Source organism: Scyliorhinus torazame, chromosome 9 (assembly GCF_047496885.1).
Source record: "Scyliorhinus torazame isolate Kashiwa2021f chromosome 9, sScyTor2.1, whole genome shotgun sequence".
NCBI lineage: Eukaryota > Metazoa > Chordata > Chondrichthyes > Carcharhiniformes > Scyliorhinidae > Scyliorhinus > Scyliorhinus torazame.
In genome coordinates this window covers 262,729,049-262,792,738 of record NC_092715.1, presented here as the reverse complement: position 1 = coordinate 262,792,738, position 63,690 = coordinate 262,729,049, and the positions used below count along the sequence as shown (strand labels likewise).

At 50.0% G+C, this 63,690-nt stretch overlaps 1 protein-coding gene across 1 annotated transcript; it reads right to left on the bottom strand.

The window, feature by feature from the left end:
• Positions 1 to 23,285: 23,285 nt before the first annotated feature.
• Positions 23,286 to 63,436, bottom strand: smu1a (SMU1 DNA replication regulator and spliceosomal factor a). Its single transcript, XM_072517350.1, has 12 exons — positions 63,289 to 63,436; positions 60,177 to 60,387; positions 58,513 to 58,665; positions 57,257 to 57,367; positions 55,700 to 55,828; positions 44,020 to 44,139; positions 41,603 to 41,719; positions 34,090 to 34,217; positions 32,539 to 32,665; positions 31,616 to 31,783; positions 23,934 to 24,086; positions 23,286 to 23,688 (listed from the first exon to the last, which is right to left on the bottom strand). Exons 1-12 carry the CDS (start codon positions 63,312 to 63,314, stop codon positions 23,590 to 23,592), a joined length of 1,542 nt encoding a protein of 513 aa, XP_072373451.1. The 5' UTR covers positions 63,315 to 63,436; the 3' UTR covers positions 23,286 to 23,589.
• Between the last annotated feature and the right edge of the window lie 254 nt (positions 63,437 to 63,690).

The following is a 63,690-nucleotide window of genomic DNA, read 5'->3' as shown; positions in this document are numbered from 1 at the left end:
CATCCCCCCCCCCTTGCTTAATTTTTCCCAAATGAAGCCTATAAACAGCTGCCATCTCCGTGCAAACCCTAGCATCGATTCCCTTGGTGAACTTAATCTTCTCAAGCGGAGAAACCCCGCTATGTCACTGACCCACACCCCCGGCTTTGGGGGCTCTTGAGTTCCCCCATGCCACTAAAATCTGTCTCCCGGCTACCAGGGAGGTAAAGGCCAAGACACTGGTGCCTATCACCCCCTGGACTCCCGGGTCTTTTGACACCAAAGATCCCACCTCTGGATTCGGAACCACCCTTATCTTCAGTACCTCTGACCTGATGTCAACAAACCCCTTCCAGAATCCCCTAAGCCTAGGACATGCCCAAAACATATGGACATAATTCACAGGCCCACTGCCACACCTAACCCTCCACCCCCTCAAAAAACCTGCTCAACCGAGCCACAGTCGTGTGTGCCCTGTGGCCCACCTAAGTTTGGAAAGACCAGCCTCCCACCATCCCTCCTCCAGCAGTACCTTTGGTGGGATTTTACCGGCACACACAAACTTTTTTTTAAAATTTAGAGTACCCAATTCATTGTTTCCAATTTAGCGTGGCCAATCCACTTAACGTGCACATATTTTAGGTTGTGTGGGTGAAATCCACGCAGACACGGGGAGAATGCAAACTCCTGTTGCTCTTTTTAGCCTTAGTTTATTAGCTCTGATTACGTCACCTTTGCTCACGAGTCGCCAGGTATCTTTCTGATACTGTCACGTGGTTCAAGTTATGATTAATAAGTCAGCACACAGCTTAGTAAGATTGAAATCAACGGTCATTTATTATATACAAGTAATGTTTACACAATAATCCTACTATCTATATAATAAACCTATCACTACTGGCCAATACTTAACTTTAGGAAGAGCCCACCAGGTCAGGGAAACGAATGGCTTATCCAATCGGATCTGGCCCGCGGGATTCAAAAGGCTGCTACAGGTCGATGGCTAAGAGTCTTTATCGGATAGCGATCGCTGGACTCAAACTTACGGTTGCCGGTTGCTATTCTTGCGGAGGTCTCGAGCAGGCGAAGAAGGGAGAGAGAGAGAGCGATCCGAACTTGGCCCCTCATTTTATAGGGCCCAGGGGCTTCCCGCATCCCGGGGCGGCCCTTGACCCTGAGTCCCAAGTGATTGGACCTGTTCCCAATCACTGGGGTCGATACGTCCAATTGCGAGACGATTCCCCGATCGGGGGGTGGTCGTTCACCTGCCTTTGTTTCGGCCACTGCAGGCGCCGACAGGTCTGGCCCGGTATTCAATTGCTAATATGTTGCAATTGTTTCGGGGATAGCTGATTATACTGCAGATGTCTGGGTGGATGGGCTGTTAATAGCTCTGAGTATTGATCTGGGCCAACTTCCCCAGAGCCGAATACGCTATTCTGTCTGCAGCTGTGCGTTTCTGTCTTGTTACCTGCTTTTCCCAGCAGCCTTTTCGGTTAGCCATTTTAAGTCGGGTTTTGGCCAAATTGATCGGGATGCAGCCATTTTACGTGGCTACGTTCCCGCCTGGTGATCCTAGCGCGAAGGATCACATAAATTTTGTCCTCTTCGTTCCCTGACTGGGGGGAGGCACCTCCTACATGGCCACTACTCTGACCCTAGCTATGCACAAAAATTTACCTAAACAATTCTTGAGGGCGCTATGTCAGGCAGGGGCATGTATCAAAAAATAAAACTGGGAACCTCTAATTTTACCTCAATATTCTATACTCATTAAACATTGCATTATCCTATCTTCCTAAACATACAACAACAATCACAACTTTTAATATACTCTTTCCTGGCTTGGCAGTCAAGCTTAGGATCATACATTTTTTTTTTTGCAAACTACACTTCTTTATTTACAGTAATAACGCAAGTGAATACTCTTTATTCTTTATAGGTCTCTGGGGTCTGGTCATAGCCGAATATCGGGGATCGGATCCGATATACCGGGGTTCGAGCGCGGTACGCTCCTTTTCCATTTGCGGAGGCACATGGTCTGTGCCAATGCTAACAGTGCCTCAATGACGTACGATAAGGAGTACCAAGTTATGAACTTGGCACACCAGGAAAATGCAGCGTGGCTGGTGACTGGGCCCTCGGTACTGCGGGGCAGTGAAACATTAACGGCAGGGGGGGTTTGGAGTAATGGGGTCCGCGTTCCCGCGCAACCAAAAGTCCAAGAAAATGTTGAGCACGATGACCGAAGTCCTCATGGTTGTCCTCTTTTCTTTTTCTGTGTTCGCTGGTTTTCTCCGGTTCTGGAGTTCTGTAAGACAAGCATAGTATCTAACTACCTTGGTTTAATATCTGGTGTGTTAGTGTGTCTGTCCTTCTTGGGGCCAATTAAACCCTTATAATTGGTCACAATATGTGACTGCTCCCCCATTTTTTTTTTCAAAACAAATGTTAGGACACGGCACACTTCCCAATGGTGGACCAGTGCTAATTTATCATCCAAATGTTCTAGGATGTAAATAGCATTTGGCAGCAACCTAAAGGTTGCCGAAAGAAAAAAACTTGAAAGGAAAAGGTCGAATGAGGTGCGTATGGGCCGCGACGGGTAAGATTTGGATGGAGTCCCCGGGTAGGACGGCTACCAATACCGTATGTCCCCTACCTGAGCGTTTTTGACCAACGGGGGGTCCCCAGGCAGGGCGGGTCTCACGCCGTTTCTCCACTGCCTGAGCAACCGACAAGAACGGACAAAAATGGGGTTGCTGTTCTGACTCTTCCGTCAAATCAGAAGAGCAGTTACGATCGGGTGTCTGAAGCAAGTCCTCAGAGGTATCAGCCGAATGGGCGTGTGGCGGCGGTGGGTGTCTGAGGCAAGTCCTCAGAGGTATCAGCCGAATGGGCGTGTGGCGGTGGTGGGTGTGTGAGGCAAGTCCTCAGAGGTATCAGCCAAATGGGCGTGTGGCGGTGGTGGGTGTGTGAGGCAAGTCCTCAGAGGTATCAGCCAAATGGGCGGTGGTGGGTGTGTGAGGCAAGTCCTCAGAGGTATCGGCCGAATGGGCGTGTGGCGGTGGTGGGTGTGTGAGGCAAGTCCTCAGAGGTATCGGCCGAATGGGCGGTGGTGGGTGTGTGAGGCAAGTCCTCAGAGGTATCGGCCGAATGGGCGTGTGGCGGTGGTGGGTGTCTGAGGCAAGTCCTCAGAGGTTTCGGCAGAATGGGTGTGTGGCCGCGGTGGGTGTCAGTGGGAAAAAGTTCAGGTGAATGGGTGTGTGGCGGTGAGAACGTTCTCCTGTTGGACGAACAACATTAAACAAACATACAAACAACGGAAAACATTCTGCAGGTTCCATCAGGAAGGGCAACACTTTTCACCAAGTGTCCCCTTTAAATCATCATGTGGACACCTCAGTTCTCTGTTGCGAACAGGGTCGCAAAGGGGTTGGCGGCTTGGGAGTCAGACCCGAGGTCGTTACCTTCTCCCGGGTGCCAAACTCTGGAGTGAATTAGGACGGAAAGGGCTGCGTGGTGTGAGTTGGGGTCGTCCTCGTCGTTGCGGACGAGTCTGCAGGAGTTGTCGCGGTGCCAATGAGTAGGGTTGAGTTGGGTGGGGACGAAGTCGGGATCGTCCGTGTGGTTCGGTGCTCGGTGGTGTGGTTTATTTAAGTAAGTGATGAGGAAGGGGTCACTGGAGTCGAAGTCGGAGTTGCTGGGTGTGGGACCAGGATAGTAGGGAGGCGTGCTGTGGCTGTCGTCACAGTCACAGTCGCTGTCTGTGCTGCTGCAGTCTGTGGGCGTTCCGGGGCAGAGCGTAAAGTTTGTGGGTGGAGTCAGGGGCCCGTCCGTGTCTGGGCTGGACGTGGAAGGGGTGGGTGTGGTTACGTTGGCTGCGGGCGGGGTTTGGTCTGCTGCGTCAAGCATGACGTGGTGGGAGTGGTTTGACTGTGCTCCATAAACCTTTAGCTGGTTTATGTGAAACCACGCAGTCTTACCATTTTGGTATTTGATTTTATATACCGACGGGCTTATTTTATCCGTAATGGAGTACGGACCCGAGTATTTCGGAGACAGAAATGTGCTGGGGTTATACACGGACAACATCACTTGTTGTCCTATATTGTACTCCATAGCATGGACTGCCTTAGCTAAACAGGCCTTGCTCTGTTTTCTTTTAGTGCCCAGTTTAAGAGCGGCTGCTAACTGAGCCGTTTTTACATTTGTAAGTAATTGTTCAACGGCTTTCTCATGGGTGAGGGCCGTAACTTCAGGGCTGGTCAGGTCTAAACCCAACAAGTACTCTGTCCCTTTCATGGGGCGTCCGGTCATGAGGGTGTGTGGGGTGAAACCTGTGGAGGTGGAAACAGTGTTACGCAAAAACATCAGCGCAAAGGGGAGGACCGAATCCCAAGTGGTGTTGTTTTGCTGGACCATTTTTCTAAGGGTGGTTTTTAGGGTCCGATTCATGCGCTCCACTATACCACTCGACTGAGGGTGGTACGCAATGTGAAATTTTTGGGTTATGCCAAATATCGTGAGGACGTTCTGCATGACCTGTTCCGTAAAGTGAGAACCTTGGTCCGACTCAATACAGCAGGGGAGGCTTGTAAAGATGTGGTGGGTTAGGATTTTGGCTGTGGTTTTCGCGGTGTTGGTGCGGGCTGGAAATGCTTCCACCCACTTTGTAAAAGTGTCTATGACCACCAGAACATATTTATAGCCATTCCTGCAAGGGGGCAATGGACCTATAAAATCGATCTGGAGGTTAGTCCAGGGGCCGTTAACGGGTCGGGTGTGGCTGAGATGTGCCTTTTTGGCATATCTATCTGGGTTGTTCTGAGCGCAGATGAGGCAATTCTCGATGTAATGGGATACATCCTCTTTAAGATTAGGCCACCAACAAAGCTGTTTGAGGTGGGCTGCGGTGGGTTCGATTCCCTGGTTTCCATGACCATCATGGAATAAACAGATCATTTGATTCCTATCCTGCTCAGGAACTACATAAAGGATGTCCTTTAGCACCACACCGTCATGTGTGGTTATTGTATTTCTGTACCTCTCGTATGAGGCTGGAAACTTCCCTTTCACGATTTCAGTGAGAGCGCTATCCTGCTTCTGGGCCTCTACTAGATCTTCGATCCTAGTCTGTGCGACCTGAACTGCACTCACTGGCGCACTCACTGGGGCGCTCTCGGGGGGCTTCCAAAAGTACCCATGCCTGGATCCTGCCTTAGCCAGTGCGTCGGCTTTTACATTTCCAGGGGGGGAGGAACGATGGTGGCTGCGGACTTTTATAATGCCAAAGGTCCTGTTCTTGGCTTTTTCCAGAATATGGCGGAGTAATGGGGCTGAGGGGAGGGGTTTCCCATCCGCGGAAACAAATCCTCTCGTTTCCCAGAGGGGCAGAAATTCAGTGAGGCTGTTGCAGACGTATAGACTGTCTGAATATATGTCTGCAGGGCTGGGGAAGGAATCTGGGTGTTCTACAATGTAAGCAATGGCCGCAAGCTCTGCGGCCTGCGCGCCTAAGTGTCCGGGTAATTTTAATGCGATTTCCTCAAGGGCGCGTCCCTGCGCGTCCGCCACATAAATGCCACAACCTGTTATGCGTTGCCCATCCAGGATCGTGGAAGATGCATCCACAGAAATCCTAATGGGGGAGGAGAAATTGGATCGGAACTGAGGGACTGATGCTGCAGGAAATGTTATTGTTAATGTTCTGGTTGAAGTTAATTGAGAAGTAAATTGGGAAGGAGGGAGACACTGGGGAAATGTGGGCGCCGGTGAGGGGGGAAAGACAGGACATAGTTGGAGAATGGGGAAGGGGAGGGGGAGGGGAAAGGGAGCTGCGCCATAAGAGGCGGGTCAGGTAAAGGGATGTTCCCGCGCCAGAAAGAATAAGGCGGGAAGACAGGCGCAAGGCGGATGGGAGTTCCCCACACGGGGGGGTCGAGGAGTGAGCAGGAGAAGGCGGGGTCAGTTGAAGTCAGTTGACTTACGGAAGTAATATGGGGGGAGCAATCACGCTAGAAAGAGATCTAGCGGGGGGGGACAACTGGATTGCTGCTGCGGAAATCCAAAAGGAAATGGCTAAAGAGTGGGTGGGCGGGGATGGTGTGCGACGCTGGGGGAGCGAGCGGGTGAGCGAAGGCGAGATATGGGACTGGCCTAGAGAAGGTAATGGCTAGTCGACACGGGAGGGGGGCAGGTAGCCCCCTAGTGAGGCTGATCACGTGGAACGTGAGAGGCCTGAATGGACCGATAAAAAGGGCCCGAGTGCTCGCGCATTTGAAAGGACTAAGGGCAGACGTGGTTATGCTCCAAGAGACGCACCTAAAGGTGGCGGACCAAGTTAGGTTAAGGAAAGGATGGGTGGGACAGGTGTTCCACTCAGGACTGGACGCAAAGAATAGAGGGGTGGCCATTTTGGTGGGGAAACGGGTAGCATTTGAAGCAAAGAACATCGTAGCAGATAGCGGAGGTAGATATGTAATGGTGAGTGGCAGGCTGGAAGGAATGGAGGTCGTGTTGGTTAATGTGTATGCCCCAAACTGGGATGATGCGGGATTTATGAGACGGATGCTGGGGCGTATACCGGACCTGGAGGTAGGAAACCTGATTTTAGGAGGGGACTTTAATACGGTGCTGGACCCGGGGCTAGATAGATCCAGCTCAAGGACCGGAAGAAGGCCGGCAGCGGCCAAGGTACTTAAGGGGTTTATGGACTAAATGGGGGGAGTGGATCCATGGCGATTTCTTAGACCTATGGCTAGGGAGTTTTCCTTCTTCTCCCATGTCCATAAAGTGTACTCCCGGATAGATTTTTTTGTTTTGGGAAGGTCGTTGATCTCTAGGGTGGAAGAAGCTGAGAACTCAGCCATAGCGGTTTCGGATCATGCCCCACATTGGGTGGACCTGGAATTAGGAGAGGAAAGGGAGCAGAGAACACTCTGGCGATTAGATGTGGGACTGATGGCGGATGAGGGAGTGTGTGCAAGAGTGCGGGGGTGTATTGAGAGATACCTGGAGGTCAATGACGACGGCGAGGTCCCTGTGGGAGTGGTATGGGAAGCACTAAAAGCGGTGGTCAGAGGAGAACTGATCTCCATTGGGGCCCACAAAAGGAAAACAGAGGCCAAGGAAAGGGAAAGATTACTGGGGGAGATTTTAAGGGTGGATAGGGAATTTGCAGAGACCCCGGAGGAGGAATTGTACAGGGAGAGGAGACGGCTCCAGACGGAATTTGACCTTCTGACCACCAGAAAGGCGGAGGTACTGTGGAGGAAGGCACAGGGGAGGAGGTATGAATATGGGGAAAAGGCTAGTCGCCTGTTGGCTCATCAATTGCGAATGAGGGCAGCAGCGAGGGAGATAGGAGGAATTAGAGACGAAAGGGGAGACACGGTGCGAAGGGCAGGAAAGATAAATGAGGTGTTCAAGACCTTCTATGAGGAACTGTATAGGTCTCAACCCCCAGAGGGAGAGGAGGGGATGCGGCAGTTCCTGGACCAATTGAGGTTCCCGAAAGTGGAGGAGCGGGGGGTGGTAGGCCTGGGGGCACCGATTGGGGTGGACGAGATTATTAAGGGACTGGGAAGCATGCAGGCGGGGAGGGCCCCGGGACCAAACGGGTTCCCGGTGGAGTATTACAGAAAATATGTGGACTTGTTGGCCCCGTTGATGGTGAGGACGTTCAATGAGGCCAGGAAAGGGGGGACTCTACCCCCGACGATGTCGGAGGCGACGATATCGTTAATTTTGAAGAGGGATAAAGATCCGTTTCAGTGCGGGTCCTATAGACCCATTTCATTATTGAACGTGGACGCCAAATTGTTGGCGGGGGTGCTGGCGTCGAGGATGGAGGGCTGTGTCCCGGGGGTGGTGCACGAAGACCGGGCGGGGTTCGTGGAGGGGAGACAACTGAATGTTAACGTGCGACGACTATTGGGGGTGGTGGTGATGCCCCCAGTGGAGGGGGGGGGGCAGAGATAGTGGCGGCAATGGACGCAGAGAAGGCATTTGATGGGGTGGAGTGGGAGTATTTGTGGGAGGTGTTAGGGAGGTTTGGGTTTGGGAACGGGTTTATTGGCTGGGTTGGACTTCTTTGTGGGGCTCCAGCGGCGGGCGTGGTTACGGGTCGACATAGATCGGAGTGTTTCCGACTATGTGGGGGGGCGGGACAGGGATGCCCGCTGTCTCCATTGCTGTTCGCGTTGGCAATTGGGCCTCTGGCCGTGGCGTTGGGAGGCTCCGGGGGGTGGAGGGGGGTGATTGGAGGGGGAGAAGAGCACCGAGTCTCCTTGTGCGCGGATGACCTATTGTTGTACGTGTCGGGCCCAGCGGGGGGGCGATGGTGGAGGTTGTGTGGGTTTTGGGGGGGTTCGGGGATTTCTCGGGGTGTGGGCTGGGCATGGGGAGAAGTGAATTGTTTGTGGTGCATCCGGGGGACCGGGGTGGAGGGATGGAAGGCTTGCCTCTGGGGAGGGTGGAGGGAGGCTTCCGATGCCTGGGGGTTCGGATCGCTGGGGGCTGGAGAACCTTGCACAGACTTAATCTGACACGGTTGGTGGAACGGGTGGGGGGGGGGGGGGGGGGGCTTCGGGAGGTGGGACATGCAGCCTCTATCGCTGGCGGGCAGGGTGCGGGCAATTGGGATGGTGGTCCTCCCGAGGTTCTTGTTTGTGTTTCGATGTCTCCCTATACTAATCACCAAGACCTTTTTTAATAAAATAGACAGGAGCATCACGAGCTTCGTGTGGGCAGGGAAAGTTCCGAGAGTAAGGAGGGGGTTCCTTCAGCGTAGTAGGGACAGAGGAGGATTGGCACTACCGAACTTGGGCGATTGCTGTTGGGCCGCCAATGTGGCGATGATGCGTGAATGGATGGTGGGGGGTGGGGGAGCGGCGTGGACGGGACTGGAGAGAAGGTCCTGTCGAGGGGCGAGTTTGGGGGCGCTGGTGACGGCGCCGATACCGATCTCACCTAGAGAGTTTGCCGCGGGCCCGGTGGTGGCGGCGGCATTGAATGTCTGGGGACGGTGGGGGCGGCGGAGGGGGGTGCGGGGGGCCCTGGTGGGGTCCCCAATCGGGAGCAACCATGGGTTCGCCCCGGGGGGAGTGGATGGAGGATTTCAGAGCTGGTACCAGTTGGGAGTTAGGAGGGTGGGAGATTTATTTATAGATGGGACTTTTGCGAGCTTGGGAGCTTTGGAGGGAGAGTATAAGTTGCCCCGGGGAAATTTCTTGAGATGTGTGCGGGTGGGGGCGTTTGCTGGGCGGCGGGTGGGCGGCGGCTGCGTGGAGCACACATGGCGGGAGCAAGATTGAGCGGGTTCTTTGGGGTGGGGGGCAGGTGTGGGGGGTGTGGCGGGAGCCCGGCAGGCCACGCACATGTGTTTTGGGCGTGCCCGGCACTGGAGGGGTGTTGGAGGGGGGTGACGGGAGTGATTTCGCGGGTGGTGGGGGCCCGGGTCGGGCCGGGCTGGGGGTTGGCTCTGTTTGGGGTTGCGGGGGGGCCGGGGGTGCGGGAGGCGGGGGGGGCCGGCGTTGTGGCCTTTGCGTCCCTGGTGGCCCGGCGCGGGATCCTGCTCATGTGGGGGGGGGGGCCCGGACTGGAGGCCTGGGTGGATGATATGGCGGGGTTCATTAGGCTGGAGCAGATAAAGTTTGCCCTGAGAGGATCGGCTCAAGGGTTCACCAAGCGGTGGCAGCCATTTCTCAACTACCTAGGGGAACGTTAGAGGGAAGACAGATGACCAGCAGCAGCAACCCAGGGGGAAGGGGGGGGGGGGGGGGGAGGGGGGAGGGGGGGGGGGGGTTTAGTTTAGTTTAGGTCAAAGATAAAGGGGTTTTGTTACTTGTGTATTGTTAAAAATTTCTGTATTGTTATTGTTGCGTTTGCTTTGTAAGAGGGGAAAAATTGTTGTTTGGGAAAAAAATTTCAATAAAACATATTTAAAAAAAAAAAAGAAAGGGAGCAGAGAACACTCTGGCGATTAGATGTGGGACTGATGGCGGATGAGGGAGTGTGTGCAAGAGTGCGGGGGTGTATTGAGAGATACCTGGAGGTCAATGACGACGGCGAGGTCCCTGTGGGAGTGGTATGGGAAGCACTAAAAGCGGTGGTCAGAGGAGAGCTGATCTCCATTGGGGCCACAAAAGGAAAACAGAGGCCAAGGAAAGGGAAAGAGTACTGGGGGAGATTTTAAGGGTGGATAGGGAATTTGCAGAGACCCCGGAGGAGGAATTGTACAGGGAGAGGAGACGACTTCAGACGGAGTTTGACCTTCTGACCACCAGAAAGGCGGAGGTACTGTGGAGGAAGGCACAAGGGAGGAGGTATGAATATGGGGAAAAGGCTAGTCGCCTGTTGGCTCATCAATTGCGAAAGAGGGCAGCAGCGAGGGAGATAGGAGGAATTAGAGACAAAAGGGGAGACACGGTGCGAAGGGCAGGAAAGATAAATGAGGTGTTCAAGACCTTCTATGAGGAACTGTATAGATCTCAACCCCCAGGGGAAGAGGAGGGGATGCGGCAGTTCCTGGACCAATTGAGGTTCCCGAAAGTGGAGGAGCAGGAGGTGGTGGGCTTGGGGGCACCGATTGGGGTGGACGAGGTTATTAAGGGACTGGGAAGCATGCAAGCAGGGACGGCCCCGGGACCAGACGGGTTCCCGGTGGAATATTACAGAAAATATGTGGACTTGTTGGCCCCGTTGATGGTGAGGACGTTCAATGAGGCCAGGGAAGGGGGGACTTTACCCCCGACGATGTCGGAGGCGACGATATCGTTAATTTTGAAGAGGGACAAAGATCCGTTGCCGTGCGGGTCCTATAGACCTATTTCATTATTGAACGTGGACGCCAAATTGTTGGCAAAGGTACTGGCATCGAGGATAGAGGACTGTGTCCCGGGGGTAGTGCACGAAGACCAGACAGGGTTCGTAAAAAGGAGACAACTGAATGTTAATGTGCGACAACTACTAGGGGTGATAATGATGCCCCCAGTGGAGGGGGAGGCAGAGATAGTGGCGGCAATGGACGCAGAGAAGGCATTTGATAGGGTGGAGTGGGAGTATTTATGGGAAGTGTTAAGGAGGTTTGGGTTTGGGAACGGGTTTATTAGCTGGGTTAGACTTCTTTATGGGGCTCCAACGGCAAGTGTAGTTACAGGTCGACATAGATCGGAGTATTTCCGACTATATAGGGGAACAAGACAGGGATGCCCGCTGTCTCCATTGTTGTTCGCGTTGGCAATTGAACCTCTGGCCATGGCGTTGAGAGACTCCAGGAAATGGAGAGGGGTGATTAGAGGGGGAGAAGAACACCGAGTCTCGTTATACGCAGATGACCTATTGTTATACGTGTCGGACCCAGCGGGGGGGGATGATAGAGGTTATGCGAATGTTGAGGGAGTTCGGGGATTTCTCGGGGTATAGGCTAAACATGGGGAAGAGTGAATTATTTGTGATACACCCAGGGGACCAGAGTAGAGAGATAGAAGGCCTGCCCCTAAGGAAAGTGGAAAGAAACTTCCGATACCTGGGGATTCAGATCGCTAGGAGCTGGGGAACCTTGCACAGACTTAATCTGACACGGCTGGTAGAACAAATGGAGGAGGACTTTAAGAGGTGGGACATGCAGCCTCTATCGCTGGCGGGCAGGGTGCAGGCAATTAAGATGATGGTCCTCCCGAGGTTCTTATTTGTATTCCAATGTCTCCCTATACTAATCACCAAGACCTTCTTTAATAAAATAGACAGGAGCATCATGAGCTTCGTGTGGGCAGGGAAAGTTCCGAGAGTAAGGAGGGGGTTCCTTCAGCGTAGTAGGGACAGAGGAGGATTGGCACTACCGAATTTGGGCGATTACTATTGGGCCGCCAATGTGGCAATGATACGTAAATGGATGATGGAGGGTGAGGGAGCGGCGTGGAAAAGACTGGAGAGAAAGTCCTGTAAAGGAACGGGTTTAGAGGCGCTGGTGACGGCGCCGCTACCGTTCTCACCTAAAATGTTTACCACGAACCCGGTGGTGGCGGCAACTTTGAATATCTGGGGTCAGTGGAGGCGACAGAGAGGGGTGCGGGGAGCCCTGGTGGGGTCCCCAATCAGGAGCAACCATAGGTTCGCCCCAGGAAGAATGGATGGAGGATTTCAGAGCTGGTACCAGTTGGGAATTAGGAGGGTGGGAGATTTATTTATAGATGGGACTTTTGCGAGCTTGGGAGCATTGGAGGAAAAGTATAAGTTGTCCCGGGGAAATTTCTTGAGATATATGCAGGTGAGGGCGTTTACTAGACAACAGGTGAGGGAATTTCCGTTGCTCCCGACGCAGGGGATACAGGACAGAGTGCTTTCAGGGGTGTGGGTCGGAGAGGGCAAGGTGTCAGAGATTTACCGAGAGATGAGAGAAGAGGGGGAGGAATTGGTGGGTGAACTAAAAGGAAAGTGGGAAGAAGAACTAGGGGAGGACATAGAGGAGGGTATGTGGGCTGATGCCCTAAGCAGGGTAAATTTCTCTTCCTCATGCGCCAGACTTAGCCTGATTCAATTTAAGGTGCTACATAGAGCACACATAACGGGAGCAAGATTGAGCAGGTTCTTTGGAGTGGAGGACAAGTGTGGGAGATGTGGCGGGAGCCCGGCAAACCACGCACATATGTTTTGGGCGTGCCCGGCACTGGAAGGGTATTGGAAGGGAGTGACGGGAGTGATTTCGCGGGTGGTGAAGGCCCGGGTCAAACCAGGCTGGGGGCTAGCTCTATTTGGAGTTGCGGAAGAGCCGGGAGTGCAGGAGGCGAAAGAGGCCGACGTTGTGGCCTTTGCGTCCCTAGTAGCCCAGCGCAGGATCCTACTCATGTGGAAGGAGGCGAAACCCCCCGGACTGGAGGCCTGGGTAAACGATATGGCGGGGTTTATTAAAATTGGGGCAGATAAAGTTTGCCCTGAGAGGATCGGCTCAAGGGTTCACCAGGCGGTGGCAGCCATTTCTCGACTACCTAGGGGAACGTTAGAGGGAAGACGGATGACCAGCAGCAGCAACCCTGGGGGGAGGGGGAGGGAGGGGGGAGGGGGGGGGTTGGGGGTTTTAGTTTAGTTAAGGTCAAAAGACAATGGGGTTTTGTTATTTGTGTATTGTTAAAAATTTCTGTATTGTTACGTTTGTTTTATAAGAGGGGAAAAATTGCTGTTTGGGAAAAAAAAATCAAAATTTTCAATAAAATATATTTTTTTTAAAATAAATCCTAATGGGGTCACACGTGTCCGGGTGAGGGGGGTTCTGAGATGGAGTGGCTAGTTTTCTGGGGGATGTTTTGGCTATAAAGGGGCCTGTATTATGGTGGGGCGAGATGATTTCACACTCATGGGGGGTTCCGGGGTACTGTAGATTGTCCGCTAAGTATGTGTGAGTCTTTGTCCGTTTTACTGTGATGTCCCGTCCTTGTAAGAGAAGGGTCCACCTAGCAGCGCGGATTTGGCTGACGGTACCGTCTTTAAGTCGCCCGTCCAGTAAAAGTTGGGTGGGGGTGTGCTCGGTCAAGATGGTGATGGGGTTCAGTCCGGTAATGTAGGAAAAGTACTGGACTGCCCAGAAAACTGCGAGCAGGTGCCTCTCACAGGCTGAGAATCCCTGCTCCGCAGCATCTAAAATCCGGGAGGCATAAGCTACAGGCCTTAGCTGGTCGTGCCGTTCCTGCAGGAGCACGGCTGAAAGGGTGCGGTCTGTGGTCGCTACCTCTATGGCGTAAGGGGAAAGCGGATCGGGAACTTGTAGTGCGGGGGCGGCTATGAGCGCCTGTTTTAATGATTCCACAGCATCCGTATGCTGCGGAAGCCATTCCCAGGGGGTTCCTTTCTTTAGGAGGTCTGAGAGGGGCGCTGCCTTGCTGGCAAAACCGTCAATGTGGTTTCGGCAGTAGCCAACCAGTCCTAAAAACGACCGGAGGGCTGAAACGTGTTGGGGAAGCGGCAATTTAGCGATCGAGTCAATTCTTTTGTGCTCGATCTCGCGTTTGCCGTGTGTGATGATAGTACCCAAATATATCACCTTTTCTTCCAATATCTGGGCCTTTATTGGGGTTGACTTTACAGCCAATGGAATGTAGTAACTCCAGGAGTTCGGACAGAAGCTCAATGTGCTCTTCCTTTGTGTCTGTCTGCAGTAGTAGGTCGTCTACATACTGTACCAGACATTCGGGGCGAGAAAACTTTGCTAGTCCATTTGCCAGCTGTCGGTGGAAAATGGAGGGGGAGTTGTGGAAGCCTTGTGGCAGGCATGTCCACGTGTACTGCTGCGCTCTGAAAGTGAAGGCAAATTTGTACTGGCACGCCTTTGCCAATGGAATGGACCAGAACCCATTACTGACGTCCAAAACTGTGAAATATCAGGCATGGAGTCCCTGCTTGAGCATGGTCTCGGGACTTGTTGCAACGGTGGGGGCTGCTGCAGGGTTGACTTTATTGAGTTCCCGATAATCAATGGTCAAGCGCCATGATCCGTCGGGTTTCCTTACTGGCCAAATCGGGGCATTATTAGTCGAGGCTACTGATCTTAGGACGCCCTGCTCTAATAAGCTTTCTATGACCTTTGGGATTTCTCCCTCTGCTTCTAGGGGAAGTCCGTACTGTTTCTGGGGTCTTGGGTCCGGTCCGGTTATCTGTACGGAACCGGTCATCCGTCCACAGTCGTGTTTGTGGGTTGCGAATGCTGCCCTGTTCTTTTGCAGGACTGCCCTAACCTGTCGGTCCGTGCTGAGTGTGGTGGGGTTGAACCAAAACTCGCCTACTGCGCTAATTTTGTTCATGTAATCCCCTATATTGAGTGTTGCGGGGCTCTAGCGGATTTCGCCATCTTCCAGACACACTGGTTGACTGGATCGAAAGAGAGGTGGTGAGAGTTCATAAAGTCGATCCCTAAAATGTGCTCTGCTGTTGGGGGCAGGTCGACTAACACTACGGGGTGTTTTGTATTAATAGTTCCGATCTGGATGGGTACAGGGGTCGTGATGTGTCCCTGTTGTGAGTGGCCTGTGAAGCCGCTGAGGGTGATAGTGGCTGTAGTGGGCCACGTGTCCTTACCAAGGGTGGAGGAATTTAAGGTTGTGCGGGACCCTCCTGTGTCCCAGAGAAGCTCGATCGGCTGTCCCCTAACCTTTGCTGCGACTACGGGTCGTCCTGACCTATCCCAAAGGGTATCGCAGACCCAGCTGGGGGAGCCTGTACACCGTCAGTCCGTTCCAGTAAAGTCTGTCTGATCGGACTGGGCGCTAACGCTATGTATGGGCTCTGCCTTTTTCTTATTGAGAGTGCCTGTCTGTTGGGCTCTCTGTGGTTTTTTAGGGGCCTTGCATTCTTTGGCAAAATGTCCCAACTGTCCGCAATTGTAGCACTCTTGCGGTTTTGCTGGGGGGCTGCTCTTTCCCTCGTTTACCCAGGCGGGGTTGTGGAGAGTGGTTCTTACTGCCTGCACGTCTGCGGCGGCTTGGTTTTCCTCAGGGGTTCTAGCTGCGGATTTACCGTGAGCCGCTTGTTCCCAAACGCGGGACAATCTTTTGACCACCCACTTCTCATTATGAGCCTCCTCCGAGGGGTCATAATTACTACAGGCATTCTGTCCTGCTTCCGTGGCATGGGAGATAAGGGTGCGGGTCCATTTGGCCATATTGTCTGCGGACAAATGGGCACGGTCTACGTTGCCGAAAATGGCTTCAAAGTGAATCCACAAGCGTCCTGCGAACACTGTGGGGTGTTCAGACTTTTTCTGTCTACATTTATTTAAACCGTCTACGGGGTCACCCCGGTTATACCCGATCGCATCCAGGATCGCGGTATGCATTTCTGCAAGGGTGCCTCCTCCTATGTTCTGTGGGACGGGAAGGGCTGCTGCGACCGATGGGTCTAAGCTGAGGACCGTGAGCTTTACCTACTCCTTTTCATCCAGGCCATACATGGTCGCCTGGTGTTTGACGGTGGCAAAGAAATGGTGTGGGTCTGAAGCGGGGAGGAACGGTGTGATTTTCGCACACGCGTCCCGTAATTGGGTCACTGTGAGGGGGGTGGAATATAAGACTTCCGCCTCGTCTGCTGTGGCGGTGCAGTGGGTTGTTACAGGGTTCATTGGAGCCTGTATTATCTGCTGTGCGGGGGGTGGGGGTGCTCTCCTCCTTTGGGGTTTTCCCTGCGCACATGCTCCCTGAACATATCTCTGCGCTGTCTCTTGCAGTTCTTCCCAATCAGGGCCGTCTTCCTGGTCTAAACCTTCCCCAAAGGTGTCTTGGAATCCCTTTTGCACAGAAAGCATTGCTTGCAGGTCTGCAATTTGCTTTCTGCACTTTGCATGGTCCAAGGTACTCTGCCTTTGTTCCATTGTTGCAGCGTGGAGCGCTCTCAAGGCTGCCTTGAGATCACTGCATTGTCTCTGGAGCGTCTCTACCTGCTTTTCTGTTTCTTTCTTTACCAGGACTGCACGCTGCAGGTCCTGATAAGCCTTTTCATACTGGGACTGGAAACTACTCAAATGCATCAGACAAGACTGGTGACCCCGTTTGGCATCAGCCACCTCTTCGTCCTTTGCTGCTAATTTCCTTTTAAATTCCAGGTTCTCTTTCTCAACCTCGCATACATCGATTTTACACATACGATGTATGCCCTCTATTTCTTTGTGGAGCGTCCTGACGACCTCCTCTGTGCCTCGCAATTGTGCCAGACAGGACACAATTGCCATCGGCTTGCGCGCTTTTGCTAAGCTCTTTTTATGGATCTCACTCAGGTTCTCCCACCAAGTATGCCCTATACTTCCAGGACCTGAGTCGTCGTTATTACAGAAACCGCTCCACATGGGCCATCCTTTGTCCTGCAGAAATTTGTGAATTTCCACTTCCCAAATGGGACACTGTCCCACTCTAACGCTGCTGATCGATGCGACCACAAATTCTTCGGGGTTCATGAGGCGCTGCATTGCCTGCATGGCTATCTCTCTTATCTGCTCGTTACGTTCAAATTTGGAACAGGGGGCTAAGGTGGTGTCGTAGATGCGGGTATGGCTTGTGCTAATTTCCGAAAATACAGACTTCCGACAGTTTTGACGCAACAAAATCTATCAGTTTTACCTTATAACCCTGTTAGTTACGCATGTATACACACACTTCCGAATTGTGAATTATTAACCAGAACCGCTTGAACACTTGTGGTTTTTTTTGTTTCCAATTGGATTCTAATTCAAAATTGTTGGGGTTCTTCCCGGAGTGGTTTTCCACTTCTATGTCGGGTCCCGGCGGAGTCGCCAATTATGTTGCTCTTTTTAGCCTTAGTTTATTAGCTCTGATTACGTCACCTTTGCTCACGAGTCGCCAGGTATCTTTCTGATACCGCCACGTGGTTCAAGTTCAAGTTATGATTAATAAGTCAGCACACCGCTTAGTAAGATTGAAATCAACGGTCATTTATTATATACAAGTAATGTTTACACAATAATCCTACTATCTATATAATAAACCTATCACTACTGGTCAATACTTAACTTTAGGAAGAGCCCACCAGGTCAGGGAAACGAATGGCTTATCCAATCGGATCTGGCCCGCGGGATTCAAAAGGCTGCTACAGGTCGATGGCTAGGAGTCTTTATCAGATAGCGATCGCTGGACTCAAACTTACGGTTGCCGGTTGCTGTTCTTGCGGAGGTCTCGAGCAGGCGAAGAAGGGAGAGAGAGAGCGATCTGAACTTGGCCCCTCACTTTATAGGGCCCAGGGGCTTCCCGCCTCCCGGGGCAGCCCTTGACCCTGAGTCCCAAGTGATTTGACCTGTTCCCAATCACTGGGGTCGATAAGTCCAATTGCGAGGCGATTCCCCGATCGGGGGGTGGTCGTTCACCAGCCTTTGTTTCGGCCACTGCAGGCGCCGACAGGTCTGGCCCGGTATTCAATTGCTAATATGTTGCAATTGTTCCCGGGGATAGCTGATTACACTGCAGATGTCTGGGTGGATGGGCTGTTAATAGCCCTGAGTATCGATCTGGGCCAACTTCCCCAGAGCCGAATATGATATTCTGTCTGCAGCTGTCCGTTTCTGTCTTGTTACCTGCTTTTCCCAGCAGCCTTTTCGGTTAGCCATTTTAAGTCGGGTTTTGGCCAAATTAATCGGGACGCAGCCATTTTACGTGGCTACACTCCACATGGACAGTGACCCAGAGCCGGGATTGAACCTGGGACCTCAGCGCCGAGAGGCATCAGGGCTAACCCCCTGCACCACCGTGCTGCCCCCCACACAACAATCTTTATTGTCACAGGTAGACTTACATTAACACTGCAATGAAGTTACTGTGAAAAGCCCCTAGTCGCCACATTGCGGCGCCTGTTCGGGTACACAGAAGGAGAAGTCAGAATGTCTAATTCACCCAACAGCACGTCTTTCAGGATTTGTAGGAGGAAACCCACGCAGACACGGAGAACGTGTAGACTCTGCACAGAGTGACCCAGGAATCGAACTGGGACCCTGGTGCTGTGAAGCAACAGTGCTAACCACTGTGCTACCGTGCCTCCCCCTGAAATCACCGAATACACCTTGAAAAATGCCTTGGGGATAAAAATTGGAAGGCTCTGGAAAACAAACAAGAACCTGAGGAGGGCCATCACCTTCACTGTCTGAACCTTCCCCGCCAATGACAATGGGAGCAGATCCCACCTTCTAAAGTCCCCCTTCATCTGCTCCACCAAATGGGCCAGATTCAGCTTGTGCAGCTGCTCCCATTCTCACGCCACCTGGATGCCCAAATACCAAAAGCTCCCTCCCCCCCCCCCACCTTGAACGGCACCTGCCCCTCGCCTGGATCGGAAAGACCTCATTTTTACTCAGATGCACTGCGTCATATTGACAGCGTCCAGTTCGCGGGCCCTAACCGCATTCTATTCACCATGGATGTGCAATCCCCTCTACACCTCCATCCCACTCCTTTCTCGAAGAGAGACCCAGACAATTCCCATCCACCGCCACTCTCCTCCGCCTGGCTGAACTCGGTCTATCTCTCAACAACTTCTCCTTTAACTCATCTCACTTTCTCCAAATCAAAGGTGTAGCAATGGGTACCCGCATGGGTCCTAGCTACGCTTGCCTTTTTATGGGGTATGTGGAACATTCCCTGTTCCAGGCCTAGCCGGGCCCCCTCCCACAACTCTTTTACCGATACATTGATGACTATTTTGGTGCCGCGTCATGCGCTCACCCGGACCTGGAAAAATTCAACTTCGCTTCCAGTTTCCACCCCTCCATCACTTTCACCTGACACTTCCCTTCTCTTCCTTGATCTTTCTGTCTCCATTTCCGGCAATATCCACTACAAGCCCACTGACTCCGACAGCTATCTGGACTACAGCTCTTCGCACCCGACACCCTGTAAGGACTGCATCCCTTTCTCTCAACTCCTTCGCCTCCGTCGCATTTGTTTCGATGATGCCACTTTGCAAAATGGTGCTTCGAAAATGTGTTCCTTCTTCCTCGGCCGTGATTTCCCACCTACAGTTGTGGACAGGGCCCTCAATAGTGCGGCCCATCTCCCGCGCCACTACCCTCGCCCCCTCCACACCCTCCCAGAATAAGGATAGAGTCCCCCTCATTCTCACATTTCATCCCACCAGCCTCCGTATGCAAAGCATAATCCTCCGCCATTTTCGCCAACTCCAGCGTGATGCCACTACCAAACACATCTTCCCTTAAGACCGTTCCCTCCGAGACAATCTAGTTCACTCCTCCACCATACCCAGTACCTCTCCCATCACCCATGGCACCTTCCCATGCAATCGCAGGTGTAACACCTGCCCCTTTACCTCTTCCATGCTTAACATCCCAGGCCCAAAACACTCATTCCAGGTTAAGCAGCGTTTCACTTGCATCTCTTCCAATTTGGTCTACTGCATTCGCTGCTCCCAATGTGGTCTCCTCTATATCGGAGAGACCAAACGCAGACTGGGTGATCGTTTTGCTGAGCATCTTCAGTCTGTACGCATTCAGGACCCTGACGTTCCTGTTGCTTGCCATTTTAACAAAAGACCCTGCTCCCATACCCACATGTCTGTTCCTGGCCTGCTGCAATGTTCCAGTGAAGCTCAACGCAAACTGGAGGAACAACATCTCATCTTCCGGTTAGGCACGCTACAGCCTTCCGGTCTCAACATCAAATTCAACTTCAGATGATCAGCCCCACCTCGACCCATTTGTTTTCATTTCATTTTAACTGTCTTTTATCATTTATTTCTTTCTTAATATATATTTAATTTCCCCCCCAATCTTATCCACCTTTCCTGCACCCTTCTCTTTGCTCCCCCCTTCCCCTCCCCCACACCTACAGTTGGCTATTAGCACCCGGTTTCCCTGGGTTTCTGTGGCTATGACTCATCTTTCATTCTTACTCCACAGTATAAATATTTCCCACTTTCTCGGTCGGTTAGCTTTGACAAAGAGTCATTGGACTTGAAACGTTAGCTCTTTTCTCTCCCTCCAGATGCTGCCAGACTTGCTGAGATTTTCCAGCATTTTCGCTTACGTTTCAGATTCCAGCATCCGCAGTAATTTGCTTTTATCATTTTTATTCAAATTAAACTTGTACCCCGAAAACCAGCCAAATTCCTTTAGCATCTCTCCAATACCCCCCTCCCCAGTGGGTCCAAAATGTACAATAGGTCATCCACGTATAGAGAGACCCTATGCTCCACCATCCATACTATCCCCTGCCAGTCCCTCGGCATTCTCAGCGCCATCGCCAACGGCTCTAAAGCAAAGGCAAAAAGCAGTGGGGAGAGTGGACATCCCTGCCTCGCCGCCCAGTGCAGTCTAAAATAGTACAAGCTCAACCGGTTCGTCCGCACACTCGCCGGATGCAGCAGCCAGACCCAGTCCACAAAACCCTGCCCAAACCCAAAGTGCCCCAGGACCTCCCACAAATAGTCCCACTCCACCCTGTCGAAGGCCTTCTCTGCATCCATGGTGACCACCAACTCCACCTCTCATCCCTTGGAGGGCATCATTATGACGTTTAGCAACTTCCCAATATTCACTGCCAGATGCCTCCCCTTAACAAACCCATCTGGTCCTCCCCTATCACCCCGGCACACAGTCCTCAATTCTTAGGCCAAGATCTTGGCCAGTAACTTGGCATCCACATTTAACAGAGATCGGCCTGTACAACCCACATTGCTCCAGATCCTTATCACACTTCAGAATGAGAGATTGAGGCCTGCGACATCGTCGTGGGGAGCAACCCCCCTACCCTGCCTTCTTGCCTCATTAAACACCCTTACCAACAAGGGCCCCAGGACTACAGAACTTTTTATAAAACTCTACTGGGTACCCATACGGACCCAGGGCCTTGTCCCATTACATCGCCTCAGCTCTCCACCACTTCTACCAGCCCAATTGGGGCCCCCACGCCCTCCATCAGCTCCTCTGCCACCCTCAGGAACTCCAACCCCTCTAAAATCCACCTCTCCCCTCCACCCCGGTTGGGGGTTCCAACGTATAGCCAACTGTAAAAATCCTAACCTCATTCACCACCACCAGGTCCAAAACCGCATTCCCCCATTGTCCTTCCCTTTCCCGATCTCCCTCGCTACCTCCTGCTTCCTCAACTGGTGCACTTGCATCCTGCTCACCTTCTCACCATATTTATACTCCGCCCCTCTCACCCTGCTCAGCCGCCCAACCGTCTTCCCTGTGGATAGCAACCCAACCTCCATCTGCAGGTTCTGCCACTCCTTCAACAGCGCTTCAGAGTACCTCCTGTCCACCTGCAGGATCTCCTCCACTAGCCTTTCCATCTCCACCCATGCCTTCTCTCTATGTGCCAATATCAAAATGAACTCCCCTCCCACCACTGCCTTCAATACCGTGGCTGCCGCGATCTCCCCCATATCATTTATCCCCACATACCCCTGAATGGCCTCCCTCACCTACCTCTTCTTCCGCCAACAGCCCCACATCTAGCCTCCATTGCAGGCACTGCCCTCCCCCTCCCCCTCCCATACTCACCCGCAAGTCAACACAATGCGGGGCGTGATCTGACACCACTATCACCGAGAATTCAGCATCCCCCCCACCCCACCAGCAACCTCCTTTCGAAAATAAAAAAGTCAATTCGGGAGTATTATTAGGAGGACATAGTTACTATGTCCTCCTACTCCTACCAGTTCATTGTCCCTGACAAAATCCATTGCCTCCTCCGGTGTTCCAAAATAGAGCTCCCGACCTTTATAGGTCACCCACAGGCGCATTGGACACAACATTCCAAATTTCACCCCCTTCTTAGAGGGCCACCTTCACCTTATTGAAGCTCGCTCTCCTCTTGAGCAGCTCCGCACCCAGGTCCTGGTGCACCTGTAGCTCACTGCCCTCCCAGGTGCAGCGCCTCGTCTGCCTGGCCCACCTCAAAACACGTTCTTTATCCAAGAATTGGTGCAAGTGCACCGCCATCACCCTCGGCAGCTTGATCCCCTGGGGCTTCCTCATTAATGCCCTGTGCGCCTGGTCCACTTCCAAGGGCTATGCAAATGCCCCCACTCCCAGCAGTTTCTCAAACATCCACGCCGACGTCCACTCCCTCACTGCTCCCCGGCAGGCCCACGATCAAGTTCTGCCTGTGAGACCGATTCTCCACCTGCTCCTGCAGCCTCCTGTTGATCCCACATCAACCCCATCTCCACTGCCATCAAGGCACGCTGCGCCTTGTGCCCCCCTATTGCTTCCTCCACCTTCTGGATCACCTGGCCCTGGGCTTCCAACCTCATCTCCATGCGGTCGATCACCAACTTTATCGGGTCCACCACCCTGGCCAGGTCTTCCAAGTTCTCCTTCCTCTGCTGGGTGAACTTCTCGTTCAGGAAGCCCACCAGCTGCTGTCGACCACTGAGCAGGTAGGATCGGTCCCTGACCCTCTGTCATCTTCACCTGTGTCACAGGCACCACACCAACACCAAGAAGCTGTGATACTGCAGAGGATTTTGGAGACCGAGATAGATTTTTGATTACTGAATCAAGGATTTGGTGAGTGTTCAGGAATGGAGGTACGGTAGATCATTAGCCATTGTATTAAATGGTGGAGCACCCTTGAGGGCTGTATGACCTACTGCTGCCCCAATGTTCTTTACAGCAAAGGCCTTTTGACCAGTAACTGATCTATTTTGTGGAAGGCGGCTTTTGTTTTGTTAACTTGGTTGATGAGTTGGATTGGATGCTTTCACTTCAGCTGCTATTCAGGTTGCGTGTATACAAATTCCTACAATCGTCAACAGTTTCTAGCTATCATGGAACAAAGCAGTCACAATGAGCTTGGTCACTCAGAAAATGTTGCATTTTATTTTAAAACTACACTGAACCCTACAATGATTTTGGTTCTGCAACAAAAACAGTCAACAGCACTGCAAAAACCAGTTACTATGTGCATTATTTTCTCATGTCTAAACTGAGGTTCAGCAGAGTCACACATTTAACTTACAATGGGGGAATGTGAGAGCTTTTTGAAACTAAAATGGTGCTTCAATTGTAATGAAAATAGGACATTTATTCTGGAGAAATCCTCAGTTATAGCTGTAAGTGTACAATAGGCAACGGTTTAAAAAATCTTAAGCATCACTCCTTCAAGGTTTCCAGAGTTTAAGGAGACCATCTTCACTGTAGGTTCCAATCAGGTTCTGATGTGGATGATGAGCAATTCCAATAACATCTTTTTCATGAACCTGCAGATTATACCATAAACAAGAGTATTAAATATACCATCAAGTCAGTCAGTACAAAAGTGTATCAATTGACTTCGAAACAGGTAACAAAAGAAACAGGTAACAAAATTGGTAAGACTATAGTTTCCCTCACTGCAATGTTTGTTTTGATTTGAGAATTCAACTTGTGTATTGATTTACAGGATAGCAGTAATAAGCAAGATAGTACTTGGATTTATAAGACTGTATACTGGCATATCGCTTACCGTCAATGTTCTTTCCAGTTTGCCAGTCACTGTACTGAAACAGTATAGCACAAAATCTTCACCAACACAGTAAATCCATTCACCACGTGGAGACAGACAGCAGCACACAAAGTCACCTCCCTCTCTTTTACCAGAGCTAAAGCTCCTCACAATCTGCAACACAGAATGGATTTATAGTTGTGGATCAAGCAAGGCATTTAGTTTGAAATTCCCATTTCACAGATCCATACAATTTTACAACAGAGGAGGCCACACAGCCCATTTGATTATGCTAGCTCTTCCTTGCTCATAACCCATAGTCCTGCATTTTTTTGTCCCAAGTATTTATCCAATTCCCTTTTCAAAAACAGCTTTTGAATCTGTTTCCACAACCTTATTAGGTAACGTGCGTTCCAGATTCTAACCATGCGATGTCAAAAGGGCAGCACGGTAGCATAGTGGTTAGCACAGCTGTTTCACAGCTCCAGGGTCCCAGGTTCGATTCCCGGCTTGGGTCAGTCTGTGCGGAGTCTGCACGTTCTCCCCGTGTCTGCGTGGGTTTCCACCGGGTGCTCCGGTTTCCTCCCACAAGTCCAAAGATGTGCAGGTTAGGTGGATTGGCCATGCTAAATTGCCCTTAGTGTTCAAAAAGGTCGGGCGGGGTTACAGGGATAGGGTGGAAGTGTGGGCTTGGGTAGGGTGCTCTTTCCAAGAGCCGGTGCAGACTCGATGGGCTGAATGGCCTTCTTCTGCACTGTAAATTCTATGATTAAAAAATCAGTTTCGGTTCTTTTGCCAGCCACCTTAATAACCATGTGCCCTCTGGTTACAGACACTGCAGCTATTGGAGAATTTCTCTTTATTTACTCTAACATGTTCAGGATTTTAAAGCTCTGCACCAAATCTTAGATTTCTCTGCTTTATAGAGAACATCTCCAGACTCTCCATGTAATTACATAGATTACATAGAATTTACAGTGCAGAAGGAGGCCATTCGGCCCATCGAGTCTGCACCGGCTCTTGGAAAGAGCACCCTACCCAAGGTCCACACCTCCACCTTATACCCATAACCCAGTAACCCCACCTAATCCCCATAACCCAGTAACCCCACCCAACACTAAGGGCAATTTTGGACACTATGGGCAATTTAGCATGGCCAATCCACCTAACCCACACATCTTTGGACTGTGGGAGGAAACCGGAGCACCCGGAGGAAACCCACGCACACACGGGGAGAATGTGCAGACTCCGCACAGACATGACCCAAGCCGGGAATCGAACCTGGGACCCTGGAGCTGTGAAGCAATTGTGCTATCCACAATGCTACCGTGAGGTAATACCTCACCCGTAGAAGCCTTTGCTTGAACAATTTCGCTGAAACAAACAGAAGATATTGCCTTCAAAACAACACTGACTTTACCATTAATACCTACATTTTCATGCAATTTCAAAAGAATATCAGCTCATCTGTAACATTTCCCTAAAAAATTTTTTTTCCAATTAAAGGGCAATTTAGCATGGCCAATCCACCTACCCTCACATCTTTGGGTTGTGGGGTTAAGATCCACGCAGACACGGGGAGAATGTGCAAACTCCACACAGACAATGACCTGGGGCCGTGATCGAACCCATGGGTCTTGGCACCATGAGGCAGCAGGGCTAACCACCGCACCACCCTGCTGCCCCACCTGACATTTCTCATTAGATAATGTCAGAGTTTACAGCACAAGGAATAGGCATTCAGCCCAACTGGTTTCTGCCACGCAGAAGCATCCCACCTAGCTTCCGATCAATATATTTTTACTATTCTTTCCTCATGTTTATCGAGGTGCACCTTAAATGCTGCTCTACTATTTGCCTCAATTAGTGGTGGTGTCCCCAACATTCTAATACATTGGGTAAAAAAAAGTTTCTTCTGAATTATCTAGATTTATATTTATAGCCCCAAATTTTACATCATGCATTTTCTGAATAAGCCAAAAGTGAGATTTTTTCCCTCACCATGTTAGTGATGACTGTCTAATATTGAAATACCCTGGGGTGACATTAAAAATCTTACATATCTCATTCTTTGAATGAAAGCCACACAACCATTGGGGTTATGGAAGCCGCTTCATTTTAAAAAAATATATATTTTATTGAAATTTTTTTCCCCAAACAACAATTATTCCTCTTACAAAACAAACGCAACAGTAACAATACAGAAATTTTTAACAATACACAAGTAACAAAACCCCCTTATCTATTAACCTAAACTAAACTAAACCCCCCCCCCCGGGTTGCTGCTGCTGGTCATCTGTCTTCCCTCTAACGTTCCCCTAGGTAGTCGAGAAATGGCTGCCACCGCCTGGTGAACCCTTGAGCCGATCCTCTCAGGGCAAACTTTATCTGCTCCAGTTTAATGAACCCCGCCATATCGTTTACCCAGGCCTCCAGTCCGGGGGTTTTTGCCTCCTTCCACATGAGTAGGATCCTACGCCGGGCTTCTAGGGACGCAAAGGCCACGACATCGGCCTCTTTCGCCTCCTGCACTCACGGCTCTTCCGCAACTCCAAATAGAGCTAACCCCCAGCCTGGTTTGACCCGGGCCTTCACCACCTGCGAAATCACTCCCTTCCAATACCGGGCACGCCCAAAACATATGTGCGTGGTTTGCCGGGCTCCCGCCACACCTCCCACATTTGTCCTCCACTCCAAAGAAGCTGCTCAATCTTGCTCCCGTTATGTGTGCTCTATGTAGCACCTTAAATTGAATCAGGCTAAGCCTGGCGCATGAGGAAGAGGAATTCACCCTGCTTAGGGCATCAGCCCACATACCCTCCTCTATCTCCTCCCCTAATTCTTCTTCCCACTTTCCTTTTAGTTCGCCCACCGACTCCTCCCCCTCTTCCCTCATCTCTCGGTAAATCTCTGACACCTTGCCCTCTCCGACCCACACCCCTGAAAGCACCCTGTCCTGTATCCCCTGTGTCGGGAGCAACGGAAATTCCCTCACCTGTTGTCTAGTAAACGCCCTCACCTGCATATATCTCAAGAAATTTCCCCGGGGCAGCTTATACTTTTCCTCCAATGCTCCCAAGCTCGCAAAAGTCCCATCTATAAATAAATCTCCCACCCCCCTAATTCCCAACTGGTACCAGCTCTGAAATCCTCCATCCATTCTTCCTGGGGCGAACCTATGGTTGTTCCTGATAGGGGACCCCACCAGGGCTCCCCGCACCCCTCTCTGTCGCCTCCACTGTCCCCAGATATTCAGTGTTACCGCCACCACCGGGTTCGTGGTAAACTTTTTAGGTGAGAACGGTAGCGGCGCAGTCACCAGCGCCTCTAAAAACTTGTTCCTTTACAGGACTTTCTCTCCAGTCTTTTCCACGCCGCTCCCTCACCCTCCATCATCCATCTCTGTATCATTGCCACATTGGCGGCCCAATAGTAATTGCCCAAGTTCGGTAGTGCCAATCCTCCTCTGTCCCTACTATGCTGAAGGAACCCCCTCCTTACTCTCGGGACTTTCCCTGCCCACACGAAGCTCGTGATGCTCCTGTCTATTTTATTAAAAAAGGTCTTGGTGATTAATATAGGGAGACATTGAAATACAAATAAGAACCTCGGGAGGACCATCATCTTAATTGCTTGCACCCTGCCCGCCAGCGATAGAGGCTGCATGTCCCACCTCTTGAAGTCCTCCTCCATTTGTTCTACCAGCCGTGTCAGATTAAGTCTGTGCAAGGTTCCCCAGCTCCTAGCGATCTGAATCCCCAGGTATCGGAAGTTTCTTTCCACTTTCCTTAGCGGCAAGCCTTCTATCTCTCCACTCTGGTCCCCTGGATGTATCACAAATAATTCACTCTTCCCCATGTTTAACCTATACCCCGAGAATTCCCCGAACCCCCTCAAAATTCGCATAACCTCTATCATCCCCCCCGCTGGGTCTGACACATATAACAATAGGTCATCCGCGTATAACGAGACTCGGTGTTCTTCTCCCCCTCTAATCACCCCTCTCCATTTCCTGGAGTCTCTCAACGCCATGGCCAGAGGTTCAATTGCCAACGCAAACAACAATGGAGACAGCGGGTATCCCTGTCTTGTTCCCCTATATAGTCGGAAATACTCCGATCTATGTCGACCTGTAACTGCGCTTGCCGTTGGAGCCCCATAAAGAAGTCTAACCCAGCTAATAAACCCGTTCCCAAACCCAAACCTCCTTAACACTTCCCATAACTACTCCCACTCCACCCTATCAAATGCCTTCTCTGCGTCCATTGCCGCCACTATCTCTGCCTCCCCCTCCACTGGGGGCATCATTATCACCCCTAATAGCCGTCGCACGTTAACATTCAGTTGTCTCCCTTTTACGAACCCTGTCTGGTCTTCGTGCACCACCCCCGGGACACAGTCCTCTATCCTCGATGCCAGTACCTTTGCCAGCAATTTGGCGTCCACGTTCAATAGTGAAATAGGTCTATAGGACCCGCACTGCAACGGATCTTTATCCCTCTTCAAAATTAGCGATATTGTCGCCTCCGACATCGTCGGGGGTAGAGTCCCCCCTTCACTGACCTCATTGAACGTCCTCGCCATCAACGGAGCCAACAAGTCCACATATGTTCTGTAATATTCCACCGGGAACCCGTCTGGCCCCGGGGCCTACCCTGCTTCCCAGTCCCTTAATAACCTCGTCCACCTCAATCGGTGCCCCCAGGCCTACCACCTCCTGCTCCTCCACCTTCGGGAAACTCAATTGGTCCAGGAACTGCCGCATCCCCTCCTCTCCCTCTGGGGGTTGAGACCTATACAGTTCCTCATAAAAGGTCTTGAACACCTCATTTATCTTTCCTGCCCTTCGCACCGTGTCTCCCCTTTTGTCTCTAATTCCTCCTATCTCCCTCGCTGCTGCCCTCTTTCGCAATTGATGAGCCAACAGGCGACTAGCCTTTTCCCCATATTCATACCTCCTCCCGTGCCTTCCTCCACAGTACCTCCGCCTTTCTGGTGGTCAGAAGGTCAAACTCCGTCTGGAGTAGTCTCCTCTCCCTGTACAATTCCTCCTCCGGGGTCTCTGCAAATTCCCTGTCCACCCTTAAAATCTCCCCCAGTAATCTTTCCCTTTCCTTGGCCTCTGTTTTCCTTTTGTGGGCCCCAATAGAGATCAGCTCTCCTCTGACCACCGCTTTTAGTGCTTCCCAAACCACTCGCACAGGGACCTCGCCGTCGTCATTGACCTCCAGGTATCTCTCAATACACCCCCGCACTCTTGCACACACTCCCTCATCCGCCATCAGTCCCACATCTAATCGCCAGAGTGTTCTCTGCTCCCTGCCTTCTCCTAATTCCAGGTCCACCCAATGTGGGGCATGATACGAAACCGCTATGGCTGAGTACTCAGCTTCTTCCACCCTAGAGATCAATGACCTTCCCAAAACAAAAAAATCTATCCGGGAGTACACTTTATGGACATGGGAGAAGAAGGAAAACTCCCTAGCCCTAGGTCTAAGAAATCGCCATGGATCCACTCCCCCCATTTGGTCCATAAACCCCTTAAGTACCTTGGCCGCTGCCGGCCTTCTTCCGGTCCTCGAGCTGGATCTATCTAGCCCCGGGTCCAGCACCGTATTAAAGTCCCCTCCTAAAATCAAGTTTCCTACCTCCAGGTCCGGTATTCGCCCCAGCATCAGTCTCATAAATCCCGCATCGTCCCAATTTGGGGCATACACATTAACCAACACGACCTCCATTCCCTCCAGCCTACCACTCACCATTACGTATCTACCTCCGCTATCTGCTACGATGTTCTTTGCTTCAAATGCTACCCGTTTCTCCACCAAAATGGCCACCCCTCTGTTCTTTGCGTCCAGTCCGGAGTGGAACACCTGTCCCACCCATCCTTTCCTTAGCCTAACTTGGTCCGCCACCTTTAGGTGCGTCTCTTGGAGCATAACCACGTCTGCCCTTAGTCCTTTCAAATGCGCGAGCACTCGGGCCCTTTTTAATCGGTCCGTTCAGGCCTCTCACGTTCCACGTGATCAGCCTCACTAGGGGGCTACCTGCCCCCCCTCCCCTGTCGACTAGCCATTACCTTCTGTAGGCCAGTCCCATATCCCGCCTCCGCACTCCCGCTCGCTACCCCAGCGTCGCACACCATCCCCGCCCACCCACTCTTTAGCCATTTCCTTTTGGATTTCCGCAGCAGCAACCCAGTTGTCCCCCCCCCCCCCCCACTAGATCCCTATCTAGCATGATTGCTCCCCCATATCACTTCCGTAAGTCAGCTGACTTCAACTGACCCCGGCTACTCCTGCTCACTCCTCGACACCCCCCGTGTGGGGGAATTCCCATCCGCCTTGCGCCTGTCTTCCCGCCTTATTCTTTCTGGCGCGGGAACATCCGTTTACCTGACCCGCCTCTTATGGCACAGCTCCCTTTCCCCTCCCCCTCCCCATTCTCCGACTATGTCCCGTCTTTCCCCCCCTCACCGGCGCCCACATTTCCCCAATGTTTCCCCCTTCCCAGTTTGCTTCTCAATTAACTTCACCCATAACATTAAAATCAATAATAACATTTCCTGCAGCATCAGTCCCTCAGTTCCGATCCAATTTCTCTTCTTGATGAAGGACCATGCTTCCTCCGCCGTCTCGAAGTAATGGTGTCTCTCCTGATACGTGACCCATAGACTTGCCGGCTGCAGCATCCCAAACTTCACCTTCCTTTTATGCAACACCTCTTTGGCTCGGTTGAAGCTCGCCCTCCTTCTCGCCACCTCCGCACTCCAATCCTGGTATATCCGTACCACAGCGTTCTCCCATCTGCTACTCCGCACCTTTTTAGCCCATCTCAGGACCTCTTCTCTGTCCTTAAGGCGGTAAAATCGCACAATTATCTCCCTCGGTGGTTCTCCCGCTTTTGGTCTTCTCGACGGAATCCGATTTGCCCACTCCACCTCCATGGGGCCCGTAGGGGCCTCAGCACCCATCAGTGAGCTCAGCATCGTACTTGCGTACGCTCCACAGTCCAATCCTTCCACACCCTCAGGGAGACCAAGTATCCGAAGGTTCTTCCTTTGCGCTCCGTTTTCTAGGGCCTCGATCCTTTCAGTGCACTTTTTATGAAGTGCCTCGTGCGTCTGAGTCTTAACCGCCAGGCCCAGGATCTCGTCCTCAATATCTGTCACCTTCTGCTCCACCACGCGAAGCTCTGTCTCCTGGGTCTTTAATGTCTCCTTGAGCCCCTCAATTGCCTATAGCATCGGGGTCAGCACCTCCCTCTTCAGCAGCTCCACGCGCCGTCTCACGATTTCATCCTGCTCAGGCCCCCATGTCGCCTGCGCTTTCTCCGCCGCCATCTTGTACTTCTCTCCCTCTGACCTTTTGGTCGACGATTCCTCGGGCTGCAGCCGCCGCCGCCGGTTTTTTCCTCCTTCGTTTGGGGGGAAGACTCCATTCTCCCACACCCCACACCGGGCTGGGTCGACAAAAAATTCCCCATTGGGGCTCTTAAGAGCCCGAAGGTCCGTCGGAGCTGGAGCCGCCGAAACGTGCGGCTAGCTCGGCATCACCGCAACCGGAAGTCCATCGGAAGCTGCTTCATTAAGAGTGAAGTGAAACACTTCATACTCAACCTGATCATTCAGTATTTTAGATTTAAAAAACTCGATTCACTTTCTTAATTGGTTTACTATATTTGTTTTCAGTGTGCAATCATACCTGCCCCTGCATGTTCATGATGACTACTGTATTCGACCGGTTACACACGACAAAATGTTCAGGATTCTTTGGCAGCAGGTGCACGCTGTTCACTGTGATATCGGTACCAGCAGAGCTGCCCAATGACTTGAAGGTATTTGCACACTCTGTTGTCTTCACGTTCCAGATCTGCAAGTGAGGCAATAAAAATTTTCACTCCACCCAAAATGCCTCTTATTAAAAAGTCTTTCATCAACTCAGTAGGAGTCTCTTTACATGAGAAGTGTGATGTAGAAAATTTATGACGCTCATCTTTGTGAGAGTTACACAGGACATGTAAGCACACATACATGCATCTTGAGATCAAACAAAAATTGTTCATGTCAGGCTTGGTTAAAGCCCAGATGTGATTAACAATTGATTTTTAAAAATAAATTTAGAGTACCCAATTCATTTTTTCCAATTAAGGGGCAATTTAGCGTGGTCAATCCACCTACCCTGCACATCTTTTGGGTAGTGGAGGCGAAACCCACGCAAAAACGGGGAGAATGTGCAAACTCCACACGGATAGTGACCCAGAGCCAGAACTAGCCTGGGACCTCGGCGCCATGAGGCAGCAGTGCTAACCACTGCGCCGCCCTTGACTAACAATTGTTATGTACACCGGACACACACAGGTTAATTTTTACTTAATTCTAAAGGTTATTCAAAGGGGCAAAGAAAGGGAAAAATATGCACTGCTGAATCTTATGGCCAAAATTCCAATCATTTAAAAACAATACTTTTCTTGGATAATTTATAGTCAATTGAAGTGTTAAACTGCATTTCCTTGGTTTACTAACACCAGACGCATGTAAGCCCTGACCTACTGGCACACATTATCCCAGCATGAAAAACCTTTCACATTCCCAGATTCATCAGCATACATCTTCCACTCTAAGTACCTTTACACTGCCGTCTGAGGATGCACTCAAAATGTAATGCCCATCTTGTGTAAATGTCACTTCATTAACAAATGATGTATGACCTCTGAATTCCTTCAGCGTTTTTCCAGACTTCAGACCATGAATCCTACCAAAGAAATGGTAAAAAATATTAATGACACCATCTTTCAACATCAATATTATTCCTTGTCCAAGCAAACAACCAGTGTCAAAGATCAAATGTGTAGCTCACTTCTGATTTCTCCTTTATCTTTTTGGAGCTGGGGACGAATAGGGTGAAAAACATAAAACATGTTGATTCACCTCTGCATGCCCTCCCGACCTTGCAGATCAAGAACGTGAACATGGCACTATGACTAACAAAGCATTCTCTAATCTTCCATGTTGTACGACAACATCAATACTGCATCCTCTATCAATAGGAAGTCTGACAACACCAGGTTAAAGTCCAACAGGTTTGTTTCAAATCACTAGCTTTTGGAGCACTGCTCCTTCTTCAGGTGAATGAAGAGGTGGGTTCCGGAAACACATATATAGACAAAATCAAAGATGCAATACAATACTTTGAATGAGAGTCTTTGCAGGTAATCAAGTCTACAAGTCCAGACAGAGCAACTGGAGAGAGGGATAATCACAGGTTAAAGAGGTGTGAATTGTCTCAAGCCAGGACAGTTGGAAGGATTTGCAAGCACAGGCTAGATGGTGGGGGGTGAATGTAATGCGACATGAAACAAGGTCCCGGTTGAGGCCGTACTCACGTGTGCGGAACTTGGCTATAAGAACATGTGTGTGTGGAACGTGGCTATAACTCGCATTCAAAGTATCGTATTGCATCTTTGACTTTGTCTATATATATATATATACACACACATGTTTCTGGAACCCACCTCTTCATTCCCCCGAGGAAGAAGCAGTGCTCCGAAAGCTAGTGATTCGAAACAAACCTGTTGGACTTTAATCTGATGTTGTAAGACTTCTTACTGTGCTCATCCCAGTCCAATGCCGGCATCTCCACATCATAGCTTATCAATGTTATCAAAAAAGAGATTAAAATTTTTTTTTTTTTTTAAACTAGGTTTTTCTATTAGAGATAAAGTATAGAACCAATGTTTGAATATCTTTTTCATCGCTATACCATCTTCAAGTTCCCAGAGTTGAAATGTGTCACCATTCTGAAGCATTATCCCAAATACCAACAGGGACTGACAAAATATACTAGTTATCTTAGTTAGATTTGCTCAAAATAATAAGATGGTCCAGAATAATAATGATTGATTCCATTCCATGTACACTCTAAACCACCTAAACAGATTGCAATATATTTTGAACGGTGTAAGATTTCATGCTGCAGTTTAATTCAATATTGAATTTCAGCTCCTGAGATTATATTGCATTTTACAAACCTAACACAAAGCTCAAAGGTGTGTTCCAACCCAGCATACTTTTTTTTCTCCAAACATTTGCAGGGATAATCCATCGGGCCTCCTAAAGCATTTGTGTGATGAGACTTGAGGAACAAAAATCACTGAATCAAATGAAGAGACATCTCACCGGATCGTTTGATCGAAAGATGCACTGAGGATCTGACTACTGTCTTTGGAGAAACTCAGGCAGGTTACTCCCTTACTGTGAGCACGTTCAAATCGGCGGAGACACTGACCACTCTGAATCTTCCATACCTGTGGAGCAACCAACATATTGTTCAAGATTTAGTATCCCAGTCCTCGTGAGCAATTTGACATTTGCAGCAGAGTTCCTTTAGTTGTAAATTGCACAATTAACAAATCATATTCCAAAAGAATCCTTTCAGGTCTTATTCAAAAGGAAATGAGTGCTATTGACCACAATCTGCTGCTTGTATGATCAGAGGGAATTTGGGTTAGTGTTCAGATCAGCACTATTTACATGCAAAACGCACGGCAAGAGTTTGATCTTCATAGCAAATAAACTCAAAATAAGTAAGATTGTAGAATAATTTTAATCTTTTTGGCTCCATTTTACTTTCCGGACAGGAAATGAATGGAAAGGGAGTCACCAAATTATGTAACAAAGAAATATTTCAAAGAAAAACAACCTGGGCAACAGAAATAAATGCAAAAAGGTCTCTTAAGGGATCAATTAATACGAAATGAATCAATATTCTCTAAATGCAAAGTCAGCACATGGAAATTTTCAATAGTCTAGAAATCAGCAACTAGCACAAGGTTAATTGGGCAGATCTCTGAACTTAACCCTCGTTCTCCCAATCACAGGCTTAATCGCATGCGATTATTCACCTTGATCACTTCACCCGTAATAGAATCATAGAAGCACTACAGTGTAGAAGGAGGCCCTTTGGCCCATTGAGTCTGGATCGACCCTCTGAAAGGGTACCCTATCAAGAGTCAGGCCCCCCACCCTATCCCCTTAAGGCAGCAACCCCACCTAACCTAACCTTTTGGACACTAAGGGGCAATTGATCACGGCCAATCCACCTAACCTGCACATCTTTGGACTGTGGGAGGAAACCGGAGCACCCAGAGGAAACCATGACTAAATGATAAAACACAGATCTGTTTCACCATTCCAATCATAGTCTTTAGGTTCACCTGTGTAAATAGTTTTGCCCTCTCGCTTTTCTGATCATATTAATATGCCTGCTCACCTTTTCAGGTTTTCTGTTCCCATCACAGATACTGCCTGGGCTGCTGTGTTTCTTAATATTTCAGATTTTTATTTTCAGCATCATAAATTCAGTTATTACCCACATGATTCATCGATTGATGCAAGTGTAATCATAAGGAATGTATTGTGGTGGGCTACAAACATTAAGAAATTTTGGAACCAGATGAAAAAACATGTTATACAATTCAAACTAAAAATCCAGTAAGTATTTGAGCTGGGACCTGATTGCCAAGACCTTGGGAGTAGCAATCACTGATGTCACTGAACAAGTGGAACGGTGGAACAAGTGGAACGGTGGTTGGCATTGCATATGGCCATTCAATTACCTCTCTTGAAATCGTCCTAATTCCTGGAATCGGACTTCCGGTTGTGGCTATGCAGAGCTAAGTCGCACGTTCGGCAGCTCTCGCTTGGGACGGACTTTTGGGCTCTTTTCAGGGCCCCCAACGGCATTTTTTCGACATTTCCCGGTGTGGGAAGAAGATTGCAACATTCCCCTGACAGTGTATGGCTTGGACCAGGAGCGGGGCAACTAAAAAAATGGTAGTGAAGCCAAAGAAAGTACGAGGGAAGAAGAGCAAGATGGCGGCAGGTGGGGGCCAGGCAGCGTGGATGCAATGGGCTCAGGAGCAGCAGGAGGTTATCCTGCGCTGCTTTAGGGAGCTCAAAGCCGACCTGCTGGAGCTGATGAAGGCTTCTATTGAAAAGCTGCTGGAGACCCAGACGGCCCAGGGGGTGGTGATCTGCGAGGTCCGACAATAGATCTCCGAGGACGAGATCCTGGGCCTAGCGGTAAAGGTGGAGGCGCACGAGGCGCTCCACAAGAAATAGCAGGAACGGTTCAAGGAAATGGAGAATCGGTCGAGGCAGAAGAATCTGTGGATCCTGGGCCTCCCGGAGGGGCTGGAAGGGTCGGACATGGGGGTCTATGTGGTCACCATGTTAAACTCGCTGATGGGAACGGGGTCCTTCCAGGGGCCCCTGGAGCTGGAAGGGGCCCATAGAGTGCTGGCGAGGAGGCCCAAGGCTAACGAGCCACCCTGGGCGGTGCTGGTGCGGTTTCATCGGTTCGCTGATCGGGAGTGCATACTCAGGTGGGCCAAGAAAGAGAGGAGCAGCAGGTAGCAAAACGCGGAGGTTCGAATATATCAGGACTGGAGCACGGAGGTGGCGAAGAAGAGGGCCGGGTACAACCGGGCGAAGGCGGTGCTGCACAGGAAGGGGGTGAAGTTTGGCATGCTGCAGCCGGCGCGTCTGTGGGTCACCTACAAGGACCGGCACCATTATTCTGAGTCCCCGGAGGAGGGTGGGCCTTTGTTCAGGCCGAGAAGCTGGACACAAACTGAGGGTCGGGATGGGGGTCAGGCGTGGGGTTGGTCGGGGATTGTTGTTGTTGTGTTACATTTCGAGGGGGGGGGGGGTTCTTTGTTCTTGTTTATTTTTGGTTCGGTGTGGGTGGTTAGGGTGGGTTGGGCACTGTTTTGGTTGGGTCTGTCGGGGAGGCCCGAGTCGGGGGTGAGGGGACTGGGCCTGTAAAAGGAGCTGCGCCAGAGGAGGCGGGGCCGGGCAAGTGGAAAGCGCAGGCTTTTTCCCGCGCTGAAGGCTGGAGGGGGCGGGGAAGCGCGGGTTTTTCCCCGCGCTTGGGATGGAAGGGGGAGGCGGAGAGCCTGCTGGTGGGTAACGGAGGGGATGGGGAAGTCCCACAATGGGAGGAGTCGAAGGAGAAGCAGGAGCGGCCGGGGTCAGCTGATTTGCGGGTGTGTAATGCAGCTAGGAGGGGTCCTAGCTTGGGGGGGAACCGGGTTGCTGCTGGTATGGTCAAGGGGGAGCTGGAGCGAGTAAAGGGGGCTGGGGTTTCCCACCGTGGGGAACGGGCCAGGCGTGGGGCACGGGCGTGTGGCTGGCCGAGGAGGGGTTATGGCTAGTCGGCAGAGGAGGGGGGCGGGTAGCCCCCTGATCCGGCTGATAACCTGGAACGTAAGGGGACTGAACGGGCCGGTTAAGCGGGCGCGGGTGTTCGTGCACCTGAAGGGGCTGAAGGCGGATGTAGTCATGCTCCAGGAGACACCTGAAGGTGGCAGACCAGGTAAGATTGAGGAAAGGGTGGGTAGGCCAGGTGCTTCATTCGGGGCTGGATGCCAAAAATCAGGGGGTAGCGAAAGAGGGTGTCGTTCGAGGCGTCGAGCATTGTGACAGACAATGGCGGCAGGTACGTAATGGTAAGTGGCAAGCTGCAAGGGGAGAGGGTGGTGCTGGTCAACATGTACGCCCCAAACTGGGACGATGCAGGTTTTATGCGGCGCATGATGGGTCGGATCCCGGACTTGGAAGTGGGGGGCCTGATAATGGGGGGGGGGGGGGGGGGGGGGGGGGGTGGACGGACGGGGGTGGACGGACACACACACACACACACTTTAACACGGTGTTGGATCCGGCACTGGATCGCTCCAGGTCTAGAACAGGTAGGAGGCCAGCGGCGGCTAAAGTGCTGAGGGGGTTTATGGACCAGATGGGAGTGGTGGACCCTTGGGAGATTTGCAAGGCCGGGGGCTAGGGAATTTTCATTCTTCTCGCACGTTCATAAGGCCTACTCCCGGATCGACTTTTTTGTTATGAGCAGGGCGCTGACTGCAAGAGTAGAGGATAACGAGTACTCAGCGATAGCCATTTCGGATCACGCCCTGTATTGGGTAGACCTAGAGCTGGGGGAGGAGAGGGACCAGCGCCCATTGTGGCGCTTGGAAGTGGGGCTGTTGGCGGACGAGGATGTGAGTGAGCGGGTCCGAGGAAGCATAGAGGTGCCTGGAGGCCAACAATAACGGGAAGGTCCGAGTGGGGATGGTCTGGGAGGCGCTGAAGGCGGTGCTTAGGGGAGAGCTGATCTCCATTAGGGCCCACAAGGAGAGGAGAGAGCAGAGGGAGAGGCTGGTGGGGGAGATGGTGAGGGTAGACAGGAGGTACGCGGAAGTGCCGGAGGAGGGACTGTTGAGGGAGAGGCGTGGCCTCCAGGCCGAATTCGACCTGTTGACCACCAGGAAGGCCCAGGGGGCGATTTATGAATATGGGGAAAAGGCAAGTCGGATGCTGGCGCATCAGCTTCGGAAGCGGGACGCAGCTAGGGAGATCGGGGGGGGTTAAGGATAGGGGAGGAAGTGTGGTGCAGAGTGGGGTTGGCATCAATGGGGTCTTCAGGGACTTTTATGAGGAACTGTATCGGTCCGAGCCCCCACTGGAGGAGGGAGGGATGGGTCGCTTCCTGGACCATCTGAGGTTCCCGAAGATGGAGGAGGGACTGGTGGCGGGATTAGAGGCCCTGATTGGGCTGGAGGAGCCGGCCAAGGGGATAGGGAGCATGCAGGCAGGGAAGGCACCGGTGGCCTGACGGTTTCCAGGTCGAATTTTACAAAAAGATATGTGGATCTGTTGGGCCCATTGCTGGTTAGGACCTTCAATGAGGCGAGGGAGGGGGGGGGGGGCTTTGCCCACGACGATGTCCCGGGCACTGATCTCCTAGATCCTGAAGCGGGACAAGGATCCCTTGTCTTACAGGCCGATTTCGTTGTTAAATGTAGATGCCAAGGTGCTGGCGAAGGTCGTAGCCATGAGAATTGAGGATTGGGTGCCGCAGGTCATCCACGAAGGCCAGACGGTGTTCGTGAAGGGGAGGCAGTTGTACGCAAATGTGCGGAGGCTCCTGAACGTTATGATGATGCTGGGGAGGGAGGGGGAGATAGTGGCGGCGATGGACGCCGAGAAGGCCTTCGATAGGGTAGAGTGGGGGTACTTGTGAGAGGTGCTGAAGAGGTTCGGGTTTGGGGAGAGGTTAGTCAGGTGGGTTAGGCTGTTGAACGAGGTCCCGATGGCAAGTGTCGCCACGAACAAGAGGAGGTCTGAGTACTTTCGGTTGCATCGAGGGACGAGGCAGGGGTGTCCCCTGTCCCCGATGCTCTTCGCACTGGCGATTGAACCCCTGGCTGTGGCACTGAAGGAGTCGAGGAACTGGAGGGTGCTGGTGCGGGGTGGGGAGGAGCATAGGGTGTCGCTCTATGCGGATGACTTGCTGCTAAAAATGGCAGACCTGGTGGGAAGAAGGCTGGAGGTAATGAGGATACTCCGGGAGTTCGGGGATTTCTCAGGGTACAAGCTCAACATGGGGAAGAGCGAGTTGTTCGTGGTTCACCCAGGGGACCAGGAGAGGGGGATTGGTGAGCTCCCACTAAAAAGGGCGAGCTCCCACTAAAAAGGGCAGAGAGGAGCTTCAGGTATTTGGGGGTCCAGGTGGCCAGGAGGCCCTGCATAGACTTAATTTCACGAGGCTGGTGGAGCAAATGGAGGAGGAGTTTAAGAGGTGGGACGCGTTGCCGCTGCCCCTGGCGGGTAGGGTGCAGTCAAGATGACGGTGCTCCCAAGGTTTTTGTTCCTGTTCCAGTTCCTCCCCATTCTTATCCCAAAGGCCTTCTTTAGGCGGGTCAACAGGAACATAAAGGGGTTTGTGTGGGCGCGAGGGACTCAGAGGATGAGAAGGATGCTCCTGGAGCGGAGTAGGGATGGGGGGGGGGGGGGGGGCTGGCACTGCCCAACCTCTGTGGGTACTACTGGGCCGCCAATGCGGCGATGGTGCGCAAGTGGATGATGGAGGGGGAAGGGGTGGCATGGAAGAGGCTGGAGACGGCGTCCTGTGAGGGTACGAGTCTGGAGGCACTGGCAACGGCGCCGCTGCCACCAATGCGGTATACCACGAACCCGGTGGTGGCAGCTACCCTCAAAATTTGGGGGTAATGGAGGCGGAACATGGGGGGGGGGATGAAAGAGAAGTGGAGTCCTCGGTGTGGACCCCGATACGGGGGAACCACTGGTTTGTCCCAGGGAGAATAGAGGGTTTTCGGGGTGGCACAGGGCAGGGATAAGAAGGGTGGGGGACCGGTTTGTGGATGGGAAGTTCGCGAGTCTGGGTGAGCTGGAGGAGAAGTATGGGCTCCCCCTGGGAAACACCTTTAGGTACCTACAGGCAAGGGCGTTTGCCAGGCGGCAAGTGGTGGAATTCCCGCTGCTGCTGCCGCCACGCACGGTACAGGACAGGGTGCTCTCGGGGGTGTGGGTAGGAGGGGGGAAGATTTTGGCAACATACCAGGTGATAGAGGAGGAGGCCTCGGAGGAGCTGAAAGATAAGTGGGAGGAGGAGTTGGGGAAGAGATCGAGGAGGGGACGTGGGCTGCCCTAGGGAGGGTGAACTCTTCTTCTTCGTGCGAGAGACTCAGCCTCATACAGTTTAAGGTGCTGCACAGGGCACACATGACCGGGACAAGGATGAGCCGGTTTTTGGGGGGTGAGGTCAGGTGTGTTGGGTGCTCAGGTAGCCCAGCAAACCACACCCATATGTTCTGGGCATGCCAGAGGAATTTTGGAAGGGCGTAGCAAGGACGGTGTCGAGGGTGGTAGGATCCAGGGTCAAACCGGGCTTGGAGCTCGCAATATTAGGGGGTGCAGAGGAGCCGGGAGTGCAGGAGGCGAAAGAGGCCGGTATTCTGGCCTTTGCGTCCCTGGTAGCCCGGCGAAGGATTCTTCTTCAGTGGAAGGATGCGAGGCCCCCAAGCGTGGAATCCTGGGTCAACGATATGGCGGGGTTTATTAAATTGGAGAGGTTGAAATTTGCCTTAAGGGGGTCGGTGCAAGGGTTTTTCAGGCGGTGGCAATCGTTCTTAGACTTCCTGGCAGAATGGTAGACAATGGTCAGCAGCAGCAGCAACCCGGGGGGGGGGTATTTAATTCTATTGGGTTCCTTTTACATTTTGTTGTTGATATTTTGTGAAAACTTTAATAAAAACATTTTTTTTTTTAAAATTCCTGGAATCGGATTCCATAAAACATTTATTCTGAATAGCTTGTAGGGCAGCACGGCGGTGTAATGGGTAGCACTGCTGCCTCATGGCACCGAGGACCCGGGTTCGAACCCGGCCCCGGGTCACTATCCACGTGGCATTTGTACATACTCCCGCGTGTCTGTGTGGGTCTCACTCCCAAAACCCAAAGATGTGCAGAGGAGGTGGATTGGCCACGCTAAACTGCCCCTTAATCAAAACAAAACAAAATTACCACTTCATCTCACCTTCTATTCTTTTAACCCTTGCATGTTAATTGGGCTTCCAATTAAATGCATTTATGCTACTTGCCTCAACAACACTATGATTCAACGTTCCACAGACTGGCACTCTCTTATTTGCCTAAATATTAATATAAATTATACTAACTGGAGGATTGCTTGTTGTGTTAATTCTGCCTTACATCCAATTCGATGAAACATTAGTTGCTGCAAGTGAATTTATACAGGCAATTCAAAAGTTAAAAACACCTTTGCAAGCTTTACATTTAAATACAACTGCTTCTCAATTTAGCTACCCACCTTAATCTTTCCGTCCTGTGCACCTGTAGCCAACATTTCAGTATCACGACTGAAACACATGCAAAGAACGGCATCATCCATCATCATGAAGTTATCTTGTGCTTGGTACTTCAAATCCTAGAAAGTGACATTAGGGGAGTAAAGAAGAGGATTACGTTCCTATCACTGATTCAACAGCAACACAACCATTTTCTAACCATCCAATTATTGCAAAGTTTTACTAATGAGATAAAACAAGCCAGAGGCCTCCAACAAATTATGTCTATCATATTTATTTATTTATTTCAATTTATTTATTTATTTACAAAGTGTACCCAAGTAACCTACACATCTTTAGGTTGTGGGGGCGGAACCCACGCAAACAGAGGAGAATGTGCAAACTCCACACGGACAGTGACCCAGATCCGGGATCGAATCTGGGACCTTGGCACCGTGAGGCAGCAATGCTAACCACCGCGCCACCGTGCTGCCCTCCATCATATCTATTTATAAGCGAACAATTCATAACATTAATATACTTCGGCAGCACGGTGGAGCAGCGGTTAGCATTGCTGCCTCACAGCGCCGAGGTCCCAGGTTCGATCCCAGCTCTGGGTCACTGTCCATGGAGTTTGCACATTCTTCCCGTGTTTGGGTGGGCTTCACCCCCACAACCCAAAGATGTGCAGAGTAGGTGGATTGGCCACGCTAAATTGCCCCTTAATTGGAAAAATGAATTGGGTACTCTAAAATTTAAAAAAATAATATTAATATAGTTCCATTCAGTCAAACTGTATATTTAACCACCAGAGATATAGCATTCACCCTCTAATAAAATGTGATGCAGTACCCTTTTATTAATAACCCACAAATTACACCTATTACACGAGTAGAACATAAGAACTAGGAGCAGGAGTAGGCCATCTGGCCCCTCGAGCCTGCTCCACCATTCAATGAGATCATGGCTGATCTTTGTGGACTCAGCTCCACTCTCCGGCCCGTACACCATGTCCCCGAATCCCTTTATTCTTCAAAAAACTATCTATCTTTATTTTAAAAACATTTAATGAAGGAGCCTCAAAACTGCTTCACTGGGCAAGGCATTCCATAGATTCACAACCCTTTGGGTGAAGTTCCTCCTAAACTCAGTCCTAAATCTACTTCCCCTTATTTTGAAGCTATGCCCCCTAGTTCTGTTTTCACCCGTCAGTGGAAACAACCTGCCCGCATCTATCCTATCTATTCCCTTCATAATTTTATATGTTTCTATAAGATCCCTCCTCCTCCTTCTAAATTCCAATGAGTACAGTCCCAGTCTACTCAACCTCTCCTCGTAATCCAACGCCTTCAGCTCTGGGATTAACCGAGTTAATCTCCTCTGCACACCCTCCAGTGCCAGTGTCCTTTCTCAGGTAAGGAGACCAAAACTGAACACAATACTCCATGTGTGGCCTCACTAACACCTTATACAATTGCAGCATAACCTCCCTAGTCAACAAAAGTAACCTCCCTAGTAACAAAAAAAAAATACACCTAAAATAAATGAAACGCTATCATTAATGGATTATGCACACCCAACCTATTGTGCTATGCAATTAGGAGCAACATGGCCTCTAAAATCTGAACTTGGGATAGTTATTGTGCAATCTTGTTCAGCAGATACCAAATTGACAAATTGATGGGAGTTAGCATCAGTGGAACATGCAGATTTTTTTTTTCGAAAAGAAACATTCTTTCAGATAGCTTTCTGCACACTTATAGTAAATGTGCATTTTAGATCACTCTAAACCATGCAAAATTTACTGCAAGTAGAATTTTTAAAATTGCTTAAATATTCATCCATATTTTAGGGGCAGCACGGTGGCGCAGTGGTTAGCATTGCTGCCTCACGGTGCCGAGGTCCCAGGTTTGATCCTGGCTCTGGGTCACTGTCCGTGTGGAGTTTGTACATTCTCCCCGTGTTTGCGTGGGTTTCACCCCCACAAGCCAAAAAGATGTGCATGCTTGGTGAATTGGCCACGCTAAATTGCCCCTTAATTGGAAAAAATGAATTGGGAACTCTAAATGTATTTTTAAAAAATATTCATCCATATTTTTATATTTCATTTTGAATGTCAATTTCACATCAAAGCAAAATTCTTGCCATCAGCACCTTTTCAAATATTCAGTGTTAAAAAGAAATATGTTTAGGCATTCCTCGGTGTGTTTTTCAATATTCTACCTGTATCCTAAGAGCACTAAATGTCCTAGCTGGGAAAATCCACTGAACTTAGCAGCATGGGTGATCAAAATGGACTTAACGATTAGCAAAGCACTAGAAACAGACAAGTTTACGCTGCAGCGATAGGTTTGATTCTGGAGAAGCTTGGATGGAGAAACCTGATCTTTAAACTGCCACCCAAGAGATTCCCCCACGAACCCCTCCCTCCTGTACTTACCTTTCTAATTTTGCCAGTGGTGAAGTTCCACACTTCTATAAAGCCATCCACTGAACCAGTAACAAGATACTGACCATCTGGAGAAAACCGAGCACATTCCACATGGGACTTCTGACCAAACTGTTTCGAAAAAAATACGTTATTCACTTCACAAAAAAATACAAATTATGTCATTCTGAACATTTCAATGAATTGCGTTACCCTTAGGAGATCTGTGTTCCTCAGAGTTAGAACACAACAATCAATTAAAAGCACAAATTAACTCTCCCTCCCTCCCTCCCTCCCTCCCTCCCTCCCTCCCTCCCTCCCTCCCTCCCTCCCTCCTCCCTCCTCCCCCCCCAACACTAAACTAAATCCCTTAACAACTGACAGTGACTAGCTGTTTAAAAAAGGAAATTAATGGCTGCCATCTTAGGTCGAACCCTTCTACCAACCCCCTAATGGTGTAGACGGTCTCCAAAAGTAAGACACGAGGTCACCCAACCAAGCCGAGGCAGTGGGCAGAGTAGGAGACCTCCACCCAAGCTGAACTCATCTCCGGGCTATCAACAAGGCAAAGGCGATGACATCCACCTTCACACCAGTCTACAGCACCGGCAAGTCTGATACCCGAAGATGCCCAGCAGCGGACATGGCTGCAGATCGACATTAAGTATCTCCTGCATGGTGTTGAAGAAAGTGACTCAAAAGCTTACTAACTTGGGGCAAGACCAGAACATATGAGCCCCCCCCCCCCCCCTCAAGAACAATGCTCACACCAGTCCTCCACCAGAGAAAAATCTGCTCATCCTAGTCTTGGTCAGATGAGCTCTGTGCACCCCACCTTGGATCAGACCAAGCCAAGCACAAGAGGACTTGGAGTTGACCCCTGCTCCATACCACATCATCCAGAATAGGACCCATTTTCCATGACCTCATTCAACGGAGCCGACTCCGCTGGTAGGATCTGACTGTATATGCACAAAATAGTCCCCCCATCCGATCCGGCCAAAGACAATATCCCCTTCAAACCCACAGGCAAAAAGAGGTGATTATTGCAGATTAAGTGCCAAAGACATGGAACTAAGTTTAAAATGCTGTCTGAAATGCTTCCAGATTCTCAGGGTGGACACCACTACCGCATTCTAGGCACATCGTACTGGAGAGAATGGCTGCTATGCAGTTACTAATGCACCAAGGCTATAAACCTTTACAGAACTCGCCTCCATTTGCCCCCATATAGAACCTGGAACACTGAACCACCCCAGTACCTGCTCAACATTGGCTGCCCAATAGCAAGATAATAAATTGCCCAAATAAATGAGGATGCTAATTTATTAACTTTGACTAAGAAGGACTTTAGGAGAAAAGTGGGGAGCCATTGAAAAATAATAATAATCGCGGGAGCTCATTCATCTTAATAGTCTGGACTGTGCCTGCCAAGGACAGGGAAGGTTATCCCACGTCTGTAAGTCAGATTTGACTCCATTAACCTGATTAGTATAATTTAATTTATGAAGCGAAGCCCAACCGTGGGCCACCCACCCGGATTCCCAGATAACAAAGCTAGGCCTGGCAAGGCAAAAAGGTAGCTCACACCCAGAGAAGGTGCCAAAGCTCCCAAGCAGCTTCATTATCTTATCTGTAATATGAAGGTCATCCGTGTACAAGGATACTCCACCCCTCCCCGATTTATCCCCCTCCACTTTAAAAAATATTAATTTTTGTGATGTGGGTGTTGCTGGTTAGGTCAGCATTTATTGCCCATGCCTAGTTGCCCTTCAGAAGATGGTGGTGAGCTGCCTTCTTGAACTGCCGCAGTCCCAGAGCTGTTAGAGAGGGATTCCAGGATTTTGTCCCAGCGACAGTGAAGGAACAGCGATATATTTCCAAGTGAGTGACTTGGAGGGGAACCGCCAGGTGGTGGGATTCCCAGGTATCTGCTGCTCTTGTAGGGTGGCACAGTGGTTAGTACTGCTGCCTCAGGGTGCCAAGGACCCGGGTTCGATCCCGGCCCTGGGTCACTGTTCGTGTGGAGTTTGTACATTCTTCCCGTGTGTGCGTGGGCCTCACCCCCACAACCCAAAGATTGTCATTGAATTGAAAAAGAATAATTGGGTACTCTAAATTTGTATTTAAAAAAATCTTCTGCTCGTCCTTCTCGACAGTGGTGGTCATGGGTTTGGAAGGTGAATATCTAAGCGCTGTGGCAAGCGGTTCAATTGCCAGAGCAAACAGGAGTGGAAACAATGGACAACCCTACCTCGTGCCCCTATTCAGCGGAAAGTAGCCAGAATTCAAAGCATTCGTGCGAACACTAAACAAATCAGATATAAATGTTTATCCGAATCCAAACCTCCCAAGAATCTCAAATAGATATCCCCACTCCAACCTATCAAACGCCTTTACAGCATCTAGGGAAACAATCACCACTGGTTCAGGCACCGAAGAGGGGGAAAGAGGACAACATTTAATAGACAACACATATTGGCTGACAATTACCAACTCTTGACGAAGCCCGTCTGGTCTTGAAAAAATGCTTATTCAAGATTTTCGATAAATTTTTACAAAACACTCCAAAAAGAAAATAAAATAAAAATAAAAAGGGAGGCCTTACACCATCCCCTCCGACAACTTAAACCACTAAACATTAAACTATCTAACAAACTAAGAACAAAAATGGGGCAAACGCCCCTTACAATAATAAAAACAAGCCAACCCCCCCCCGCCCCCCCCGGGTTGCTGCTGCTCTTGACCTCCACCTAACGTTCCGCGAGAAAGTCTAGGAACGGTTGCCACCGCCTGGAGAACCCCTGCACACCCTCGCAAGGCAAACTTTATCCTCTCCAACATGATGAACCCTGCCATGTCATTAATCCAAGCCTTCACCCTCGGAGGTTTCGCATCCCTCCACATTAGTAGGATCCTCCTCCGGGCTACCAAGGACGCAAAGGCCAAAACTCCGGCCTCTTTCGGCTCCTGCACTCCCGGCTCATCTGATACCCCAAATATTGCTACCCCCCAGCTCGGTTTTACCCGAGTGTCCAAGACTTTGACATAGCCATTGCGAAGCCCTTCCAGAACCCCTCTAGCGCTGGGCACACCCAGAACATATGGGCATGATTTGCTGGGCTGCCCGAGCACCTCACGCATCGGTCCTCCAGCCCAAAAAACTTGCACATCCTCGCTCGTCATATGTGCCCTGTGAACCACTTTGAACTAGATCAGGCTAAATCTGGCGCAAGACGAGGGGGAGTTAACCTTGCCCAGGCCCTCCGCCCACAAGCCTTCATCCAGTTCCTCGGCCAGCTCCTCCTCCCACTTGCCCTTCAGCTCCTCCACCGAGGCTTCCTCCGCCTCCTGCAGCTGCTGATAGATCGCCGAGACCTTGCCCTCTCCCACCCATACGCCCGAGGTCACCCTGTCCTGAATCCTCCGTGCGGGAAGCAGCGGAAATTCCCTTACCTGCCTTCTCACAAACGCCCTCACCTGCATGTACCTAAAAGCGTTTTCGGGGGGGGGGGGGGGGGGGGGGGTAACCCAAATTTCTCCTCCAGCGCCCCCAGGCTAGCAAAAGCCCCGTCGATAAATAGGTCCCACATCCTTTTAATTCCCGCCCGATGCCAGCTTAGGAATCCACCATCTATCCTGCCTGGTGCAAACCTATGATTATTCCGTATTGGGACCAAATTGAGGCCCGCAACTCACCCCTGTGCCGTCTCCACTGCCCCCAGATCCTCAGTGTCGCCGCCACCACCGGGCTCGTGGTGTACCGCGTCGGCAGTAGCAGCAAAGGTGCCGTCACCAACGCTCCAAGCTAGTGCCCACGCATGACGCCGCCTCTAATCTTTTCCACGCCACCCACTCTCCCTCTATTACCCATTTCCAAATCATTGCCACATTGGCTGCCCAGTAATAACTACACAGATTCGGTAGCGCCAGCCCACCCCTGTCCCGACTACGCTCTAGAAACAGCCTCTTGACCCTCGGGGTCTTACTTGCCCATACAAACCCCATAATGCCCATGCTTACTCGCTTAAAAAAGGCCTTGGGGATGAGGATGGGCAGGCACTGGAACACAAACAGAAATTTAGGGAGGGCTGTCATCTTAACCGACCGCACCCTGCCTGCCAGGGAGAGTGGCAACATGTCCCATCTCCTAAAGTCTTCCTCCATCTGGTCTACCAACCGCGCCAAATTAAGCTTATGCAGGGCCCCCCAACTCCTGGCCACCTGGATACCCAAATATCGGAAACTCCTCTCCGCCCTCTTAAGCGGCAGCTCCTCCAACCCCCTTTCCTGGCCCCTCACTCTTCCCCACGTTAAGCTTGTAGCCTGAGAAGTCCCCAACCTCCCTAAGGATCCGCATGACCTCTACCATCCCCTCCACTGGATCTGCAATGTACAAAAGCAGGTCATCACCATACAACGAGACCCGATGTTCCTCCCCTCCCCGGACCAACCCCCTTCAGTTTCTAGATTCCCTCAACGCCATGGCCAGCGGCTCAATTGCCAAAGCAAACAACAGAGGGGACAGGGGGCACCCCTGTCTCGTCCCACGGTACAACCTAAAATATTCTGATCTCCGTCGGTTCGTAAATATGCTCGCCACTGGGGCCTGGTATAACAATTTGACCCACCCTATGAACCACTCCACGAACCCAAACCTGCCAAGCACTTCCCATAGGTACTCCCACTCCACCCGATCAAAGGCCTTCTCCGCGTCCATTGCCATCACCACTTCTGCCTCCCCACCCTCCGCGGGCATCATAATCACATTCAGGAGCCTCCGCACATTTGCATTTACTTAGTCTGCCCTTCTCGAACCCAGTCAGGTCCTCGTGTATCACTCCCGGGACACAATCCTCAATCCTTGTGGCTAGGACCTTTGCCAGCAACTTGGCATCTACATTAAGGAGCGAGATCGGCCTATATGAGCCACACTGCAGCAGGTCCTTGTCCCGCTTAAGGATCAGCGAGATCAGCGCCCAAGACATTGTCGGGGGGAGCATCCCCTCTTCCCTTGCCTCGTTAAAGGTTCTCACCAGCAGCGGACCCAGCAGATCCACAAACTTCCTGTAGAATTCGACCGGGAACCCATCAGGCCCCGGGGCTTACCCACCATGCTCCCCAACCCCTTAACCAGCTCCTCTATCTCAATAGGGGCCCCCAGGCCTTCCACTTGCCCCTTCTCCAGTCTCGAGAACCTCAAATGGTCCAGGAACCGCCGCATCCCCTCCTCCCACTCCAGGGGTTCTGACTTATACAGGTTCCCATAAAAATCCCTGAATACCTAATTTATTTTAGCCGAACTCCGCACCGTGTTCCCCCCTTGGTCCCAGAATCCCCCAATTTCCCTCGCCGCCTTTCTCTTGCGTAGCTGATGCGCCAGCATCCGGTTTGCCTTCTCCCCATATTCGTTTACTGCCCCCTGCACCTTCCTCCACTGGGTTTCAGCTTCCCCCGTGGTCAACAAATCAAATTCCGTTTGGAGGCTCCGTCGCTCCTTCAGCAGCCCCTCTTCAGGGGGATCCGCATACCTCCTATCCACCCTTAATATCTCCCCCACCAACCTCTCCCTCTCTGTCCTCTCCCTGTGAGCCCTAATTGAGATTAACTCTCCCCTAACCACCGCTTTCAAAGCCTCCCAAACCACACCAACCGGTACTTCCCCATTATCATTGGCCTCCATGTATCTCTGAATGCACCCCCGGACCTGCCCACAAACCTCATCTGCCAACAGTCCCACATCCAAGTGCCACAGCGTGCACTGGTCCCTTTCTTCCCCCTCCTCCAACTCCACCCAGTGTGGGGCATGGTCCAAAAATCGCTATGGCCGAATATTCCGTTCCCTCCACTCTTGGAATCAGTGCCCTGCTCACCACAAAGAAGTCTATCCGTGAATAGGCCTTATGTACGTGGGAGGAAAAAAACAACTCTCTGGCCACCGGCCTAGCAAACCTCCACGGATCCACCCCCCCCCCCCCCCCCCCCCCCAATCTGATCCATAAACCCCCTGAGAACCTTGGCCGCAGCTGGCCTCTTGCCCGACCTCGACCTGGTCCACTACCGTATTAAAGTCCCCCCCCCATTATCAGGCTCCCTGCTTCCAGATCCGGGATCCGACTCAGCATGCGCTTCATGAACCCTGCATCGTCCCAATTTGGGGCATACACATTCACCAGCACCACCCGGGTCCCCTGCAGCCTACCACTCACCATCACATATCGACCCCCATTATCAACCACAATGTTCAGCGCCTCGAGGCTGTTAGGGGTAATGATGATGCCCCCACCAGAGGGGGAAACGGAGATAGTAGTGGCGATGGATGCCGAGAAAGCATTTGATAGAGTGGAGTGGGATTATTTGTGGAAGGTGTTGAGGAGATTTGGTTTTGGAGAGGGGTATGTTAGATGGGTGCAGCTGTTGTATAGGGCCCCGATGGCGAGCGTGGTCACGAATGGACGGGGATCTGCATATTTTCGGCTCCATAGAGGGACAAGGCAGGGATGCCCTCTGTCCCCATTATTGTTTGCACTGGCGATTGAGCCCCTGGCGATAGCGTTGAGGGGTTCCAAGAAGTGGAGGGGCGTACTTAGAGGAGAAGAACACCGGGTATCTTTGTATGCGGACGATTTGTTACTATATGTGGCAGACCCGGCGGAGGGGATGCCAGAAATAATGCGGATACTTGGGGAGTTTGGGGATTTTTCAGGGTATAAATTGAACATGGGGAAAAGTGAGTTGTTTGTGGTGCATCCAGGAGAGCAGAGTAGAGAAATAGAGGACCTACCGTTGAGGAAGGTAACAAGGGACTTTCGTTACCTGGGGATCCAGATAGCCAAGAATTGGGGCACATTGCATAGGTTAAATTTAACGCGGTTGGTGGAACAAATGGAGGAGGATTTCAAGAGATGGGATATGGTATCCCTGTCACTGGCAGGGAGGGTGCAGGTGGTTAAGATGGTGGTCCTCCCGAGATTCCTCTTTGTGTTTCAGTGCCTCCCGGTGGTGATCACGAAGGATTTTAAAAAAAAAGGATTGAAAAGAGCATCATGGGTTTTGTGTGGGCCGGGAAGACCCCAAGTGTGAGGAAGGGATTCTTACAGCGTAGCAGGGATAGGGGGGGGGGCTGGCACTACCGAGCCTAAGTGAGTATTATTGGGCCGCTAATATTTCAATGGGGAGTAAGTGGATGGGAGAGGAGGAGGGAGCGGCGTGGAAGAGATTAGAGAGGGCATCCTGTAGGGGGACTAGCCTACAGGCTATGGTGACAGCCCCATTGCCGTTCTCACCGAGGAACTACACCACAAGCCCGGTGGTGGTGGCTACACTGAAGATTTGGGGACAGTGGAGACGGCATAGGGGAAAGACTGGAGCCTTGGGGGGGTCCCCGATAAGAAACAACCATAGGTTTGCCCCGGGGGGAATGGATGGGGGATATGGAATGTGGCAAAGAGCAGGAATAACACAACTGAAAGATCTGTCTGTGGATGGGAAGTTCGCGAGTCTGGGAGCGCTGACCGAGAAATATGGGTTGCCCCAAGGGAATGCATTCAGGTATATGTAACTGAGGGCTTTTGCGAGGCAACAGGTGAGGGAATTCCCGCAGCTCCCGACACAAGAGGTGCAGGACAGAGTGATCTCAAAGACATGGGTGGGGGATGGTAAGGTGTCAGATATATATAGGGAAATGAGGGACGAAGGGGAGACTATGGTAGATGAACTAAAAGGGAAATGGGAAGAAGAGCTGGGGGAGGAGATAGAGGAGGGGCTGTGGGCAGATGCCCTAAGCAGGGTAAACTCGTCGTCCTCGTGTGCCAGGCTAAGCCTGATTCAGTTTAAGGTATTACACAGGGCGCATATGACTGGAGCACAGCTCAGTAAATTTTTTGGGGTGGAGGATAGGTGTGCGAGGTGCTCGAGAAGCCCAGCGAATCATATCCATATGTTTTGGTCATGCCCGGCACTACAGGGGTTTTGGATGGGGGTGACAAAGGTGCTTTCAAAAGTAGTGGGGGTCCGGGTCAAACCAAGCCGGGGGTTGGCTATATTTGGGGTTGCACAAGAGCCGGGAGTGCAGGAGGCGAGAGAGACCGATGTTGTGGCCTTTGCATCCCTAGTAGCCCGGCGCAGGATATTGCTAGTGTGGAAAGAAGCCAAGCCCCCGGGGGTGGAGACCTGGATAAATGACATGGCAGGGTTTATAAAGCTAGAGCGGATTAAGTTCGTCCTAAGGGGGTCGGCTCAAGGGTTCACCAGGCGGTGGCAACCGTTCGTCGAATACCTCGCAGAAAGATAGATGGAATGGAAAAAAGAAGGCAGCAGCAGCAGCCCAGGATCCGGGGGGGGGGGGGGGGGGGGGGGGGGGGGGGAGGAACCAGAAGGACTCTCAGGGTTGTTAATATATACTGTATAATATGTATAGGTAGTTTCTACAGATAATTATATATTGGACTGTTAAATTATATTTTGGGAGAGTGTTACTTGTGATAAGGCAGTTGCCAATTAGGGTTAGTTTTCATTTTTGTTATTTATTATTTATTCATTTTCTGTTTATAAAATAGGTAATTGTTATTTTTGTTATAATATTGTGTAAAGGATGCACAATGTACTGTGATGGTTGACCAAAAATTTTCAATAAAATATTTTTAAAAAAAACACGTATCACATCCAATCACCCCTTCCCACTCCCCAGCTTTCCCAAAACCCACTGCAAACCATTAGTTCGAGTCCAATTTTTTGTTCTGAATAAAGGTCCACGCCTCCTCCGGCGTATCGAAATAATGGTGCCGATCCTGAAAAGTGACCCACAATCGCGCTGGCTGCAACAGCCCGAACTTCACCCCCTTTCAGTGGAGAACCTCCTTGGACCGGTTGAATCCTGCCCTCTTCTTGGCCAGCTCTGCACTCCAGTCTTGGTAGATGCGGATCTCCGTATTCTCCCACCTGCTGCTCCGTTCTTTCTTCACCCATCACAGGACGCACTCTCTGTCCGTGAAGCGGTGAAACCTTACCACTACGGCCCTTGGTGGCTAATTTGCCTTCGGCCTCCTTGCCAGGACTCTGTGAGCCCCATCCAGCTCCAGGGGCCTCGGGAAGGCTCCCGTGCCCATTAGCGTATTCAGCATCGGGGCATATCGGACCCCTCCACACCTTCAGGGAGACACAGAATCCGGAGATTCTTCCACCTCGACCTGTTCTCCAGGTCCTCAAACTTTTCCTGCCACATTTTATGCAGGCCCTCGTGCGCCTCCACGTTCACCGCCAGGCCCAGGATCTCGTCCTCGTTTTCAGAGGCTTTCTGCTGCACCTCTCTAATCACCGCCCCTTGAGCCTTCTGGGTCTCCACCAGCCTCTCAATCGACGCTTCCATTGGAGCCAGCATCTGTGCTTTCAGCTCCGCAAAGCAGCTTTCAGGAACTCCTGCTGCTCCCGCGACCATTGCATCCACGGTGCCTGGTCTCCGCCCGCCGCCATCTTACTTTTTCGCACCCGTTCTCCTCTCTTCTCCAAGATCACTTTTTTGGCCGCTCCACTCCTAGTCCACTCCATGCAGTGCTGGGGAACCTTACTGCTACCTTCCCACACCGGGAATCGTCGTCCAAGTGCCGCTGGGGCTCCTCAAGAGGGTCCAAAAGTCCGTTCACGGCGGGAGCTGCCGAACGTGCGACCTACCCAGGCATAGCCGCAACCGGAAGTCCCGCCTGGTCTTCTAAGAACACCTCTGGGAGACAGAGCTCCAAATACAGTGCCAGCACGTTTGCAAGTAACTTAGCCTCATCATTTAAAAGCGAAATAGGCTGGTTCAACCCACATTCCGTAGGGTCCCTGTTTTTCTTAAGGATCAAGGAAACAGAGGCCTGTGCAAGTGTAACGGGTAACAATTTACGGGAACAAGGAGTCGTTAAACAGATCTAAAATTAGAGGGACCAATTGTTCTGCAAACTTCTTAGAAAACTCAATGGGGAAGCCATCAGGACTAGGAACTGTACCTGTCTGCATCAACCCAATGCATTTCCTCTGGGCCCAACAGGGATTCCAACTCTTCCCACCTCTCCCTCTCCACCACTGGGATGGATAACCCATCCAAGAAAAATGTTCATGACTGAACTCTCTGCCGGGGGCTCTGACCCATGTTTCAAAAGCTGCATTGACCCAAGGTGGGGCGGAAGCCAGGCTGCCACTCGAGTCCCGTACCTACACAATCTCCCGGCAAGCCACCTACCGTCTCAGCTGGTAAGCCGAGAGGTGACTGGCCTTCTCCCGGATTTCAATAAGTACACAACCTCTAATGTTGCAGCTGGCCCACCGCCTTATCCGTTGATAATTCAAATGGAGTCTGCAGCTTTTTCCTACTTGCCAACAACTCCAAGGTCGGGCCAAGTGAGTACTGATGGTCCATCTCAAGGATAGGGTCCACCATCCTCTGCCGTTCCACCCTCGCTGCCTTTTCCATGTGCACTTTGCAGGAAATTATCTCCCCCCTGATAACCACCTCAAGAGCTTCCCACAGAGTAAGTAGTATAGACTCACTTTTATTAAATTTACTATATCACTCAATGGCGATGGACATGCGTTCACAAAATGTCTTGTCCGCTAATAATGCCGAATCCAAGCTCCATAGTGGATGCTGGGAGGGACATGACTAGTATCAAAACAACAATATGTGGGACGTAGTCTGAAATCACAATCACAGAGTAACTTGCCCCCTCCACAAATTGACCACCACAAAAAAGTAATTGCGCAAGTATACCTGGTGCACATTGGAGAAAAAGGAAAAATCTTTATCACCCGGATGCAAAAAATGTCACGGATCAACCAGCAAAAGAGTCTTTCCGGAACACATCAGCATTTAAACTTTTAAGGTGAGCAAATGCCCTCGAGCTTCTCACTGGGCCATTCAACCCCCTGACATTCCAGGTGACCAAACAAATTGAGGGCCTCCTACCCACCAACACCCCCCTTCGATCCAGGGTCAGCCATTTCCACAAGTGGGACCATCCAACAGATTCACAGAACATACAGCAACCAGGCCCACCCAAGATGGCCGCCAAACTCACTAACAAGATCAAACAAGTCCCCCGAAACAACCCACCAGTGTTTGTCAAATTCTGCCGCCAAGGTGCTAGTGAGCATCTCAGCCGTTAGTGGAGTGGCCGGAGTCACAGAAGCTGCCTCCGCCATATTTTGCACCAAGGAGCCCCGAGATGCATCCAATTCAGTCGACAATCTTCTACTTTCAGCCTTTCCCCCCCCCAGGCATTTCACTTATGTGGGTAACTTATTCCATTAAGCAAGTGGGTTTTTACATGTAAATACCCTCTGAAATAAGCGAAAAGGACTAAAAGAACAGTACCCAAGTGGAAGCCGCCTCCTACCCCTACATAATGCCACCAGAAGTCCCGTTTTCCTCAGAGTTAAAGGTACTTAAGCCCCCACCCCCACATCTTCCTTTTAAATCTGAAAGTTACATTTAAATGAAGGCTTGAAACTACTCTCACTTGAACATCATGTTTACCCAAACAACTAATCTATGAATAGTACAAGACTCTAAAACAAAACATGAAGAGATCATAACTGGCTTAGTCATTAAATGGGTATTTACATGAGTGGCTTAACTAATTCCTCAGGGCATAGATCCTGTTTTGGAATGGGTAGGAGTACCATGTGTTACACCAAATCTAATTATAATGTTTACCTTGATGTGCCTGCTGAGTTGAGTTGGGAATTTCTCTTCTTCTACATCTTTCACGGCCGCTTTACCTCTGAACAAATCAATTGTCATACCTGGAGGAAGCAGCCCCTGGTGTTGCTGCCACTTTAATGCCTGGAGAAATCAACAAAATAGTTTAGCAAAAAGGATGGCATTTTAATCATATATAAAATAACTTAAAAAGTAGAGAATAAAGGCAGGAGAGCTGGTCTTGAATTGTTTGCATTCTTGATTATTGTCGCCTAGGTTTTCCAGTCATAACGCCAACTGAAACCTTTTCATTTTAAATGCCTTACCACTGGCATGATTAATAGATCACTTTGGTTAACATTTCTTACATGGCTTTAATTTACCAATGTGCGACATGTAAGCCACCTTCTCAGCACAATAATTCTCTTGACTCAAATGCTTTTGCTTAGAACGTTTATTAATACCAAAGTTACTGTTAAATGATTACCTGTATCACAACGCAAACCACTGTGCATAGAACAGAGGACTAGGTGGAGGTAATTCAACCCCTCAAGAAGCCACAACTGTCATTTAATTAGAACAATGGTTTGTCTGTTTCTGAACTCTATTTCCCGACCTTGGTTCCATAACCATCAATACCCTTGCCCAAGCTCACTTCAAATTTCCCGCGGCAAAATATCTCAACTGCTGATTCCACAAAGAGCTTCAAATTTGACGAGAAGCAGCAATATTTCAGAATGTTGAAGTCTTGTTTTATTTTTCTTACATCTGTTCAATTTCTGATAGCAACCCATGGAGCTTTAGGATATTTGTTGCAGTTGGCTTCAGGATGAATGCAGTTTCACCTGTTGTCCAAGCTATGCCATTTGTGCTTCAATTTTACCACAGTTTGCAGCATTCAACAGATTAGAAAATTGCAGCATTCAACAGATTTTGAAATATTCAAATGATGCTCCCCCCCCCCTGGAATAATTAAGAATATTGAACAACAGAATTCGCCGGCACTGTGGTGCAGTGGTTAGCACTGCTGCCTCACGGCGCCGAGGTCCCAGGTTCGATCCCAGCTCTGGGTCACTGTCCGTGTGGAGTTTGCACATTCTCCCCGTGTTTGCGTGGGTTTCACCCCCACAACCCAAAGATGTGCAGGATAGGTGGATTGAACACACTAAATTGCCCGTTAATTGGGGAAAAATGAATTGGGGAGTCTAAATTTATTTAAAGAAAGAAAAAACTGAGTCCTATCATAGCTTTTGCTCGCATCTAAGTGAGCACTGGAATGGAGTTGGTTCTGTGAAGTACTATTTGAAAACTGGAACACATTCCTACAAGCCATCCATTACACTTTACAACTTTAAATCCAAGCACTGGAATGATAATTCTATTGATCTTAAAGAAAAGGGCACTTCAGCAGGTGGTATGGTTCTTAAAGCTTTCAATATTTATCATTTAACGCCAGGGGTACAGACACATCAGGAAGTGTCTTCCAAACAATAGTCGGCACTATGTTTATGCGCCAAACAACATGATCCAAGCATGGATATTAAAAAGTGTAGCAAAACATAGTACACTTACCTGACCCAACAAAGCCATGAGACGCGAAGGGGGCACCACACTGACTTCTCCTGCCAGTGCCTGAGCAATGGCTGCTCTTCGCTTCTCTTTACTGCTGCCATCTGGGTACGCCTAAGTAGAAACATCCAACAATGCACTGAGACGCGACAGATAATTGAGTAGTAAAATTTCACTCTAGTTTATTGTGCTTGCTTATTGTTCCATTCACCTACCTCACAATTATATATAGCAAGGTGCATCTGAGGGGTTTTTAAATGCAGTAAACATACCCAATAAGCTGCAGCTGCAAGGCACTGGACTTTATATTGGCATGAAGTAAAAAGACAGTTTATAAATGCATGAGTTGTAAGATGGTGGAAGGAGACTCAATAGTCACTTTCAAAAGGGAAATGGATGAATATTTGAAGGACAAAAAAAAATTAGCAAGGCTACGGGGAAAAGAGCAAGGGAGAGTTGCACTAATCAGATTAGTCTCAAAGTGCTGACACCAGCATGATGGACCAAGTCTCTGTTTTTGATCTGTCATTCGATGATACTTAAATTACAAATATATGCACAGCCTGGAAATGAACACCCACAACTATGCATTTTAGCCCACCTCAGCTCCTGTACAAAAATTAATTGCATCATTGAAAGGGAAGCAGAAATCAATCAGGTAGGTAGCCCAAAGCCACAGAAATGTAGCCTTCTGCCACCATTAGATCTCTGGCTTGAAACATGAACGTGCCATTTGCAGGTGAGGGAACTGAGCGTCTGATGTCAACTACATACCTTTAATATAAAACCCCCTGTAGCAGCAAGGTACAGCGGTGTTCAGACAAAATAGCCCAGATCTCCAAAACAGGAACAGACATCATGATCTTATTCAGCCCCTCACTGTGATTGCCAAAGCCTCCAATAACATGAATAGCCATCCAGTGGATAAATAAAATACCCTTTTATTGTATGCAATATTTAAAAGACAAATGTTATTTAGGAATAAGGATTATTAAAATCATTACCAAGTTAAAAACCCTGGTTTCTCAAGCGTCTTTATTCATGTTGTATGTTTACCATCAAAGACAATCATTGGGGGGATGGGGCAGGTCAGGAAATTCTGGAGGAAATATATTTTACTGAAAGTTTAAAAAAGCAGTAGAAAATTATTTAATGATCCATAACTGGAGAGGATAGGTTGCATACATTCAACAGAAATCGGCTTTCTGCTCACCTTTCGCCCTCCTCAAAATTTTCCAAAATGAAAGATGTTAATGTACCTCACGTGGATCAAAGTATGACCTCGCTAGCAGGTTCTCTAGATGAATATATCTCTCTGGTTGGGTCTGTTTTAACATAATCATTGGGTCAGTCTGTCGTAGCAAAGATCTAGCAGCACCCAACTCCCGAAGTTCAATCAGCTCTAAAACCACCTGGAGAATGAACAGAGGACAGAACAAATTCAAAACTTTCAGTAACATGCCAAGCTTAGATTATGGATTCACAGAACACACTTTTCTTTCCCACAGAAGGCAAGAGATACACCAAAACAAGGCATACCTAGACTTAGTAAAAGCATAAACCAATTGGTAAAAGGTATTCACTCGAGGTCAATTATTTTAAGTCTAGAGAAGTAGCGCCACAATTAATTTTAGACAAGACATAGGAGCAGAATTAGGCCAATCAGCTCATCGACTCTGCTCCGCCATTCAATCATGACTGATACGCTTCTCATCCCCATTCTCCTGCCTTCTCCCCATAACCTTGCTGCCCTTATTAATCAAGAACCTATCTACCTCTGTCTTAAAAGACACAGTGATTTGGCCTCCACAGCCTTGTGGCAAGGAGGTCCACAGATTCACCACCCTCTGGCTGAAGAAATTCCTCCTCATCTCAGTTTTAAAGGAAAGTTTTAAAGTGTAGATGGGCTTTAGATTGGTTTCACAGGTCGGCGCAACATCGAGGACCGAAGGGCCTGTACTGCGCTGTAATGTTCTATTGTCTATTGTCCCTTCAGTCTCAGGCTCTGCCCTCGGGTTCTCGTTTTTCCTCATAGTGGAAACATCCTCTCCACGTCCACTCTATCCAGGCCTCGCAGTTCCTATTGTTTCAATAAGATCTCTCCCCCTTATCCTTCTAAATTCCAACGAGTATAGACCCAGACCCACCTGAGGGCAGACAGAGCCTTGGTTTAAGGTAGCATCTGAAAGATGGCACCGCCGACAGTGCAGCACCCCACCAACTGCATGCAACGGTCAGCCTAGGGTTTGTGCTCAAGCCTTTGGTTCAAGTGAACTTTGCTACTTCCACACTAAGAGCAATAGTAAAACTCCACTGTTGGGAGGCATATCTGTTTAAACTGCTTCTAACACCAACAACGTGGGAATTATTATTCATTGTTTTCAGCTCATTGTCAAATAATTTTACCACCATTTAACTTACAAAATGCTTTGTCTTTACTTCGAATTTGCTTTGAGGCATACTTAGGTTTGGTGCTTTATTGTTGAAACTTTGTGCTAGCAGACTTGACACAGAATTTGTACATTTTTGTGTGAATAATTTGGTCTTAAAATAATGAGAAATTGGAATCCTTGATCAGTGAAGTAAACCGGACTTATATGGTGGTAGTTGTAAAATGTTTTTAAGTGGTAATGAGCTCTTGGTTACTGCAGAAGCTAATGTTTTCTGCAATAAGTTTTGGTGCCTGGAGTTTTCGGTACTAGATTTGACAACCTTTAGATAACTGGCAGCTCAAAAGGGAAGAGAGGCAAACGGGGGGGCCTTCAGGTAGGAATTACCCACCACAGTAGAGAAACATACACAGCTACGGCAACGCAATCCCCCTCTCGCTCTGCTTTTGGGTTAATCACATTTGATTAATTATCTTAAACAAGACACTTCGGATGCTGAAGTTTGAAATATAGTGAAAGCTGCAAAGACTCACCTGTTCGTACAAATCAATAAGAGTTTTATCAGGCAGCTTCAGTGACTGTATGGCCTGTAATACAGTGTCCCAGTGGCCGCTGTTTATATCTGCTACAAAACTCTCAATACTGTCCACAGTGTTTAGAGACACTGTGGTCTCTTCCTGTAAAGTTGCCAGGGTCCGGTGCAAATTGTTCTCCTTCAAGTACTGCATGATCAGACGGACAACACTATGAATGAAGAAAAAGCGATTCCATTAATACATTAAACAAAGCATCAGATTTATATTACAAACCAAGCCAATACAAAGCAAAGATACATACGTGCTAAATCTTACATCTGCACATACCTCCTGTCTAACTTTCCTGTCACAAATACCTACATCCACATTTGGAAAGAACAAACATGAATTCACCTTTCACGACCTCAGGGAATCCTACCATAGTTTACTGCCCAATTGAATACCTTAGAAATACAGTCACAAGGCACCACAGTGGCGCAGTGGTTAGCACTGTGGAGCCATGGCTCCAAGGACCCGGAGTCGATCTTGGCCCCAGGTCACTGTCCGCGTAGAGTTTGCATATTCTCCCCATGCCTGCGTGCGTCCCACCCCCACAACCCAAAGATGTGCAGGGTAGGTGGATTGGCCATACTAACTTGCCCCTTAATTGGAAAGAAAAATTGGGTGCTTTAAATATGAAAAAATAGAAAAAAATACAGTCACTGTTGTAATGTAAGAAACACAGCAGTTAATATGCACACAACAAACTCCTACAAACGATAATGTGATAATGACCAGAAAGGAGCGATAACAAATAGGGCTGCATTCCCTGGAATTTAGGTCTCTTTATCATTACATAAGAAAACAGTGTTGATTACCACAGCCTGGTTCCCAGACCCTGCTATATAACATGTGATTTAGTCCTTAGCATTAGGGGCTATGGTTTGAGGGTGGAGATTAATATTTAAGCTATGGGTTGGTGATGGGGCTAGAAATGGCCATCGGCAGTAGTTGTGCTGTCAATTCCAGAGGTTACTGTTTCAAACAGGCCTTTCTACGCTGCCGATTGTGCTCCACATGTGCCTCCTTCCACTCTTTTCATCTAATTCCGTCAACATACCCTCCTATTCCTTTCTCTCGTACACTGAAGTTCCCTTGAAGTCCCCCATTAGATTTATTGATTATCTTATATTTATGACTTTGGATTTCCCCACAAGCAGAAACAACTTCTCTTTGTTTACCTGATTGAACTCTTATAATTTCAAACACCTAAACAGATCACCCATCGGGTCTATTCTTCTGAATGGTGCCACAGCCTATTGAGCCATTTCTTAAATTACAGCTTCCGAGCTCTGTTGCTCCACAGCAACTCCTAGAAAAAGGTGAGGTCTGTACATTGGATCCACAGCACAAAAAACAAGCTATTTAGTCCATGCTAGTGTTTATGCTCCACACGGGCCTAATCCCCACCCTTTTATCTCACCCTATCAACATATACTTCTATTCTTTTTACTCATGTGTTTATGCAGCTTCCTCTTAAATGCATCTATACTATCCACCTCAACCGCTCCGAGGCAACACGTTCCACGTTTTTGCCACTGTCGGATGAAAGGTGTTTCTCCTGAATTGCCTCCTCACAATCTGCACAGCACAATTCAGCCCATCATGTCTGTACCAGCTCTCTAAATAATCATTTCACGCAGTACCACTTCCCTGTCCTCTCCCAATAACCCTGCACATTCCTAAAAAGTTTCCCCTCGAGTTCCCACTGCTTCTTTCATCTATTATCTTAAATCTCGTTCTCGACCCTTTTAGCAGTGATATTTCTCCCCATCTATTCTGTCCAGACCCCAATCGTGATTTTGAACTCCTCCATCAAATCTCTTTATAACCTTTGCCTCTCCAGAGAAAACAATCCCAACTTCTCCAATACTATCTTTGTAATTGCAGTTCCTCAGCCGTGGTACCATCCTCCGGAATCTTTTCTGCACTCTCTGTAATTAAATTTGCCAACGTGATTAAATCTGTGCCAGGAGACTTATCATAGGACTTGTCCCCACATTCCACCCATTAGTCAGTCAACACATCCATCCTGTGACTTACTGCCTCCCTATGCTAATCAGAAAGCAAAAAGACTTGTCATCCACTTGGATGATGCTTAACGGTTAACTGAAAAGACCCCCCCCCCCCAAACCCTGTCATTTTCAATACTTTTGCATCGAGAAAAGAAATAAGCGCAAAGAAAATGACAAAAAAAAAATCCTTTAACATCCCAATACTTTCTCCCCAGGGTTGCACACAGCAGTGTCCAAGGGACTAACTTTCAATTCCTGGCAGGTTGGCAAACACACAACTTTCCTCAGGTCCCCGGGGACCTTGAACTGAAGGAATACGGCCCCACGAATTAGGAGCAAAGAGCCGGCCATTCAGCCCCTCAATAAGTTGACAGCCGATCCAACCGCCACCTCAACTCTACTTTCTGCCCGTCCTCCCCGCCAGTAACCCTTTTGGCTCCCTGGCTGGTCAAGATATCTCAAAGGATCATAATCTCAGCCTTGAAAACATTCACCGGTCCCGGCCCCACAGGGAAAGAAGTCGGCCCCAAAGATGAGTGACCCTCGGTGAAAAACAACATCTTCTGGTCTCCGTCTTAGACGGTGTCCCCCTAGTTCCAGTGGTGGGGGTGGAACACAGCCTTTCAATACTCCAGTTGAAGCCCAACCAGTGTTGCACACCACTGGATTTATTAGTGACAATCTTAGAAGGACAAACCCCCTTAAAATGTGGTCTTAGCCACCAGTGGGGACTCCAAACCCCAGGTTGTCCATCACATGGGGAGACCTCTGTCCATCAGCAGTCTTTTTAAAGAGGTTTCTTGTCAATGCAACCCCGGGGTTATTGCATTACCAAGGCCAGCCAATGCCGCAAATAATGCAAGTGCGAATTCGCCAGTCGAATTCTCTACATTGGGATATATATAAATGGATATATTCGCTTTTGCAGAGCCGCCGCCAGGCGCTCCAGGGCTCGAGCCGCCGCCGCCGCCGCGCGCTCCAGGGCTCGGGCCGCCAACCGCCCCGCGTTCCATTAACGGCCGAGCCCGGCTTTGAATTCTAACGGCTCCGCTTACTCCGCCGATTCGATTTCGATCGACATGTCGGCCGGCCGCCGGCTCCCTTCGCCGACCCAAGGAAAACCAGGGCGAGCGGCTCTCGCAGGCCCCGCAGCTCCGGTCCGGTCAACTTCCGATCACCCTCTCCATACATCTACTTCCGGGGTAAGTGAGCCCTCCCCCGGAAGTGGGCTCTCCAACCAATCAGTGAAGAGCATCATGATGTCTACATTGAGGCAACCCAAGAAAGTGCTGGGTTTTTGCACCCTTGCCCCCTGACAAGGTCCCCAACCCCCTTCCTTATGTATAAAGGGACTCAAAGTGATGAAACTGAAGCATAAAACAAAGGAAACTTAGGAACTTAAATAATAACGATCATCCATGGTCAAACTACACCGCCTATGTCCAATGTAGCCTTTA

Excerpts from the sequence above, each read along its gene's own strand:
- smu1a (XM_072517350.1), bottom strand. The coding sequence starts at position 63,314 with ATGTCGATCGAAATCGAATCGGCGGA. Across the intron at positions 57,368-58,512 it reads CATACTTTGATCCACGTGAG|GCGTACCCAGATGGCAGCAG; the intron begins GTACATTAACAT and ends GTTTCTACTTAG. Across the intron at positions 44,140-55,699 it reads AACTCAGCAGGCACATCAAG|TTTGGTCAGAAGTCCCATGT; the intron begins GTAAACATTATA and ends TTTTCGAAACAG.